The sequence below is a fragment of the Microcebus murinus genome, chromosome 18, assembly GCF_040939455.1.
Source record: "Microcebus murinus isolate Inina chromosome 18, M.murinus_Inina_mat1.0, whole genome shotgun sequence".
In the NCBI taxonomy this organism is placed as follows: domain Eukaryota; kingdom Metazoa; phylum Chordata; class Mammalia; order Primates; family Cheirogaleidae; genus Microcebus; species Microcebus murinus.
In genome coordinates, this window is record NC_134121.1 from 24,032,087 (window position 1) to 24,094,856 (window position 62,770).

The 62,770-nt window shown below is 41.6% G+C and overlaps 2 protein-coding genes and 1 pseudogene across 3 annotated transcripts; 1 reads left to right on the top strand and 2 right to left on the bottom strand.

Annotated features, from left to right (window-relative positions):
* Positions 1-12,639: 12,639 nt before the first annotated feature.
* Positions 12,640-18,864, bottom strand: COPRS (coordinator of PRMT5 and differentiation stimulator). Of its 2 annotated transcripts, none has more exons than XM_012738810.2 (4): positions 18,658-18,864; positions 16,367-16,433; positions 13,610-13,828; positions 12,640-13,070 (listed from the first exon to the last, which is right to left on the bottom strand). In XM_012738810.2, the coding sequence occupies exons 1-4, from the start codon at positions 18,754-18,756 to the stop codon at positions 12,901-12,903; spliced, it is 555 nt and encodes a 184-aa protein (XP_012594264.1). In that variant the 5' UTR covers positions 18,757-18,864; the 3' UTR covers positions 12,640-12,900. The 2 variants fall into 2 exon arrangements, with proteins under 2 accessions (XP_012594264.1, XP_012594335.1); XM_012738881.3 differs by lacking the exon at positions 18,658-18,864 and adding an exon at positions 18,321-18,495.
* Positions 18,865-21,800: 2,936 nt separating this feature from the next.
* Positions 21,801-49,859, bottom strand: UTP6 (UTP6 small subunit processome component). The gene is made up of 19 exons (XM_012738715.3): positions 49,641-49,859; positions 46,630-46,714; positions 43,167-43,208; positions 42,838-42,930; positions 41,820-41,867; positions 41,314-41,377; positions 39,108-39,226; positions 36,589-36,666; positions 35,749-35,830; positions 34,478-34,559; positions 33,295-33,479; positions 32,680-32,759; positions 32,133-32,210; positions 30,089-30,268; positions 29,057-29,137; positions 28,756-28,865; positions 26,813-26,879; positions 23,955-24,027; positions 21,801-22,596 (listed from the first exon to the last, which is right to left on the bottom strand). The coding sequence occupies exons 1-19, from the start codon at positions 49,730-49,732 to the stop codon at positions 22,439-22,441; spliced, it is 1,797 nt and encodes a 598-aa protein (XP_012594169.1). The 5' UTR covers positions 49,733-49,859; the 3' UTR covers positions 21,801-22,438.
* Positions 49,860-55,642: 5,783 nt separating this feature from the next.
* Positions 55,643-56,357, top strand: LOC105859398 (PRELI domain containing protein 3B pseudogene; annotated as a pseudogene).
* The last annotated feature ends 6,413 nt before the right edge of the window (positions 56,358-62,770 follow it).

Genomic DNA, 62,770 nt, shown 5'->3' on the forward strand with positions numbered 1-62,770 from the left:
TCTCCTGTATCATGGGCTGCCTTCCTAAAGGGGACATTTAATGGACTTCTGCTTCTGGCAAAGAAGCACACTAGGCACTCAGACTACTTCCTGCTGAAAACATTAACTATGCTGGGTAAAGTAATTTCAATCCTTTAAAGGCACCAAATGGGATGGCAAAAGGGTTAAGAATAGTCCCAGGCCTAAAAAGAAGGGAAAGCAGGAGCCCAGGGAGAGTACAGAAGCTGGCTTTCTCCCCAAGGAAACATGCCAACGCCAAGTGATCGTGAGCTCAACTTGTAAGGCCTCACAGAGAGCACGAACGAGATAAACCCCAGCCCAGTCAAGGTGGAGAAGGGAATAGGAGAACCCTCCCATAAAACAGGGCCGCATCCTCAATATAAAGGCAGGCGAGAAATAAACGTACGTCTCACGAAAGAGCAAAGAAAATGGCCCGTGTCAAATTTTGAAAGTGAATGGAAAGAAAAACACTTTTACGCTTATGTAAGCCACAAGCCAGCCCTTGTGTTTAAATTCTTAGATACAAGGCAAAAACTCTCAAGCCAGCTGAGCAAGGCTGTGCAGGGGCAAGGGAGTTAGCCATAGCGTATCTGGGGGAAGAGCAGGCCAGGTGGGTGGCAACAGCCAACTCAAGGACCCTAAGGCAGGGTCCTGCCTGGCCTGTTCCGGAACACAAGGGGGCCTAAGCGTGTGGCATGAAGAGAACAGAGGAGAGGTAGGAGACGAAGTCACCTAAGTTAACAGGAAACCAGGTTGTACGAGGCCTGGTGAGCCATTGTAAAAACCTGGAATCTTCCTCCGAGATGTGGAACCATGGGAGGAGTTTGAGCAGAGGAATAAGATGATCTAACTTACATAGTAAAAGGATCACCCTGGCTTCACTGCTAAGAATATATGAATAGAAGCAGGAAGACCAAACAGGAAGTTATTCCAGTAATCCAGGTGAAAAATAATGGCAGCTCCGGCAAGAATAGTGGCAGGAGAAGGGATGAGATCATATTCGGATGTGTTGGAAGGCAGAACCAAATAGGATCCTGAACTTGAATGTGAGGTATGAAAAAAGGGAAGACCGTAAGATGACTCCAAGGTTTTGGGCCTGAGCAATTGGAAGGAAAGAGTTGCCATCAACTGGGAGAGGGATGGGGTTTGGAGAAGAACACCAGAAGTTAGGTTTGGGACTTGCTGAGTTGGAGATGTCTGTGGAACATGTCAAGTCAGCAGATAGATATATGGAATTAAGGAGAGATTTCCAGGCCACAGATATAAATTTGGGAGATGTCAGCCTATGGATGGGATTTGAAGCCACGAGACTGGATTAGATCACCAGTGCAGCAAGTAGAGAATCAAAGACTGAGCCCAGACGCACACCCCAAAAGCCAGAGGTCACAAGAAGAGAAACTGGAGTCGGAGGAAGGGAGAAAGAGCCGCCAGTGTGGCAGAAGGAAAACCAAGAGAGTTGGGGCGGTGTGGGGTGGGGGGGTCTGGAAGCCACACTGAGGAAGGTGTGACCAACAGGAGGGTGTGCAAATCTATCAATCGCTGCTGGAGGGTCAATTGAAACAAGGACTGAGCGCTGACTACCGGCAAGAGTGGTCTTGGAATGGAATGGAAGAGTTGAGAGCTTGACTCAAGTAAACTTAGAGAAAATTACGACCAGAAAAGCTAAGATCAAAAAAAGACTGAAATACCATGTGTTGGAAAAAATGTAGAGCAACTGGAACTTTCAGAGACTCCTTGTGGGAGTGAAAACTGGTACAAGCCTTTGGCAGTGTCTACTAAAGCCGAACATGGGCAGAATCTGTGGCCCAGCAGCTCCCTTCCCGGGTATGTGGCTAACAGCGATCTGTACATGTGTTCACCAGAAGACATGAACAAGAACGTCCATAGCTGCATTCTTTGTAATAACCTCAAACTGGAAATAACCCGTCAACAATAGATTAATGATGATATATTCACATAATGATGCATTTATCCAGCAATGAAAATGAGCAAAGTACTGCCATATGCAATAACATACATGAATGTCACATTATAGAGTGTAACATTGATAGAATATAAAGTCAGACAGAGAAAAGAATATAAATCGTGTGACCCATTTAAAGTTCAAAAACAGCTGAATCTGGCATTCAAACAAAAACATGTACATGAATGTTCACAGCAGCACTATTCATGATAGCCAAATGGTAGAAACAACCCGAATGCCCATGAATGGGTGAATGGATGAACAAAATGTGGTACAGCCAAACAATGGAATAGTATTCAGCCATAAAAAAGAATGAAATACTGATACATGCTACAACATGAATGAAGCTTGAAAATATCATGCTGAGTGAAAAATAAGCCACACAAAAGGCCATACATGATGCCATTTATCTGAAATTTCAAGAATAAGTAGGTCCACAGAGATAAAAAGCAGATTAGTGGTTGCCAGGGGCTGAGGGGGAAGGGAAAAGGAAAATGCCTGCTAATGGCTATGGGTTTTCCTTTCCAGTCAGGAAAATGTTCTGGAACCAGGTAGTGGTCATGGTCGCACAACACTGTGAATGTACAAAATGCCACTGAATTGTACGTTTTAAAAGGGTTAAAATGGCAACTTTTATGTTATGTGTATTTTATAATAAAAAAAAGATAAAACTAATCTATGGTGTAATAAACCAGGATAGTAGTAGTATCTTGGAGTGGAGAGCGAGGTGAGTGACGGGGACAGGTGCAGGATTTCTAGGGTGCTGGTAATAATTTTTTTAATCCAGGTGGTCGTTACCTGAGTAGGTTCATTTTGCAAACACGCATTGAGCTATAAGAAACAATGAGTATGGACAATTCTTTTTTTCTTTTTTTGAGACAGAGTCTTGTTTTGTTCCCCAGGCTAGAGTGAGTGCCATGGCATCAGCCTAGCTCACAGCAACCTCAAACTCCTGGGCTCAAGCAATCCTCCTGCCTCAGCCTCCCGAGTAGCTGGGACTACAGGCATGCACCACCATGCCTGGCTAATTTTTTCTATAGATATTAGTTGGCCAATTAATTTCTTTCTATTTATAGTAGAGACGGGGTCTCACTCTTGCTCAGGCTGGTTTCGAACTCCTGACCCCGAGCAATCCGCCCGCCTCGGCCTCCCAGAGAGCTAGGATTACAGGCGTGAGCACCTCGCCCAGCCATGGACAATTCTTTCAAAGAGTTTTCCCATAGACTGGAGCTGAGAAAGTGGGTAGAGGCTAGAGGGAGAAGTGGAATTAGAGAAGGCTTGTCTTAAGAGAGGAGAAATAATAGTACTTTTTGTATATATGAGAACAATCTAGTGGGGGGGATGGATGATGTAGGAAAGATAGGGGAGAATGGCTTACAGGGTCCTTGAACGAGGGGGAGGAGATGAGACTCACGCCTGCGTGGGGAGATCCGCGGTCGGTCCATATAGGACCAAGCAGGACGCAGAGTCACGTGCTGTCCATGCTGATGGGCAGGTAGAGCAGCGTGTGGTCTGTGGCAGTTCAGTTCTGGTTTATGACCAGGTGTCTTACGCCCAATTTACTGACAAGCAATCTCAGACTCAGGGAGAAAAAGGGTTTGCTCACAATCACACAACTGGAGCCAAAAGTGGAACCGAGGTCTCCCTGACTCTGAGTGCCCTACACCAAGCTGCCCAAGTGCCTCAAGTTCACCTGTCCACCGTGTAAAACAGCACTTTCTATTGTTTGCCCTAAAACAACTTCTCGAAGTTTTAGAAGTACGTGTGTGTGTGTGTGTGTGTGTGTGTGTGTGTGTGTGTCTACAGTGGCTTGGCTATGATACATACATAGATACATTCTGGGAACTGCTGAACAGGTCTGGTCCACCATGCCGATGTGCCCTACCAGAGTAAGGGCTTTCGCTGCACTCCCTGCTCAGCCCCCCTCTTTGCAGGCTGGAGAACTCTGACTGTGGAGCTCGCCCTCATGGTAAAAGCCCTTCATCGCTCCATCGTCTGGCCCTTTTCCAGTTCTATTACGTCTTTCTTGGAATGCAGAGGCCATAACAACAGAAACCACAGTGGCTTCCACTTTGAGGAGCCTTTTGCAGGGACAAGGGCCCATTTATATAGTCAAACCGATAGTCAGCAAAGCTGTGGCTTGTCCAAGGTCACACGCAGTGTCAACAATAGAGCCCAACCAAGAAGAATTCCAATCTCCACCACTCCCAGCCGCCTGCGTGCAGGACTGCAGATGGGCACTGTGTATCAGTGAGGGCACGTTCAGCAGCCAGTGATGGGGGCAGGGTGGGGGGAGGGGGTCACGTTGACCCCCTCCCCCCTTGCTTTAACTGGCTTAAAGCAACAAGGTGGACTTACTGCATCACGTAACTCAAAGTCCTAAGGCAGGCAGTCTTCTGGATGGGTTGATAAGGGATCAACAATGTCATCATGGTCTCATTTTTGCCATCCACAAAGGCTATAGTGGGTTGGAGGGTAGCTCCCCCAAATGAAGTCTACCTCCTAACCCCTGGAACTTGTGAATGGGACCTTATTTGGAAAAAGAATCTTTCCAGATGTATTTAAGGATCTTGAGGTTGAGATCATCCTGGATTACCCAAGTGGGCTCTATATCTAATGTCAAATATTCTTTTTTTTTTTTTTTTTTTTGAGACAGAGTCTCACTTTGTTGCCCAGGCTAGAGTGCTGTGGCGTCAGCCTAGCTCACAGCAACCTCAAACTCCTGGGCTCAAGCAATCCTACTTACTGCCTCAGCCTCCTGAGTAGCTGGGACTATAGGCATGCACCACCATGCCCGGCTAATTTTTTTTTATATATATTTTTAGTTGGTCAATTAACTTCTTTCTATTTTTAGTAGAGACGGGGTCTCGCTCTTGCTCAGGCTGGTTTTGAACTCCTGATCTTGAGCAATCCTCCCGCTTCGGCCTCCCAGAGTGCTAGGATTACAGACGTGAGCCACCGTGCCCGGCCCCTACAAGTATTCTTATAAGAGACAGAAGAGAAGGCAGACACAGAGGGGAAAGCCATGTGAACAAGAAGCAGTGACTGGAATGAACGGCTGCAAGCCAAGGAATGCCAGCAGCCAGCAGAAGCTGGGAGAGGCAAGAATCAGACTCCTCCCTAGAGCCCCTGCAGGGAGCAGAGCCCTGCGACTCCCTGATTTCAGACTTCCGCCCTCCAGAACTATGAGAGAATACATTTCTGTTGTCTTAGGCCACCAAATTTGTTGTAGTTTGTATGGCAGGCCTAGGAAACAAACATAGAGAACAAGGAATGCAATTATGCGAGTTAACTTAGACCCGAACTTTATGCCCTGCTCCTATGTCCAGGGGTGGACTTATCATTCCCCAAAGCTCACAAGCTGCATGGGAAATGTATTGACACCAAGAGAATGGGAATAGATGTGGGGGAGGCACCCAGAGTGTCCACTCCAGGCACCACCCCCATGAGCATCTGCTCTGAGAGAGGAGAGCATAGGAAAGACGGAGGGTAGCCTCGAGGCATGACCTTCACAAGTTCAAGGTTCAAGGGCTCTCCCAAACTCCAAGCACACAGTTGCACAACTGGAGCATGGAGCACCATCCTCTTGAAATAGTGAATATAAAAGTGCTTATGAATTATCAAGATCAATCACACTTAACAGACTATTCCACCTACCTGGTTGCCCAAACCAGGACCTCAAGGTCATCCCAGACTCTCTCCTCTCCCTAGCCCTCCCCTCACAGGCAATCTGTCCCCACTCCCGTCAGCTCTGCCTTCTATAAATAGTTCCAATCTGTCCACCTCCCTCCATCTCTATAACTATTACCCTAGTTGAGGTCACCGTCCTCTCTGGCTGGACTATAGCAGCCTGGCCTCCCTGCACTCAGTCTCAGCCTCTTCCCGCCACTCTCCACCAGGAACTAGAAGAATCTTCCAAAGATGAACATTTGCTCATGTCACATCCCTGCTAAAAACCCTTCAAGCCCCTTGACAGGACTTTCAAGGCCCCTGGCTTACCTGACTTCATCCCCCATCATGGCCCTTGCCAGTTCTCCCAAAATACTTCAACCCTTCTCACACCTGGGGGTCTTTGCACACTCAGCTCCCTCTGCCTCAACACCCCCTCCCCCACTTGCCTGGCCAAGTCCTCGAAGGCTCAGCTCAGAGGCTGTCTCCTTTGAGGGGTCTCCTTGACCTCCCACCCTGGTTGGGTTCCCCCACATCCTGGCTTTCCTCTTATCATATTTCTTCTATGGCAGCGGTCCCCAACCTTTTTGGCAGCAGGGACCAGTTTCACCGAAGACAATTTTTCCATGGACCACAGGTTACAGGGGTGGTTTCAAGCACATTACATTTATTGTGCATCTTATTTCTATTATTATTATTACATTATAATATGTAATGAAATAATTATACAACTCACTACAATGCAGAATCAGTGGGAGCCCTGAGCTTGTTTTCCTGCAACTATATGGTCCGATCTGGGGGCGATGGGAGACAGTGACAGGAGGCAGAGCTCAGGTGGTGATGTGAGTGATGAGGGGCGGCTGTAAATACAGATGAAGCTTCACTCACTCACCCACCACTCCCCTCCTGCAGTGCAGCCCAGTTCCTAACAGGCCACAGACAGGTACCCGTCCTTGGCCCCGAGGGTTGGGGGCCGCCGCTCTTTGCATGGGCCATCATCTCCCCCTCAACTCAGAGCTCTGTGACAGCAGGAACTAGGACTCTACCTCTTCATCCTGAGTACACAGCACAGAGCAGGTGTTCAGAAATAAAGTAATGAATAAAGATCGAAAACACAGTAGATCCCCTTGCTTTTCTGAAACTAAATTTATTCTAGACTTTTGTTAAATCTAAATGTTTCCCACCTCAGTAAGGGCAAGCATACAAGCCCAAAAACTTAAGAGTCAGATGACTTCGGTCACATCCTATCTTTGTGACCTCTGACCAGTTATTTCACCTCTCTGAGCCTTGATTTCCCTTTTCCTGTGAAGTGGGAATTATAAACTCTACTTCATAAGAAAAATCACCTAGCATACAATCTGGCAGAGAGACACAGCACAGTGCATTTTACTTTCCTCTGCATATACATACACTTTGGTTGAAGTCAGCAAGTATATTTTATGTACTTAATTACGTGCCAGACTCCAAGGTAGATACTGGGGTAACGAGGATGACTCTTAACCTAGATTTCGCAGTAACCTTTTCTGAGAAAACTCATCTATAAACTCTGGAGTAAATCCTGAGAGTTCACAGGTGAGTTTGCCAACCAGCAGGAAGCCGACTGACAGGAACCTAAGCCTGAGCCAGCCTCCTGTCTCCACCAGGGTCCCTGAACCTCCCTGTGAGTCACACTGGACACAGAGCCGTCGATGGGTCTCTACTGCCACCTGCTGGAAGGATGGAGTAAGGCCACAGGTAGCAGCCAGGAGAAATTCAGGCGCCTGCCTGGAGTTGCCAAACACATGGCTCTAACTCATATCTGCCACATTTGTTCAACTGCTAATGAGAAGTTGTCAGAGGAAATTGCTTTTCAAATCCAAATCACCTCATCAGAAAAAAAGAAAGAAAAGGAAAACTAACTGCACCTTTCAATGATCAGAAAGTGGAAGCTTGCCTCCTGGGAAAATTTCTCTCTCTGACTCAACGGGGAGAAGGACCAGAGAACCCTGAGAGGCGAGAGGCAGCATCTTCTTTCAAAACCATGGCTGTGCCTTACTCCAAAGGCCATCACCAAGCACAAATCCTGGTGGCAATCTCCAAACCTTGGTGCCCCGGAACCCAATTGAGCTGTTTTCCTGCCCGTAAACAAGGCAGGACCTAGCTCAGTCCCGGAACCGCCTGGATAGAAACTGCCCGAAGCAGGGAGGCTGTCCTTTCCAAAGGCCTTGGCTTTGCAGCCAGACTTGCTAAGTCAACAAAGTGGGAGCCAGCCCTGCCTCCTGCCTTCCTGTTACACCCTCCGACTTCGCTTCCCTCCAACCAGTGGTTCTTCTCCTTGGCCTGCCACGCTCGCACACACATGCATGTGCACACGTGTGCACGTGCACGCACACACTCAGAGTCCTGCAGATCCATCCCTCTCAGCTGTCTGGGTGGGGAACCTGCTCTGGGAGAACTGGGAGGCAGAATCCAGACGGGCTGCAGCCAGGGTTATTTTTTCTCTTTCTCCATATTCCAATCATCCTGTGAAAAGTTGGGCCCAAGAATGCAAACTCCGGAAAACCAAGGGCAGTACAGCACCAAGGTATTTACTTAGCCAATTGAGTTTGCTTCCGTCTCCCAGGGAGGCAGTCTCAGATTTCCTCAGGGCAGCAGGGCTTTGCTGAGTCCAGCCAGTTGCTTCTCTACACAGCAGACAGTGGTCTCTGCAGCCTCTGCGGTCAACTTCTGAGAAGGGGAAGACAGGCTCTCAGGGCTCATGCTCTATCTGCTCTCAGCATCCCCAGATCTCTCTTTCCTCTATCATCTCTCACAACCCAAGAGGCCTTTTCTTTTCTGCCTGGGAAAAATTCTTTTCCTCCAAATTTCCCCAAGAAGCACACTCTGTTGGCCCAAAACCCCCTTGCCTCCTTATCAAAAAAGTAAATACTGTAAATCCATTTTGGAAAAACAAAAAATCCAGAATGATTTTTTTTTTTTTTCTTTTTGAGACAGATTCTCATTCTGTTGCCCAGGCTAGAGTGCCATGATATCAGCCTAGCTCACAGCAACCTCAAACTCCTGGGCTCAAGCAATCCTCCTGCCTCAGCCTCCCGGGTAGCTGGGACTACAGGCATGCGCCACCATGCCCAGCTAATCTTTTCTATATAATTTAGTTGGCAAATTAATTTGTTTCTATTTTTAGTAGAGACGGGGTCTCGCTCTTGCTCAGGCTGAGCAAGGCAGCGGCTCAGGCGGCCACATGCATCCCCCTAAGAGTTTTAGCCTGCACTGCCCCTGCCCCCACCCCAAATCATCACCTCATGTGAGCACTTCCTAATTCCCGCATCCCAAAATACCCTTTGGGGCCTCTCTTTATAAAACATGGCCACTCCTTCTTTCTTAAAACTCTCTCATTAGGTTGGGCTTGAGTGGCACCCCCACTCACCTGATCTTCCTCCTCCTCTGCTCCCACACCCTGCCCTTGTGCCCAGATCCTTCCACCCAGCCTCTCACCACCGATGCCCCCAAAGGTTCTGTTCTCGGCCCTCTTCTCTATGTGCCCTGGGTGAACTGTCTCAACCTCTCTCAAGGCTGTAACACCTCAAAAATCCCCCATTCTGCACCTCTAGCATCTTTCTCTCTCTGATTCCAGACACATGCATGCAATGCCTGTTTACTGTTTAGCCTAGAAAACAAAAAATCCAGAGAGAGGATAAGATTGCTAATTTTCAATATTTGAAAGACTGCCAGGACCACAGAGCAGACCAGGAGTAAATGGGTAGATTTGAGCTCAATCAATACAAGGAGGAATTTTCTAACAAAAAGCACTAGCCAGCAAGGAACGGGCTTCTTCTGAGGTACTGAGCTTCCTGGGACTGGAAGCAGGCAGAGAGAAGTCCTACAGATAGCGCAAGGCTGAACTAAGCAACATCTATGTTTTCCCCAATCTCAGATTGACTCAGCAGTCAGTGATTCAGATAAATAGAAGTTTTTGGGTTTTTTTTCATTTCGTTGAATACCTAAAATTACAATGCTTCATGTAGGATACTGTGTAAAAATTGATGTGGCATTTCCTTTTTATTCTGTTATTTTTTAAATAATCATGATTTGTTGTTTATCAAATAAATAATCTGCATTATAAACTCCTTTGTTTTGTCATAAATACACCCAAGGTTTTTTTGATTTTTGTTTTTTTGAGACAGTGTCTCACTTTATTGCCCAGGCTAGAGTGAGTGCCATGGCATCAGCCTAGCTCACAGCAACCTCAATCTCCTGGGCTCAAGCGATCCTGCTGCCTCAGCCTCCCAAGTAGCTGGGACTACAGGCATGCGCCACCATGCCCGGCTAATTTTTTCTATATATATTTTTAGTTGGTCAATTAATTTCTTTCTATTTTTAATAGATACAGGGTCACATTCAGGCTGGTTTTGAACTCGTGGCCTTGAACAATCCACCTGCCTCAGCCTCCCAGAGTGCTAGGATTACAGGTGTGAGCCACCTCGCCCGACCTTACACCCAAGTTTTTAAAGAACAAAATTTACCTGGTCAGTGATTGAAGGCTTTCAGATTAACACATTGACTGCCACACTAGAAAAAAAATTTTTTTTCCCTGGGGCCACAGTGTTTTATTAAAACAAAATGATCCGGCCGGGCGTGGTGGCTCACGCCTATAATGCTAGCACTCTGAGAGGCCGAGGCAGACAGATTGCTCAAGGTCAGGAGTTTGAAACCAGCCTGAGCAAGAGCAAGACGCCGTCTCTACTATAAATAGAAAGAAATGAATTGGCCAACTAATATATATAGAAAAAATCAGCCGAGCATGGTGGCAAATGCCTGTAGTCCCAGCTACTTGGGAGGCTGAGGCAGCAGGATCACTTAAGCCCAGGAGTTTGAGGTTCCTGTGAGCTAGGCTGACGCCATGGCACTCACTCTAGCCTGGGCAACAAAGTGAGACTCTGTCTCAAAAAACAAATGATCCTTTCTAATTTGTTTTTTTTTTTTTACTGTTTTCTATGTGTGTGTTATATGTCATGCAATCCACGTTTTTAGAATTAGGTTATTGGGCCAGGCTCAGTGACTCTCACCTATAATCCTAGCACTCTGGGAGGTTGAGGCTAGAGAATGACTTGAAGTCAGGATATTTAAGAGCAGCCCGAGCAAGAGCAAGACTCCATCTCTACAAAAAAAATAGAAAAATTAGCTGGGCATGGTGGCGTATCCCCGTAGTCCCAGCCACTCAGGAGGCTGAGGCAAGAGGATCACTTGAGGTTGCAGTGAGCTATGATGATACCACTGCACCCTAGCCTGAGTGACAGAATAAGAAAAAAAATTCTGATTTTTTTAAGAAATATTTTCTACCCCCCTTACTCCAGTAAACCCTATTTCCTTCCTACCCACTTTGCCAGGAATAACCAGGAGGAACTGCAAAGATTAACTTCTAAAATGCAAAAAAGAATCCTAGATTCACAATCCTTTTATGGATCACTAAGAGCATGAGCAACTTGTGAATTTCCTTTGCTCAGCTACTCACGCATATGCTTTTCATACTACTTCTCTTCCCTCCCTCCCACCCCGCACACGTGTAATCGCCCCACTTCCTGATTTCTGCCTTTACTCGTAGTTCCAGCTGCCGCATAACTCCAGCTGAAACATGGGCTGACATACCTGTCAACAACATAGCCCTTCCATTTCAGCCATTCTGCCGCCCTCCTCAGACCCCCGATATCTCTTGGCTCAGTTTCTCAAGTTTATCTTTTCATGCCAGACATACTCATCCTCTCCCAACCTTGGGAGGAGGAGGAAACAAAGAGGGGTGTGGTGACGTATCTACAACTTCCCTTTCAGCAAAGACAGTGGAAGGGGCATTTTTTTCTCCCTACAACAACCTTGGCCATGAGGCCCCTCATAGCCAAAGCCACTGCCTTCCTCTTAAGGGTCTGCCTTGTTCACACACCTTGCAGGGACTTTGAAAAACAGTTTGAATGGTTACATGCTCAATTCACTGCTATGGAGGGTGTCAAGATTTCAGATCTGAAAACTTCTGTTGATGCAGCTTCAATAAGGAAGGAGGTAAGAAATAATCCCTGAGCCTATCAAAGAGGCACAAGTGACTTACTCTGGTGGATCACAGACCTGCCAAGGTGTGGCCCCGGATCCCACTGCTAAGTTCTCACACATGCAGGGCCAGCAAAGACATCAGACCTCAGAGTCCTATGTGTATCTAGGTCCCAGTTTTGTCATTCACTGTGTGATCTTACAGAGGTCAAATCATTTTGAGTCTTGCATTCCTCACCTCTAAAATGAAGTGAATAAAAAAAAAAGTGACTTCTTATCAGTAATTATAAGGATTAAAAGATTAAATGGAATCGAGTTTCATGTCAATTAAGGGTTATGCAATTACTGGTTTAATTAATTTCCCAGTTAGTTTACCGGCCTATGGAAAGCCTTTGTTAACTAAGTGAATGTTCAATTTCCCACCAGCAGGAATAGGTATCAGCCACAAAGTCTCCAATCTCTCCTGGACTCCAATCCCTGGTCAATAGTGTCAGATCTACAGAAACAAACTAAATTTTTTTCTCTTTCACAGAGTAGTTTTAAGCCTCTAAGTGTTTGAATCCTTAAAATGTAATTCAGGGGCCGGGGGTGGTGGCTCACGCCTGTAATCCTAGCACTCTGGGAGGCTGAGGCGGGCGGATTGCTCAAGGTCAGGAGTTCGAAACCAGCCTGAACAAGAGTGAGACCCCGTCTCCACTATAAATAGAAATTTAATTGGCCAACTAATATATAGAAAAAATTAGCCGGGCATGGTGGCGCATGTCTGTAGTCCCAGCTACTCGGGCAGCTGAGGCAGCAGGATCACTTGAGCCCAGGAGTTTGAGGTTGCTGTGAGCTAAGCCGACGCCACTGCACTCACTCTAGTCTGGGCAACAAAGTGAGACTCTGTCTCAAAAAATAAATAAATAATTTAAAAAATGTAATTCAGGGACTTTAAATGGAGGAAAGGCCTGCTCAGATGCATCTAATTAAAATGGAAAACAGCAAACCGATTGTTTTTTTCTACCTTTATTTATAAAGAACACAATTCCTCTTGACACAGACACAAACATTCACACATTCCAAGGAGGAACCCTTTAAAAACAACAACAGAACTGAGGAGAACAGGGGGACCTTACGTGACACCAGTCTGTGTACCCCAGACTCAGGGGTCACTGGGAACATTTTCTCAGATAGGACGTCTCCCCTCAAAGACAGGAAGAGGGACCCTGGCCTGGAGGGCCCACCCACCTACAAGGCAGAAAGCTCCACACTCAGTCTTCGGCATCATCGAACTGACCCGTTTCAAAGACCATCTTGGAATAATGCGGTATCAGTGGAGGTGGATGGTGCCAACTGGGGTCATAGATCATGTCTCCTTGTGGGGCACAGCACACCCACGGTTTGACCTCTTGAGAAATGCTCCCCTGGATGTCGTCAGCATCTGCGGGCAGTTTTAAAACACAGATTAAAGGAGGGAGGAAGGAAGGTAAAAACAGCCAACAAAATAATTCTAGGGGACATTTACACTTATTTTGTTTGAAAAGACACACGAATACGAGCATGCACACGGGCACACACACAAACACACACAGTCTTCCTTTGCTGAAAAATTACAAACATGTTCTTTCTGAACAACCCATAGCTGTGCTTCTCAGACAAGGATTCTTAGCAGTGGAAAGCAAGCAAACTGGTTAACAGCACTTCTATCTGCAGCTGCTCAATGCAAAGCAAAGATTTTTTTTAAGAGAATAACATCATTTCAATGTTAAAGTGACACATTATAGAGTCAAATTCAAAATTTGCATACATATTTTTTTTCAATATAAAAGTGAAGCTGTCACAGAAATTCAGACCTGTAACAGATATCAGGTTAGACTCCTAGAAGTGGACCCCCTTTTCCAAACTATCTGCCTTCAGAGGTAGCCTGGGAAGAGGGTCTGGGAAAGTCTGGCTTAAGGACCCCAGAAACTCCACACCTACCATATGGATTCCCTTGATCTGCTTTCAACTCCAAGTCCCAGTCCTCATTAAAAAGATCACCAGTCTGTTCCTTGGGTGGACACTGTGTCCCTTCTGACAGCTCCCAGGTATTCGGCTCCCCATCAGAACCCTCATCATCCACAGCAAAGCCTTCCTCTTCAGACTGGGTGCCCTCACCACGGGGAGGACTGTCATTAGGAATGCTCTGTGCTCCGCTGGCTAAGAAATCAACAAAAGGAAGATGGTCGTAAAACAACTGATAAACCAGAGAAGGCCCGCTTGTGTGCTAGGAAAATTTTTGGCAAACTTACTAAAAGAGCAGTAAAGCAAATATACAGGGAGCTCTTTAGCCACCTGAGCACTTTCTTAAAATGTTGTTCTGTTTATGTTCTTAGAAGGGGGATTGATCATTTCTTTTCAGTAAGATGTTTTGTCTTACACAAGGCTGTTCGTTAGTTGCCAGGTCCGGTAATTTACACAGAGAGCCAGGAACAGTTTACATTTTCAGGTGGTTTACATGTTGCCAAGGTAAAGGGTCCCTGGCAAATGATCAAATGATATGTTTTCACAATATAAGCTTGAATTCAATTTTTGCTTTTCTATTCCTTCCTTTAGCCTCAAAGAACATGTTAAAGGTGCACACAGGGCCAAAGAGAAGTGAGGGGAATGCAGACAGAAGAGCAAAGCCCGTCTATTCCCAACAGGCAGTCACCATGTTCCTCCTCCTCACCTCAGGGGAAGCTGGAAGGTACGTTTGCAAAAGGTCTTACAGTGATGGAAGAAAGCCTGGGAAAGATAATGGATCTGTAAGCACAGAGTGCTAGGGTGGTGCCAGGTCAGAGGTAGGAGAGCAATCAGCCTAAAAAACAGCCATGCTCTTAACACTGTATCAACAACAACAGCTATAAGCAGTAAGTCGTAACTCAAGGCATGAGGTCTGCAAGCCAGACTACCTGGGTTCAAATCCCAGTTCCGCCAATTAATAAACATGTGACTGAACTGAAATTTACTTAACTACTTCCTCAATAACGTAAACATAGAATTACCATATAACCCAGCAATCCCACGCAAAAGAACTGAAAACAGGTGTTCAAACAAAACAAGGATGTTGCAGCAGCACTACTCAGTCACCAAAAGGGAGACACAACCCAATGTCCATCGATGGATGAATGGATAAACAAAAATGTAGCACTATCAATATGATGGAATCATTCAGCCATAAAGGGGATGAAGCACTGATATATGCTACAACATGGATGAACCTTGAAAATACTACGTTAAGTGAAAGAAACCAGACACAAAAGGCCACTTTATATGATTCCATTTACAGGCAATTCACATTTACCTATCCAGAATAGATAAATCCACAGAGACAGAAAGCAAATTAGTGGTCACCAGGGGCTCAGGGAAGAAGGGAATGGAGAGTGTTTACTTAATGGGTAAAGGATTTTCTTTTGGGGATGATGAAAATGTTCTGGAGCTAAATAATGGTGATGGTTACATAATACTGTCATTGTGTCAAATGCTACTAAATTGTATGAATTAAAGTGATAAAATGGGCCCTGTGCCATGACTCACACCTATCATCCCAGCACTTTGCGAAACCAAGGAGGGAGGATCACTTGAGGCCAGGAGTTCAAGACCAGCCTGGGCAACAGAGCAAGACCCTATCTCTAAAAAATAAAATAAAATGGTTAAATGGTAAATTTATATTACATATCTTTTACCAAAATTTTAAAAAAAATTTTACTTAACTATTCTGTGCCTCAGTTTCCTCATCTGGAGAATGGAAATATGGTTGTCATGAGAGTTTATTTAAAAAAAAAAAAAAAAAAGGAAACTGCACCTGGCAAAAAGTGAGTCCTCAATAACCAGCACCATCCAATAGAATTTTTGCAGTAAGGGAAATATTCTAGAATCTGTGCTATCCAACAGGGCAGTGCTAGCCACATGTGACCAGTGTCACTAAGGAACTGAATTTCTCATTTTATTTAATGATAATTAGATTTAAATGGCATCAGTGGCTATTGACAGTACCATTCTAGATCCTCTCATCCAAACCTCGGAACAACCCTACAAGGTAGGTATTAGCCACATTTTAAAGATGAAGAAAAGCTAGATGACTTAGCTAAGACCACAAAACTTGAGCCCAGGACTCTGACCCAGAGCTGAAACTGAAAAAACTTCGCCTGGCTCCAAAGCCTGTGCAGTACCCCCCACCCTTATATGCAGTTTCACTTCTTGTGCTTTTGGTTACTCATGGTACAATAAGATATTTTGAGAGACAACATTCACGTAACTTTTAGTACAGTATATTATTATAATTGTTCTATTTTTTATTAGGTGTTATTAACCTCTTACTGTGCTTAACTTATAAATTAAACTTTAACATATGTATGCATAGGAAAAAACAAAGTATATATAGATTTCGGTACTATCCATGGTTACAGGTATCCACTGGGGGTCTTGGAACATATCCCCTGGGGATACAGGGAAACTACTGTACTCTTTTCACTGTTCCAAGCTGTCTGTCTCAGTGGAAGGGATGGGTTTAGACATAAAGAAAGTCCAGGAATTCCCTTAAGGAAGCCCCAACAAGGCTTCCAAAGGAGGGCAGTGTGGACGCACTGGGCAGAGAAGGCAGCTAGCAGGAAAGAGGACTAGCTAGAAAGAGAAGGTAAATGAGATGTAGGGCCTGTCCCTCATCACTTGCTCAGCTTCTCCCAATATCCACCCCAGTCTCTGTCATCTACTTACCTAGTCTATCTGTGGCTTTCTCATTCTCTCTTTCATGACTGGAGTGGTCAGCTGTAGCAAAGCCAGCCTGCAGGAAGAAGCAGCAATTACCAGGGACTTGGGTATCTGGAGTATGCCCAGTATTAAGCTATTGCCTGTCAGCTCGATCTACCCTTCCATACCCATCTTGGGCTGGGACTCTGCAACCCACAGTTCTGCTTTGTCCTGTTAGACTGGGCAAGGCTGGAGGGAGAAGGGCCCTGCTCTTCCTATTCCTATAGGTATCACCCCAGCGACACTTCTTCCCCACTGCCATCCTACAGCAGCCATTGAATCCAGTTTACAGTTTTGCCAACACTAGCAGAGCCAGCCTCATCACTGGGCCCTCTCTTCAGAGGTCTGGGTCCCAAGAACTTTTCTCCAAGCTCAGAGACCTTTGCACCCCCGTGCAGTTGTGGCAACACCCCCTCCTCAAAGGCTGGAATTTCAGCTCCCAAAGTTTCTCCTCTAAGCTTTTAAATTTTAATACCTTCAAATTCATCCCTTTGCTCCCTCAGACATAGGGCTGGTAGCTGTTTCCTGCAGTTGCTTTTATCTTGTATATGTCTTACCTTTTTGGTTACTTAACTCTATATCTAACAACTCTTTCTATCAAATTCTGTCTCCTCAGTGATAAAAGGGGGAATGGAACTTTAGTTCCTCTGAAATGCTGAGCATTGAAGGAAAAACCTCTAATTTAACTGGAAATCTTCCCTCATGGCACACCTGATGCTTCTCTGCTCCATCACTTGTAAGTTCCTGAAACCCTATCACCTCCAAGATCTCTTTCTAATGGAACAAGAAATATTCACCGCCTGCATGAGACCTGATTTCAAGCCCAGCTCTGCCATTCATTCAGCATGTGACCCTGGACACATCACTTCAACCACTGTGCCTGGCTTTCTTCTCTGGAAATCGAGGATGACTGTTCTGACCTTGCAGGAGACTTATGATGAGATGACATTTATGAAAACACCTAGCATACAGCAGGAACATAACATTTCTTGAATTTAAATCCATCTTCTCCTACGTCTCAACTGCACTTGGCACCTGCCCCAATTAGCTAGCATTCATCATGTAGTCATGGCTGCGTTTAGTGATTCAATTCCACCTACTGTGGTCCGTGAAAATCACTGGTCACTGCAAGCTACAGAGGAGTATGATCTCTCACCTAACCACTGCCAGAGGCTCCCAATCACCTTCCCACCCATCTTACTCAGTCTTACAGGGTTAATCACTACCTTGCTCAAAACCTTCAAGAGCCCTCCAATTAGCCTTGGCATCCACAACTCCCCAGCCCACCCCACCTCCCGCCCCCAATCAACCTGTTGAGCACAGTTCTCTAGCATGCTCTGAGACCCAACTTCAAGACATTTGCCCTGCACTTTCTCATCTCCACGTCTTTGCAGACACCAACACCCTCCCACCTTGGAGAGGAAGTGCACATCCCTTCCTGCTGTGCCCTGACAAAATTAGTGCCATCCTATGATGCCCTCCAGAGTAATTTTCTTTATACGTCTATCGCTACATTTTTTTCCTTACTTTGGTTAAGTACCATCTACGATGCTTAAATAAGCATTATATTCATCTACCCAATTAACATGCCTATTTCTTGAGCCAGGTACTACACTAGGCGCTGGATAAACAGCCCTAAACAAAGGGTCCCTACCCTCAAGGAGCTCACCGCCTAGCAGAGATTGACAGTAAACAAGGCCAGGTGATGACTGTAATAACGGTCTTGGAAAAACCAGGAGCTGTCTAGCGCGCCCATGAAATACAAGTTTCTGGAAACCCTGCATCAAACGGGGCCTTTGGATTTCAGTGAGTACAAAAGGAGAGCGCGCATGTGACATCATCTGGTGCTCAGGGTTAGCTGAGCATCCCCACCAATGGACAGAGGTCCTTAAGGTAAAGTTCCTCTCCTCGCCGTCCTCACCTGGGCCTTGTCCAGGCCCCCAGCAACGGGCCCCAGCTCTCGGTCATGTACATCACCACCCATTTACCAAATACGCAGAGGCGCCCGCTGGGCCGACGGCCTTCCTTTCAGACCTGCTGCGCCCACCCACGCCCTCAGGGATCCTCGCCCCGCTGCTCGGCCGTTTCCAGCTCCAGCGCGTGCCCAAACGGCACTCCGCGTTCACCCGGCGGCCCGAGACCCGCCACCGGCACTTCCTCGGCCCCGCGGCCCCCGCCCAGCCGGGCCCCGCCAGCCCCGCAACTTCCCGCCCCCGGCTGCAGGTGGTGGCTATGCCGAGGCCCCACGCGACGCTCACCTCCGGGCTGGGGGGCGTCTCGCGCGCGCTCGGCAGCGGCGGGCCCCGAGGCGGCTCCGCGCCCCCCAGCGCCTGGGCCCCGGCGGCCTGAGGGTCCATGCCCAGCTGCCCGCGGCTCGGCGCCCTGGACGCTGCTCGGCCACGTGACGCGCCGGCCTGGCTGCCAGCCCGAGGATACGCCGCAAAGGGCCCAATCAGCCGGGGGCTGCGAGCAGAGGGGGGCGGGACGTGGGGGCGGCGACAGGGCAGCCATGGGCGGGGCGGGGCGGCGCAGGGGGCGGGGCGCGCCGCCAGGCTGAAAACGCCCTGCCTACCTCACGCCCGGGAGAAATCTGAAACAATCTCCGGTAGTGACTTTGGAGGCTCCTGCCGGTGCAGATTCTAAGGCTGGGTTTGCAATGCCAATTGTCCCTATTCAACCACAATGGGTGTGTTTCGGCTTAAAAACCTCGAATGACCCCAGTCTACCTGACAGTATACAAAGCCCTGCTGTCAAAACTTTTAATGCAATTTAGGCTCCAACCAGATTTCTCTTTACATCTTCACAGGTTTCCCTATATAACTCAACCACAAATGGACAACTCAGGAGCCCAGTGACTCTCCACCTTCAGTTAACGTTCGTCTTTAAAGTTAATCCATTAGAAACCAGGATAGATGATTAGAACACAAACTCCTACAATGTGTGGTGGACACAGTATATATAGGCTGTGACAGTCACGGTAACCCTAAACATTCTGCCCTGACAGAATCTGACCCGGGCTCCTATCTTTCAATACTCAAAAGTCTGGTGCTCTACAACCTAGTTATTCCTCTTTTTACATGAGAAGTGGTATCTGGTGATCAGAAGGGCCTGAGCTGAGGACAATCCACAGGACAGACTTCGCTGTCTTTCCCTGCACTGCCTAAACTCTAATAACCTGTTCAAGGTGTGATAATCACACATTAAGTGACAGAAAAGCTGGAATTCACCAGGCGACCTTCTTACAATCCTTCAGGACATCAGAGAACCTCTTCCTTCAATCTCTCCAAGACTGTTGTTTGTAAACTACATAAGGCATTTAAATTTTTGACATAAAGTTCACAAAATATTCAGTTTTATGCTTTTCCCCCATGTAGACTTTCCTACAGAAAGTAAATGTGACCAATTCACATGTGCTCTGTTCTACTGACCTGTGAGTCAGTTTACCCAAATTTGGCTGTAGGTCAGCACTGCAGAATAGAACCTTCTGCAATGGTGGAAATAAAATTCTATCTGTGCTGTCCAATATGGCAACCATGTGCCTATAGAACACTTGAAATGTGACCAGTATAAAAGAGAAACTGAATTAATTTTAATATATTTAAATTGTTACACGTGGCTAGGAACTGTTTCTAACAGTGCAACTCTAGGTGAACTAGCTGAGAGGCATTTTCATAACCTGCAATGTTAAGAACCACATACAACTATGTGATGACCCCAGAGTGATCCCCTTCTCCTCTAAGCTTATAAATTTTAATACCTTCAAATTTATTCCTTTGCTCCCTCAGCCATAGGGCTGGTAGCTGTTTCCTGCAGTTGCTTTTACCTTGTATATGTCTTACCTTTTTGGTTACTTAACTCTGTATCTAACAACTCTATCAAATTCTGTCTCCTCAGTGATAAAAGGGGGAATGGAACTTTAGTTCCTCTGAAATGCTGAGCATTGAAGGGAATACCTCTAATTTAACTGGAAATCTTCCCTCAGGGCATACCAGATGCTTATCTGCTCCATCATTTGTAAGTTCCTGAAGTAGCCCACTACAATCCTCTTTGCTCCCTACTCTATGTGCAACATGTATCTCTTTTGTAAAATAGAAGCCACATAGCATTTAGAACTTTAAACTTCCCAGGACTTAAGGGAAAGGGAAAAAAGTAATAATTTTTTTTTCTTATCTTAAAACAAATGACAAGCAAACAGAGTACAAAAGCTCAAAATAAAAATGTCCTAAAACAGGCCGGGCGCGGTGATTCATGCCTGTAATCCTAGCACTTTGGGAGGCCGAGGTGAACAGATTGCTCGAGGTCTGGAGTTCCAAACCAGCCTGAGCAAGAGCAAGACCCCATCTCTACTATTAATAGAAATTAACTGGCCAACTAATATATATAGAAAAAATAAGCCGGGCATGGTGGTGCATGCCTGTAGTCCCAGCTACTCGGGAGGGCTGAGGCAGGAGGATCGCTTGAGCCCAGGAGTTTGCGGTTGCTGTGAGATAGGCTGACCCCATGGCATTCACTCTAGCCTGGGCAACAAAGCGAGACTGTCTCCAAAAAAAAAAAAAAGTCCTAAAACAGACTCAAATATCCATAGAAATCTAACATATAATAAAATTAGCATCACAAATCAGCAGAGAGAAAAATGATTGGCCAAATAGTGTTGGAAAAATTCCTTAACTGCTTGGGAAAAAAAACCTTGAGTTGTACTTACCAAAAGGAAGGGCTTTCAAAGCATTTTAAAAACAATAGACATCACACAGACACAAAATACATCTGGGTGTCAAAAACTGCCACAAAAAACCTGGGGCCAAACAAAATACTCAATATATAAAAAATCTTATAAATTAGTAAGAAAAAAGTTTTTAAAATAGTCTAAGAATGTGAAAAGACAAGAGAAACATAAAAAACACATTAACTTTACTAGCATCAAAGACATGCATGTTACAAATACAGTACTTTTTACCTATTAAAATGGTAAAATGTGTGTGTATATATATATATAAAAAATACCCAATGCAGGCAAGGGTTGACACTTATATAAATTACTTGAAAAAAGGAACAAATGAGCTTTAGGTATCAATATTATCTAAAAGTTATATCCTTTGGTCCAGTAATTCCACTGTCAGATGTCAATGCTAACACTTCTCTGCTCATCAGCCCCATAGAAGAAACTTTTAAATGTTCTTAACCTTCTTAAAAGACATTTTTCCCCCAATACCCAGAAACTCCTTTTCTGCTGCTCCAACCAGCTATCTCAGAGCATCCAGCTGTTTTTTTAACTCCTACCTCCCTCCCCCAAAGATCTCCTTTCTTGCACATAACGAACAAATATTTCTTGAAGAAATGAATGAGTAAATAATAATAGTATAAATCCAATTCTGATAAAGGAAATCAAATTACTGACTTTAACTCTAGATGGATTACAAGATGCTTTTATTTTCCTCTACAGTATTCTATTTCCTCCGTATTTTCTAAAACAAATGCGTACCATGTGTACTTTTATAATATGGAGAGAATAAACACACAAAACCGTACGTTCTCCTCCATTTGAACTGGCTCTTAGGTCTAGATTAAGAGATACTCATGCTTGACCTAGGATAATAAATGAAGCTCAGCTGCATGATTTCTATATAGTCTAGAAAACATTTAGGACCTATGGTACGTCTGGCCTCAACAAGCAGCCATTAAATCAGTTCTCTTTTCTGGAATTAAAGATTAACACGTTAACACACAATCAATGCACATCTCAAAATCAAACAGCCATCTTGTCTGCCCTCTTTAAGCAAATTACAGATTTGATTCATAATACAAATCTGGGATGGGCACAGTGGCTCATGCCTGTAATCCCAGCACTTTAGTAGGCTGGGGTGGGAGGATCACTTGAGCCCAAGAGTTTGAAGCTGTAGTGAGCTACCATCATGCCACTGCCCTCTACCCTGGGCAACAGACCAAGACCCTGTCACCAAAAAAAACAAACAAACAACAAAACCACAATCTGCCTAGAGGGCTTGCAACACTATTTCACAAAGTTGATTGTATTCTTTCTCTTCACAAATGGCCAGTCTGATGCATTGTATGTTTCGCTACAAACACCTCTGCTGACTCTCCCTGCAACATTTTCATGGCTCGCCAATAGATCAGTCCGCAGTTCTCAGGTCTACCAAGGATGTGGTTCAATTCTTCTCTGATGTAATCCATCCAAAGATCTTTAAGAGGAACCAAAAAAATTACTGTCAACATACAATTAGACAAGTGACAAGGCTTTATCAGGCAAACTTATTTAATACCAATTCAACCTAATTTCTAAGAAACTTAACTTACTGGTATTTCCCTTTGTAAAACAATACCTCTCTCTCTTAGCTTCTTTACACTAAATGTGTAGTGAAAGACTTTTTTTAAGTAAAAAATCCTCACATTAATCAAGACAGTCTCTGTTATTTAATGAACTCAAATACTAAACTTTTTAAAGAAGGAAGATTTTTTTTTAAAATAAAAGATTTGGGCCAGGCATGGTGGCTCATGTCTATAATCCTAGCACTCTGGGAGGCCAAGGTGGGAGGATCGCTCAAGGTGAGAAGTTCGAACCCAGCCTGAGCAAGAGCGAGACTCCCTCCCTACTATAAATAGAAAGAAATTAATTGGCCAACTATTATATATATAGAAAAACTTAGCCAGGCATGGTGGCACATGACCTGTAGCTGTTGTCCCAGCTACTCGGAAGGCTGAGGCAGAAGGATTGCTTGAGCCCAGGAGTTTGAGGTTGCTGTGAGCTAGGGTGATACCACAGCACTCTAGCCCAGGCAACAGAGACTTCTGTCTCAAAAATACACAAATAAAGTAAAATATTTACCATTACCATGCACATGGGGAGAATCATATAGTGATTACCCTAAAAGGGAAGATTTTCTGAATTTCTTTCAAGGCAAAAATTGACCTCAACGAATTCACTGTAACCTTGTTACCATGCTTCATAAAATTTTCTATGGTTAGCAAAAATGACACATTCATTTACTTTACCAGGAAAAGTTGTCTGTTGAAAACCAATAGGAGCTAGTATATTTTTTTAATATGTGAGTTTAGTAACTATACATATCACCTATACATACGAGTTCATAAATAAAGCTCAGATTTACATGACATATCTATACCCAGGAGTATGTTGTGCCAGTCCTACAAATGAGGGTAATCTAGTGACAGCCAATGACAACGAATGCCAATTAGCACCTCACCTTTACCCCTTTATTATAACTCTCATTCCTTTTTATTATAACCTACATTATTAACTATTTCCTTACAAATACATTTTTTCCAGAGAACCAAGCCAAGCAAATCTTTCTCTAATCCAGAGTTCTTAAGACAACCCACAGACCCTTGGGCTTGTGAACTTAAAATCATGTGTTCAAGTATTTATGCACAACACAAAGGAGGAGGCAAAGTCAGGATTCAAATTTTATTCTAAAAAAGGGCCATGAGGCAAAAGAAAGCTAAGAAACACCGTTTGAACTACAGTCATTGGTCACTGCACATGCAAACACTCATGTGTCTATAAGCGAAGTCTACTTACCAGAATCTACAGATCCAAACTCTCTCAAAGCCCTCTCATAATATTCTCTTATATTCTCCATCTTGCAGGATTCCTAACAAAAAATAATCAGACAATCTTCCCTCAAAAGCCTATTTTATAATGTCACAAACTCATTTCAACCATATTGTCAAATAGCTACCATCTGTTAGGTATTTGAAGAAGGTGGGTTAGGGTTTAAGATGAATACAGGCTGGTTCTCAACCTGCCCAGAAAAAGGTCAAATTGCACTACTTAGCAAAATAAAATAAATGTCAAACATAAAAACACTTTGCTCTGGTACCATGGAGAAAAGACTAATTAGAAAAAATAGGGGAACAAGGGCAGCTTCACAGAAAACATAATATTTGATAGCCTTGAAGGATGAGTAGGATTTAAATTTTTTTTTTGAATGGAGATGGTTATACTCTCGTGGCTAAGGATTTCTTCCTTTTCAGTATCTGGGCTCTGACACATACTAGTTATATCCACCTTAACCACTTCGGTACGGCGCTCCCCAGCTGCGAAACCTTGCCCACAGCCGGCACTCACAGTCCGCACGATAGCTTGTGCTGTGCATTGATGACGAATCCGTTTTACTTTTGTTTGATGGAGAAAGATTTAAAGCACTGAAAGTTTGTTTTACTTTACAGGCAGCTTTACTTGTAATGTAAATCAGAATAGGTAACATATATGTTTTCATTACATTATTTTTAAATGTTCACAATTTTATTTTGATAAATGAAAAATTAGAAAAGTCATATTGCAGCTGTCGGCTAAAGTCGACGTGTGCATTCATCTGTGGCTGTATAGTCAACGCAGGTACCGACGTGGTTAAGACTTCTTTTATTGGCCAGGCACGGTGGCTCACACCTGTAATCCTAGCACTTTGGGAGGCCAAGGAGGGAGGACTGCTTGAGCTCAAGAGTTTGAGACCAGTCTGAGCCATAGCGAAACACCATTTCTACTATAAATAGAAAGAAATTAGCCAAACAACTAAATATAGAAAAAATTAGCCGGGCATGTTGGCACGTGTTTGTAGTCCCAGCTACCAGGGAGGCTGAGGCAAGAGGAATGCTTAAGCCCAGGAGTTTGAGGTTGCTGTGAGCTAGGCTGATACCACGGCACTCTATCCTGGGTGACAGAGCCAAGGCTCTGTCTCAAAAAAGAAAACCACTTCTTTTATCAAGGCAGTCTAAATAAATACTAGTTATACAACCTTCAGGAAGTTTTTAAAACTCCCTGATCTTAAACATTTCCTCACCTATAAAACAAGGGTAATAATTAGCACAACAAGTATTAAACTAAAATGTTAACTATGCACCTAGCAGAATATCTATAACTAACTTTATAATCAATAACCACTAATTTTTTTTTTTTTGAGACAGAGTCTTGCCCTCTTGCCTAAGCTAGAGTGCCGTGGCATCAGTTTAGCTCACAGCAACCTCAAACTCCTGGGCTCAAGCAATCCTCCTGCCTCAGCCTCCTGAGTAGCTGGGACTACAGGCACAATGCCCGGCTAATTTTTCTGTTTTTGGTAGAGACAGGGTCTCACTCTTACTCAGACTGGTCTTAAACTCCTGACCTCAAGCAGTCTTCCCACCTCCACCTCCCAGACAGAGAGCTAGGATTACAGGTGTGAGCCACCATGCTTGGCCTAATTCTTTACCTCTATTTTTTTAAAATGTATTCTTTGTTTCCCCATTTTCAAAGTAGATTAACATCTTTAGTTTAAAAATCCTTTTGTATAGTAAAATGACTATTTTCTCATTCATATTTCCCTTCACTGAAATTGTACTGTATTATAGAAAGTCAATTTAACCTCATTTTTACACATGCATGAACAGAATCATACTTTAAGGGCTCATAATGTTCATGGCACTATGCAAAGTCCTTTCTATCCAGTATCCCATTTAGCCCTACAACTCTCACACTCTAAAACAGTATAATGATTTCCTTTATAAATGAGGGTACAAGATTTAGAAATGAATTGCCCAAGGCACATAACTACCTGGCTATCAAACATTATGCTATACTATTTCCTGACTATAAGGCTAGAACAGATGCTTGACTCACACCATGATTGAAACTATGAAAAATAGTTCGACCTCCCAAGTAATTTTTAAAAATTCAAATACAAATAATAATCAGAATAGCGAAATAAAAGAGAAAAGGCAAAACTGAATACTTGGAGAATCAATGAGGAAATAGATATACTGCTGATTGACCCTTTTTCTATAACTTCCATTCCTTTTTATGATGACCTACATTATTAACTTCTTCCTTACAAATAAGTATAATTCTTTTGGCAGACTATCTGGCAATACATAAAGAACCATAAAAGATAAATTAGTATTCCCAGTCTTTGAAATGTATCTCAAAAAAAAATCCTTCCTCCCCAAACAAGCTACATTAACAAAATGTCTGTAGCTCTGTTCTCAGTATCAAAAACTGGAAACAACCTATGTGTAATCAAATAGTTACAAAAACTACAGGTTTAGGAATAACAATACAACCATTAAAAATATTACTTACATCATATCACACTGAATTATTAATCTATTTTTCCCCATGAGTGTGTATAAACTATGTAAAAATATAGCAACATGTTTACAAAATGTTAAAAAAAAAAAAGAGAGAGAGCAAAAACCATCCCCCATATAGCACATAAGTCAGAAATCAGTACAAAACAGGGTGCCAGGTCAGGTGTGGTGGCTCACGCCTGTAATCCTAGCACTTTGGGAGGCCAAGGCAGGAGACTGCTTGAGCGCTTGAGGTCAGGAGCTTATAAAAACATTGCCACAAATTAGTAACCACTAACCAATTTTCCCCGACAAGAAATGCTTAAACGAAACACTTACTTGTTCCTTTTCAATCTGAATCATTTTCTTGAAAAAATCAACAGAAAATGGACGGCTTTCCTGTAAACTAAAAAGGAGTGGAGAGATGTCATCTTCCGCAATGACAGAAAGCCTCTTCATCTCATAAATACAAATAAATACCCAGGCCAGTGCCTCCACGACACATTTAATGAAGACTTATCTGCAACTCAGTGGAAGGACCCGACCTGATGGCCACTCTGATAACTCAAATGAATATTTTCAACCAGTAATGAGTGTTTACCATCAATAAACTCTTCCCTACCCAGTTTTCTTACTGTACTCTTCTCTCACTTCTAGAGTCTTAAACGCTCTTGACTGCATCTCAAAGTCTTTTTAGAGACCAATAATTCCATTTCTAAGAATATATTATAAAGAAATAATTTCCAATATGGATAAAAAATATTTGTGCAGAAATTTTCATCAAAGCAGCATTACTGCCGGGCGTGGTGGCTCACGCCTGTAATCCCAGCACTTTGGGAGGCTGAGGCGGGCGGATTGCTCAAGGTCAAGAGTTCGAAACCAGCCTGAGCGAGACCCCGTCTCTACCAAAAATAGAAAGAAATTAATTGACCAACTAAAAATATATATACAAAAAATTAGCCGGGCATGGTGGCGCATGCCTGTAGTCCCAGCTACTCGGGAGGCTGACGCAGTAGGTTCGCTGAGCCCCGGAGATTGAGGTTGCTGTGAGCCAGGCTGACGCCACGGCACTCACTCTAGCCTGGGCAACAAAGTGAGACTCTGTCTCAAAAAAAAAAAAAAAAAAAAAAGCAGCATTACTGTGGCCAAATAAGTTATGGCACATTTACAGGGTGATATATCATTCAGCTATTTTTAAAAAATGATGTTTATGAAGAATTTTTACTTAAGGGAAAAAAGGCCAGCCTAATATTCATCAATAAAAGTGGTATACAAGCCGGGCGTGGTGGCTCACGCCTGTAATCCTAGCACTTTGGGAGGCTGAGGCGGGCGGATTGCTCAAGGTCAGGAGTTCGAAACCAGCCTGAGCGAGACCCCATCTCTATCAAAAATAGAAATAAATTAATTGACCAACTAAAAATATATATACAAAAAATTAGCTGGGCATGGTAGCGCATGCCTGTAGTCCCAGCTACTCGGGAGGCTGAGGCAGTAGGATCGCTGAGCCCCGGAGTTTGAGGTTGCTGTGAGCCAGGCTGACGCCTCGGCACTCACTCTAGCCTGGGCAACAAAGTGAGACTCTGTCTCAAAAAAAAAAAAAAAAAAAAAAAAAAAAAGTGGTATACAAAATTGAGATTACAGTATAATCTCAACTACACAAACAAATTTTAATGATATATTAACAGTGGTTTTTCTCTTAAGGATGGGATTACAACGAAATACTTAGCATTACCTTTCCCCTCACCCCAATAGGTATGAACTGCTTTTACTCTTCAGAAACAGGAAAAACAATTACCTTTTAAAAAATAAATATATTAAAAGACAGGGTTTCACTATGTTGCTCAGCTGGATTCAAACTCCTAGGCTCAGCTCAAGCAATCCTTCCACCTCAGCCTCCCCAATAGCTGGGATTATAGGTGCCTGGCTTTGAAAAATTACTTCTTGAGAAAAGTCTCTTTCCAGCCTGGGCAATATAGTGAGACCTTGTCTCTAAAAAATCAGGCAGGCACGGTGGGCATGCACCTGTTGTTCCAGCTACTCAAGAGACTGAAGCAGGAAGATCGCTTGAGCCCAGGAGTTCAAGGTTACAGTGAGGTATGACCACACCACTGTACCTAAGCCAAAGCAATAGAACAAGATGCTGCCTTAATAAAAAAAAAAAAAGAAAGAAAGAAAAAGAGAAAAAGCCTCTTGGATTATTTCGTCAGATAGAAACAATCTGGGTATGAGGGGCTGAGTATGGGGTGGAGAGACCAGTAACAACTATGAACATTTGTGAGTACCTTTTAAATACAGCTCTGGCCTTTTTGTAGCCACCACTTCGATAAGCCCAATCCAGGTACCTATCCTTCAGGGTTACTGAGTCAGCACCTGTGACAGCTAAGATACCTCTCTACAATTTAAAAGAAAAAAGAAACAAACAATGTGAAGAAATTTATAGTTATCAAAACAAATTTTCCCAGAACCACCCAGGCCACTCAACAGTGCTTTAGGAGCACTGCTGATGAAACAACCCTAGAGCTAGCCAACCACTCGACCCATCTGCTCATTGCCCACACAACACCCACAACATGGAGCCTATACCTTAAAGATTGCCTCAGTGTCTTCTTGGCTTTCTGTACTCTCACTCCACTCTACCCAAGAAATCCACAAGGGCAGACAAACCTGCTTATAATAAAAAAAAGTTAGAAAAGAGCATATAACAAAATATCACAGGTACCTCATAAATACATAAAACACCACGTATTAATAAAAAAATTGTTAGAAAATGACAGCTTAGGGCTATGTTCTGAAAACTGACCACTATAAAGGCAGGTTTCTCCTAAAATAATCCGTATGTAAATTATGGATTCATTCCTACTCTGTCCTCATTGGGACAGAATTCTCATTGCCCAGCAGGAATGAAATATCAAAATACAGTCTCCTGACTGAGTCACCCAGAGCAACATTCTGTGAATTTTAGGTCCCTTCTGTTGGGAAATACTGCCTATACCTATAACATTATGAATCCTCTTTTAGTTAATTAAGCAATTATCAGCCCATAGCTTAGACGCACAGCTACCCAGGTCATGTCTCTGCTGTTTAGGACCTGTAACACAAGCACTAATCTAGGCTAAACTATCTGATCTTCACTTATGGCCCAGAGGCATACACAAATGAGCAGCAAAATCAGTTTTTTTCCCCCACTTTATCTTCTCCCATACATTTATTCACAGTAAAGCTTTAAGATTTAGACCTTTAAACTCTAAGGTGTACAAATGTATTTAGTTTAAAAGTTGAGCTTATGTTCACTTTTGGATGCAAGTGAGAATAACACTGTTAGTATTTCTCACTTGTAAAATAGCTAAATAGACTAGGAAGTTTTATATAGCTTAGTTTTCAAACAAACAGTTAAAATAAGCTATTAAATGTCATGCTACACATTCTAAGAGGTATAAAAAAATAAATAATTTTTTTAAATTTAAATTCTACTCTTGACCCTTGAACCATCACCATTTAACAACAAATGCCACTCTAGGGTTGGCTTTCATCAGACAAGTATATTCCAAATGAACTTTGGCTGAAGTCTTAAAAGATTTCCCCAAAAGAAGGAAATACAAGACTCAATTCACAGACCTGCGGTTTCAGGCACACAAAGGCTTCTTCAAAATGCATGGCTATGTCAGGGCTTTCTGAGGCAATCAGCACCTGCAGCTTCCTCTGCCACATTGTTGCAGAGTCTCTAAACAAATCAGTCCCAGCTACTGCCACCTCCAGAGCTTCCCTAAAGTAGTTGTAGTGTGACAACAACTCAATCTAGATAAGACAAAGGATCATTGGAAAATTAATTACTGAAACCTGAATTATCTATGTAAATGATAAGTTAGACCATATTTGAGGCAACAATTTCAACACAGCCTTTCAATTTCAATTTCAACTAAAGCCTTTACCATGGCTGCTAAACAGGCACAAATTGAACAATTTGAAATCCCTCCTCCTTTCTGTGCTCCTATCCACAAGGGAAGACAAGAGGCAGAGGCTGGAGGACCACTCGAAGCCAGGATTTCAAGGCCTCAGTGCACTATGATTACGCCTGTGAAAAAAACCACTGCACTCAGTCTGGACAACATAGTAAGACCCCATTTCCAAAATTTTTTTTTTAATTTTAATCTTTCTTATATGCTAAAGAAGTCTTAAGCTAAGACTTAAGAAGGAAAAAGAATTAATTAGTTGGGTAAAAGTGGAGTCCCCCGGAAAAGAGAAGGCTCTCCCAACCAGCATGTGCAAGAGGCTAGGTAGGGATAAGAGACAGGCTGGATATGAAAGGAAATCCAAGTTCAGAATGGCTAGAAGGTAGGATGCAAACTGGAGAATTGGAAGATGAGGCTGGAAATACAGTTAAGGAGTTTGAGCAGCTTTATCCGAAGGACAATGGAAAGCCACAGAACAATCTGAAAATTTTAAAAGATCATTCTGTGGAGAATAATCTGGAGAAAAGATGGATACAGAATCAGCTAAGTGTTTAAGTTAGTGCAGTGAGTGGCAGTAGGCTCATAGACTCTCCTTAAAGGCAAGGCCACCAAATGAGTAATTAGGTGGTGTGCTTAGGAAGAGTAACATCAGAGATTTGAGGAATACAGGGTATATGAAGTAGCCAGAGTGGTGAACATGTAAAAGAAAGATGATATTGGAAAGAAGAAGATGGCCACGGCAATACTCAAGGCCCATATGAACTTATAGGGTGTGAGTGACTTGCCAGCATTCAATAACTCAAGCAAAGACAGCTGAAATAATCCAGGCCTGGGGTTTTCCCAGACCAATGCCATAATGGGAGAAGGGAACCTCAGTCTTGGTACAATAATGCAGTAGGCTACTATATGACATATTCATTATGTAAAGATATGTGAAAGTATGGAGAAAATGTTAATGTAAAAACAATAGAATACAAAATAACAAGACATTAATTGCAATAACATAAAAATGATATGGACCAAAAGAGGCAAGAGTTATACAAATAAAAAGCCTTCAACAAAGATTTTTGTTCTTTTTTCCCCAATAAAGGTATTTAAATACATTAACACATACACTATCTCACTTAATGCTCTTAACAACTTTGTAAGTTGATTTTTTAAAAGGGTCACTATTTTAAAATCGAGTAAACAAAGTCAGAAAAGCTCACTGGTTTGTCCAAGTCACCTAGACATTAAAGTAGCAAAATCTGATCTAGAACTGTGTATTCCCACAGCATATTTTGGTCCCTGTAATAATCTTTACCATGTAGTACAGATGGTTTAATATGCCTCTTACTACAATGTCAGCTTCTAAAACACAGAAACACATCTAATTTGTCTTTACTGCATCAATAGTTATCTGGGCTAGGCATATGTTCAGGAAAGGGATGTTCAGTAAAAGAGGAATGAATGGACAAACAAAATAAACCTGAATTGTGAATCTTTGTTTTGAGTGTTTTTCACTATTGCTCCCTTTATTAGTATGGATTTCATGTTTAGCACACACCAAATACTGGCAGCCAAATGTAAACACTTTCTACATATCAAATTTCCAAATGGCCTCAGTCATAAAACTATTAATGTATGTATTTAAAACACATGACTCTGGCACAAAACAATTGGAATAAAGTATATATAACTGGCAGGGAATGTATATCCTACGTCCTTACCCATTGCTTGTATTGCAACTCTGGCAGAAACTTCAGTTCATGTGCCCTGCTGAATACACTCATGGTTCTTTGCAGCCTCTGAAAACAGAAAAATCGCTCAGTTCATTATAAAGATCCCAGCAGAGTCCTTTGGCCCTCTGACATGAACAAAAGTAGTTTTGCAATTTCTGAGAATTTAGAGAAGAGACTAGGGCATGGTGGCTCACACCTGTAATCCTAGCACTCTGGGAGGGCCAAGGTGAGCGGATCACTCAAGGTCAGGAGTTCAAAAAAGGACAGAGTTGACCCTGCAAAGTGTTTCACTTATGAATAGATGCACTGGGCAGCTGCACCAAACAGAGCCAAGAAAGAAGAGAGTTCCTCCTAACCTGGTAGCAAACCAGTCTCAAACCTTCAGAATGACAGGTCACTCAGAAAGAAAGAGAGTGGTTAAGCATGAAGTGCTTAGAAGTTGTCTCAGACCCCAAAAGAGCTGTGCTTCTTTTCTTCTTTCAAAAGAAAGTCACTTTCTAGTCAGCCATTGTGACCATGTAACCTAAGTCCTTACCTTCCCTCTGAGGAACCCATTCTTTGTCTTCTTAGCAAATCGTTCCAAGCAAAAATTCATGTAACATTTCCACATGGCCCCTAGAAAAGTCAGAAAGATTAAGCTGACCAGATCACCAATTCTCTTAGTTCAATAATCATGTACCTTATTCAAAGGGAAAACTCCTCTGAAGAGGAGTATAAATTAGCCTGATGAAAAAAAAGTGTTATTCTGATTACAGCCAAATACCTCAAATACTGGGAAAAAACAAGAGTAATGGTATAAATATAAAACTCCAGGTCACATATCCCCTCAGCCTTTATTTTCCAATATTGCAAAATTAAAATTCAATCTGTATCAAAAGATAATTAAGGAATAATAATTTTAAAATCTTCTGAATTATTTCCTAAGTATCATTTCTCCCAAAGAAATGACTATAAATACCACAACTATCTGAGAAGGTCATAGAAGCTCCACCTTTCATAATCAGAGAAAGAACGAGTGGGAAAGCCAGGCACATTGTAAACTGTACTCCAGAGAGGTTCCTGATATTGATTTTGATAACGGGAACAGGAACTTCATTTTCACACTCATGGATACTATTACTTTTATAGCACACCATTTGGTGAAGTTCACCTGTTGGCAGAGTCTCCACTGCCTCTTCATACACGGCATAGCATCTCTCCTCCCTCCGGCCCAGCTCCACTGATTTGGCTCGCTTCGTCACAGGCGGCTCTTCTCCTGGCTGTGACTCTATCTCTAATTCTCGCCTTGCCACATAATCCCAAGTGAGAGGATCATCTGTGTGTAGAGCCTGGAGGCTGAAAAATACAGCTTACTGGTATATACCCTACAAAAAGAAACTAACTCACAATATCAAACAGATCCTCATATAAGTGGTGAGTAAAAAACAAAAAAAAAAGAAAAAATATCCGGCAGCTCTCTATGCTCTAAAAATGTACACAGGACATCCCTTTAATGATTACAGTACCATAAGAGCCATTTCCCAATAGGCTCTCCAGAGTATCTTCACTCACTGTATAAACTGTGTCAGTGGATCAGAGCTGTCACACATTTATTGAGTTTGAGAATGTTTCAAAATCATTTACAAACTTTAATTTTTAAGTTACCTCTCAAAGTCAAGTCAGCAGTTACCTATGACAACACAAGTCTCCATGAGTCCTAGAGAACCTTATTATATCTGGGCTCTTTATTTTCTATCATAGAGCCAGAGAAAAAGTACAACCTACTCCTCTATTAAAACCCTGTAAATATTCAAAGAATAAACTGATTCATGTTCTATTTTATCTCCTGTCAAAATAAGGGGTGTTACCTAAGAATGGGAAATATCCCCAAGATAGGCTACAAATGATTCTTAAACCATATAATCTGACATTACAGAATAAAATTACCTGCAGCACTCAGCTACAAACATCTATGAGTACAACTCTCATTTTATGAACAAAAGGAAGGTCAGACAAGCAAGATTTAGATTTTTATATACGCCTTAGATATGTTTGTTAATGAATAAACTATTTCTCAAAGGAAGCAAGAAAGTGTATCAAAAAACTTCTTCAGAAACATACTTTTCTTTTAATATGAATATGCATATGAATTTATTTAACATGACTAAATGCAAATACAGCAAGCCCATTACTTTTGTTTTTTTAATTTAATTATGATACAACGGTCCTAAAACTTAGCTTTTCCTTCATGAATTTAGTGCGATATCTTCTTTCCCCGCTATTGAACATCGGACCTCAAACCCTTACCACAAGATCAAAAATAGATATGTTCCCCTTTCTACTATTTTACTTACTCATCGTAAATTTCTTTTTGGAGATCTTTGGCAAACTCAAATAGCTGTGCAATTGAAAGCAGTGACAGGTGAAATTCCGCACCTAAATTTAAAAAGCAGGGGAGGAGAGGTTCATTGTCAGTAAGACTTTTAAGAATCACTTTACTCTAAAATTACCATTTTCTTAGCACTGTAGTTAATTTTTTCTTTTTCAACTGAGAAATGGGGGCCAGGCATGGTGGCTCATGTCTATAATCCCTAGCACGCTGGGAGGCCAAGGCAGGAGGATCGTTCATGGTCAGGAGTTCAAAACCAGCCTGACCAAGAGTGAGACCCCGTCTCTATTAAAAATAGAAAGAAATTAATTGGCCAACTAAAAATATACAGAAATGTATAGAAAAAATTAGCTGGGCATGGTGGCGCATGCCTGTAATCCCAGCTACTCAGGAGGCTGAGGCAGAAGGATTGCTTGAGCCCAGGACTTTGAGGTTGCTGTGGGCTAGGCTGAAGCCACAGCACTCTAGCCAGAGCAAGAGTGAGACTCTGTCTCAAAAAAAAAAAAAGAGCGAGACCTCACCTCTACAAAAAAGAGAAAAACTAGCCAGGCATGGTGGCACATGCCTGTCGTCCCAACTACTCAAAAGGCTAGGATAAGAGGATCAATTGAGCTCAGGAGTTCAAGACCAGCCTAAGCAAGAGCAAGACTCCATCTCTACTAAAAATAGAAAAATTAGCCAGGTGGGGTGGCCCACACCTGTAATCCCCACTACTCAACAGGCTAACACAGGAGGATCCCGTGAGCCCAGGAGTTTGAGTTTGCTGTGAGCTAGGCAGATGCAATGGCAATCTACTCAGGGCAACACAGTGAGAGTCTGCCTCAAAAAAAAAAAAAAAAAAAAAAAAAAGACAGAGAGAAAAATGTGACAATATAGGAAAAAACAAAGTCACCCCATAGTCTCCCTACACAAGCAAAGCTTTTATTAATATTCTAGAGTATTCATAAGGTAACAGACCAAATCATCTATTTATTTCAATTCTCTATGAGTTAAGTACTTAATAAGAACTTACTGAAATGTTAAATTATAGCTGAGGAGAAATAAACCTTTTCTGAGAGAAAGAGGACACTATTCCCATAGAATTTTATATTCCATTCTAATGGAAAATTTCAAAATTAGCTAAAGTTCTTCTTCATTATGAAAAGAATGTTTCACTTCCCTACCAAAAAGAAATGTTCATACTCAAAGAACACTGAAAATTAAACTAAAATAAATAAATGTTGAAAAGATACCTACCTTTAATTACGCTTACAGAATTTTTATAGACGATCCGTGCCAACTCGCCCTGAAGGATTTCTTCAGAATAATCAAGATTCTCCTAGAGTGTTATATTAAACATAACTCAACAGTAGTGACAGTAAGTAGAAAAAGCACCAGGATGTAAAGTAATAGTCCTAAACTACCTTTGCCACATGACCTCTGGCAAATCACCTCTCTCTGGGTCAGTTATTTCACATGTAAAATGTGAAGCTTGAATAAGATCTCTGATCTTTCAACTGTGTTCTCTCAGGCTGTTGGAGTAGCAGCAAGATCACATGGCTTAAGGCCTCACTCTCCATTTTACATGCCTTGTTTGCCCTTCTATATAATATTTTCTTAGAATAAAAGAAGTTCTGAGGTAGAAAGTACAATAACAAATGATAGTAAAGTTCCTTTTTTTGTTTTACCACTAATATTCTAAATCTTTCTTTAAAATTATTGTCACATTAAAAATCATATAAAAAAGGAAAGAAAGGAGTCTAGGACCCACACATTTCACAACTTTCCTCGAGTTCCTTCAACCCATTAATAAATCACTGAGACCATACAGTTAAAGAATAGCATTTGGCCATTCTATCAGTAATAATTTTGAAGACCACTTCAATTAGTCCAAATATCTCTTTTTAAAGCACAAAACTCCATTTCTATTACTAAGTCTATTTATTTAATTAACACTAGACCCATCTTAAAGTTGCAAAATGTGACAACATTAAATTGAGAAGAAAAATATATTTCAAAGATTTTCTCTTTCTCCTGAGCAGGCTCAAAACACCATATATTAGTAAGTTACAACACAATCAATATTTAGGACCTTACCACGTCCATGTTGGCTTTTTCAAATTCTTGCTTTTCCTTCCTCAGTTTTTCAACATGCATCAGCTCCATCCTAAAGTACTACAGAAAAGAAATAATAAACTGAAAATCTTTAGAGATGCTTTCTTAAAAAATTAGAAATAAGTAGGATGCCATTTTTTTTTTACCCATAAATATGGGATCTAGAAAAGTTTGGGAGTGTTATATTTTACTTTGCTATGAAACCAGCTGACACTAACAAGGTATGGAGAAAATGGTATTATTTTATGCTCTTTTGACAAGCAATTTGGACATATGAATCAAAAACTTTAAAAATGTTTGTGCCTTCAGTCATCATTTCACTAAACTGTAAATTCGAGTCCTAAGTTGGTGAAGAGAAGCAATAAACATGCTATGATGTCCTTAATACAGCTGATAAGTATATAAAGCTTGTCATCTAACAGTGAAGATTATTGCAAGGGATTTTTTTTTTTTTGAGACAGTCTTGCCTCTGTTGGCAGGGCTAGAGTGCCATGGCATCAGCCTAGCTCACTGCAACCTCAAACTCCTGGCCTCAAGCAATCCTCTCCTGCCTCAGCCTCCCAAGTAGCTGGGACTACAGGCATGTGCCACCATGCCCAGCTAATTTTTTATATATTTTTAGTTGTCCAGCTAATTGCTTTCTATTTTTAGTAGAGACAGGGTCTCGCTCTTGGTCAGGCTAGTCTCGAACTCCTGACCTCAACCTATCCTCCCATCTCAGCCTCTCAGAGTGCTAGGATTATAGGTGTGAGCCACCACACCCAGTCGCAAGGGATTTTATGACCTTATCCATATACATATATCTCAGAAGTATCAACAAAGGCCAAATGGGAAATTTGGACTTCTAACCCCATCTAGCAGCAAAGAAGCAAAGCAATATCCAAGGAAGTATATTAAACAGAAGATTTAAAGAATCTCCAGAATCTCATAAAATAATAGCCGAAATGTCTAAAACTCAATAGAAAATCACTTACCATACCAAAAACCAGGAAAATCTCAACTTGACTAAGAAAAGACAATCAAGAGATATCAACATCAAGATGACACAGATGTTAGAATTATCTGACAAGGATTTTCAATCAGCCATCATAAAAATGCTTTACAAAAAGACAAAAAAGAAAAACCAAATTCTTGTGAGGATGCAAAAAAAAGGAAAATTTCATACACTACTGGTGGGATTATAAACTAGTATAGCCAATATGGAAAACGGTATGGCATTTTCTCAAAAAAACTACAAATAGAACTACCATATGATCTAGCAACCCCACTACTGGGCATTTATCCAAAGGAAAGAAAATCATCATATTGGAGATGTTTGCAACTCTATGTTTATTGCAACACTGCTCACAATAGCCGTGTGATCCCACAAAAGATATGGGATCAACCTAGGTGTCCACCAAAGGAGTGGATAAAGAAAATGCAGTATACATAAACAACTGTAATACTATTCAGCCATAAAAAAATGAAACCCTGTCATTCATGGCAACATGGATGGCACTGGAAGGCATTATGTTAAGTGAAATAAATAGGAACAGAAAGTTAACCATCACATGTTCTCACTCATATGTGAAAGCTAAAAAAAGTTGATCTCATGGAAATAAAAAGTAGAACAGAGTACACTAGAGACTGGGAAGGGTGGGCAGAAGTAGGGGATAGGGAGGGATTTGTCAAAGGATATAAAATTACAACTAGATAGGAGGAATAAGTTTTAGTGTTCTCTATCATTGTAGGACTATAGTTAACAATAATATATAGTTCCAAATAGCTAGGAGGACACTGAATGTTCCCAACAAGAAGCAATGACAGAAATTTTAGAACTAAAAAATACAGTAACTGAAATAAAAGAACTGAGGAGGGGACCTAAGAGCAGAATGCAGACAAGAGAGGAAAGAAACAGTGAAACTTAAAATATAACAATAGGCTGGGCTTCGAGGCTCACACCAATAATCCTAACCCTTTGGGAGGCCAAAGCAGGAGGACTGTGTGAGACCAGGAGTTAGAGACCAGCCTGAGCAAGAATAAGACCCCATCTCTACAAAAAATACAAAAATTAGCTGGGTGTGGTTGCATGTGCCTGGCTACTGGAGAGGCTGAGCCAGAAGGGTCACTTGAGCCCAGGAGTTTGAGGCTGCAGTGAGCTATGATACCACTGCACTCTACCTAGGGCAACAGAGCGAGACTCTGTCTCAAAAATAAAGAAGCTGTAACTGGCCCCCCAGAGTCTAGTTCCCTATCCCTCCACAGGTGAGGATTCTAACCTCTCGCTAACCCAGAAGCTGCGTAATGTCAACACCTACCACTGGCCAAGAAATACAAAGATGCTTCTTCTCCCCTTCCCCATTTATCCCCAGCCTCCATAAATTGAAGTCTTTTCAACTTAATAAAGAATATATGTTGCACACAACTTTTGAAATCTCACGTAGACAAAAGACAAAAAAAAAGAATATATGTCTCCAAAGGACTAAGACATCACTCCCTCACCCTAGTGCACACACACTCACTTCTTGATAAAGTTTCGGGCACTCTGGATGAAAGCGCAAAGCCCGAAGAAATAGCTGCCTTGCACTTTCTGAAGACAATCGATCCTCCATTTCCCATTTGGCAGCCATAATCCACAAAGCTGTAAATGAAAAAAAAAAAAAAAAAAAAATCAAGACTTCATTTGAATAAACTAATCAAGTCAGGTAAGAAAGGACCAATGCTCCAATTTTAATACTCAAAAGATTTTGAGACAGGATCTCACTATGTTGTCCAGGCTGGAGGGTAGTGGTATGATCATAGCTCACTGAAGCATCATTCCTGCCCCAGCCTTTCAAACAGCTAAGATTACAGACATGTGCCACTACATCTGGTTCATTTTATTTGTGTTTTTGTTAGAGATGGAATCTCACTATGTTGCCCAGACTAGTCTCAAACCCCTGGCCTCAAGTGATCCTCCCACCTTGACCTTCCAAAATGCTGGGACCACTTAATTTTTGTTTAAAACCTTACCAAAAGGGGGAAAGGAATGGACAGAAGGAGTTTCTAACCACAAAATTTTGCTGCTTTATTTAAAATCGGAAAGAATATCCAGACACAAACTGGTAAATGCTAACATATGTTCAATCTGGATGATAGGTACATAAGTGCCTGTTATTGTATTTCATCAGATCTAAGGATAACATTATTATAAGTCAAATACAAATTTTAAAGGTGTTAAAATGCCAGAAAAATCAGTTGGGAGGCTTAGGAGGGAGGATCACTGAGTCCAGGAGTTCAAGGCTTCAGTGAACTATAATTGTGCCACTGTATTCCAGCCTGGGCAACAGAGCAAGACCCTGTCTCTAACAGCAACAACAAAAAAGCCAGAAGAAAATGTGTATGTTAAAAATCAATGAAATAAAAATCATGTTTTGCTCCTTTCTCTGTATTTAGAATAGTTCATAATTTTTCTGAAAACCTTTTGTCCTTCTACATAGGAATTAACCCTACGTTAACATTCTAGTTATATCCCTACAAACTTAACAGAAGTCAGTTATCTTACCAAACAAAATTGCATTTGGTAAAAATGATGCATGGTTGGTAACCTCATCTGGACTAGGAGAACCAGGAATGGTAGCAAGCTGTTACTTTGGGTTTTCTTGAGCATGTGACTCCTAAAATTGAGCACGGATATTTCTAGGATCTCTAGAAGCCATGCCCAGCTTGCTCATCCATAGGCTAGAGTGGCTCCCCTACCACTCAAATGATCTCACCCCCTTAACACCTGAACTGTCACCTTGAGAACCAGAGACTGCCCTCCGAACTGCTAAAAGTACTCTGCTGAATAAACACACCTAATGCTGTACTGCTATATATAACCTTCTGAGTAAACTGGTGCCAAATGTAGCCTATCTGAGTCTTGTGTAGCACAAAATATCTGATTAAGCCTAATATCCTGAGAATAGGTACTGAAGCACCTCTACCATAAAATATACCATTCACACATTATTTACAAGGGAAGACTTTCTCTTACAAAACATAAGTACCTGCTCTATGCCAGTACTCTTTTAAAATCTACATTAATATTTTCCCCTTTCAATTTTTAAAATCTCTCAAATTTGACTGCCTCTAAATAAGGTATCCTTCAAAGGACTCAAAAGTTTCTGTTATCATCAACTGAAAAGAAATATAGTCCTTCTCGCCTGCAGATACAATAACTAAGTACACAATAGGCAGGGATGAACTAAGAGACAGTTATTCAAGAACAAAAACTGCTGATGCCAACTGTCTAAAGCACAAGTCCTCAAAATAATTTCTCTTAAGTTCATCAAGAAAAATTCCAGGTCAGGTGCAGTGGCTCAAGCCTATAATCCTAGCTCTCTGGGAGGCCGAGGCGGGCGGATCGTTTGAGTTCTGGAGTTCAAAACCAACCTGAGCAAGAGCGAGACTCCATCTCTACTATAAACAGAAAGAAATTAATTGGCCAACTAATATATAGAGAAAAAATTAGCTGGGCATGGTGGCACATGCCTATAGTCCCAGCTACTCAGGAGGCTGAGGCAGAAGGATCGCTTGAGCCCTGGAGATTGAGGGTGCTGTGAGCTAGGCTGACGCCATGGCACTCACTCTAGCCTGGACAACAAAGTGAGACTCTGTCTCAAAAGAAAAAAAAAGAAAAATTCCAATTAGCTTGAGTCTAAATATTAATAAAATATAGAAAAAGAACTGACAAGGATTTCACCATACCTGGCTTGTTGGAATGAATGGCCAACATGGCAGAGAATATCTTGCTAAGTTGAGTTTTGGTACCCTGTAAAAGAGGAAGAAATATTTCCACTTCCTGCACAGAGAAATCATTGCTATTACTCTCAAAGTATTATGTACTGTACCCTCACCAGCCATAAAATCCAATGGGCCAAGATCTGCTATTGCTAGGGACATATCAATAAATACAGACACACTCATAGTTTTCCTCTCTCTAAACCACTAAACATAAACATATGCAATATCTAAAAATAATTCTGACTTTACTGAATATGCATAAAAATTATTTCCTTTTATCTGACACAGAAGCCATTTAGATACGATATTCATTCAGATATACAAATGTTACACTGAAGTTCAACCTTCATGGATTCTTTTCCCATTTATTAATCCTACACCTTTGGAAAAAACATAGAGCTCAGTAATCAAGTATGAAGCCCAAAGGCAGACTAACAGAAAACAGATGAGCAAGACATGGCTTTACTTACCCATTTCTTACAGAAAACTACATAGGTTACCCAAAGTTGAACATCATCCTGCAAGAAAAAGCAATGTAGTAAATAAACTGCCTGAATTTGATCTTTATATATAAAATACACCTTTGAACTAATTAATTTTGTTAAAAATAGAGGTAGATTTCATAAGTTCCAATGTGCTACCACACCCCTCAGCTTATTATGCGCTTCCTCTTAACCATGATAATTCAATCTCTCCCCAACTCCCATCCACCATGTTCCAAGATAAAACTTGTTTATTCAATTTGTTCAATGCAGATCTGAGGTGGTCTCAATCAGGGGTAGCAACACAAAATTTGTCATTCCCAAGAATCTAAAGTACTTCCTATATATTAATAATACATCCAATCCCAAAGCCAAACTTTGAAGAAAATCAAGTTACTGAGGTACTTCCCCTACCTAACCATTTACCTACCACCTCTAAGTCTTCAGTGTACTTTGTATCAAACACACTGTTTTCAGCACCATCCTCACACAGTAACTATATGGTAATGAGATCAATGTTCTTACTGTTTGTTAAGTGGCTCAAAAAATGTTTCCAGCAATGATACCATCATTAAAATAAGGATTGAGGGCCAGGTGAGATGGCTCACGCCTGTAATCCTAGCACTCTGAGAAGCCAAGGCAGGAGGATCACCTGAGGCCAGGAGTTCCAGACCAGCCTGAGCAAGAGTGAGACCTCGCCTCTACAAAAAATTAAAAAACTAGCCAGGCATGGCGGCACATGCTTGTCGTCCCAGCTGCTCAGAAGGCTGGGGAAGGCAGATCACTTGAGCCCAGGAGTTTGATGTTTCAGTTAGCTATGAAGATACCACTACACTCTATCCAGGGTGACAGAGCAAGACCCTGTCTCAAAAAATAAATAAATAAAACAAGATTAAATAAGTATTGAGACACTCAAAAATATAAAGAATGCATTAGAATATCCAACTCAGAATATGCACAACACATATCTTCACCTCTTAAAGTTAGGGATGTTCTGATCACTTACTTTCCACTTTGCTGAAGCACGCTGGAAAACATTTTGTACCCGGCGTACAATAGAATTCTCAATCTCATCCCTCTTAAACGAATATCCAATGCGCTAAAAGAGGACATAAAAAACAAAGCCTCAGTTTAATCACATTTTCTCCAAAAGCAGCATTCCTACTCAATCAGTTAACAGTATACTGATAAAGTAAATAACTGCAAATATCCATTATGGCCACATCACTATTCAGTTTATCAACAACACTGTCTCCCAAACACAAGTTCTAGCTATACAGACACACTGCTTAATTCTGTAATTTTTCCCCAACTTCTAGAAAATCTTCTACTTACTGCTCTTCTTTTCTGGATCAGCTCCAAAAGATTAATTTCATACTATAGAAAAAAAATACAAAAAATAGAAACAAGAAAAAATTATAACCTTTTAAAATCATAAAGTAGAAATCAAGACTATAAAATAGAAAATAATTTGCTAGCAATAAGCATAATTTACAATAAATGTCTAAAATTCACTGAAAAATGACCTTACATCTATAAAATACATAGCCATTAACAAGCTTATGATTGCATGCCTCATTTAAAAAAAACTGCTTTATGAAATATTTCAAGCACACAGAACACCCCATATAGCTACCATATAGCTACATCAAAGCCTACATATAGCCGGGCGCGGTGGCTCACGCCTGTAATCCTAGCTCTTGGGAGGCCGAGGCGGGCGGATTGCTCAAGGTCAGGAGTTCAAAACCAGCCTGAGCGAGACCCCGTCTCTACTATAAATAGAAAAAAATTAATTGGCCAACTGATATATATATAAAAAATTAGCCGGGCATGGTGGCTCATGCCTGTAGTCCCAGCTACTCGGGAGGCTGAGGCAGAAGGATCGCTGGAGCCTAGGAGTTTGAGGTTGCTGTGAGCTAGGCTGACGCCACGGCACTCACTCTAGCCTGGACAAAAAAGTGAGACTCTGTCTCAAAAAAAAAAAAAAAAAAAAAAAAAAAGCCTACATATATTTTAGTATATTTGCTTCAAATCTTTTTTAAAAATTAGGCCGGGCGCTGTGGCTCACGCCTGTAATCCTAGCTCTTGGGAGGCCGAGGCGGGCGGATTGCTCAAGGTCAGGAGTTCAAAACCAGCCTGAGCAAGAGCGAGACCCCGTCTCTACTATAAATAGAAAGAAATTAATTGGCCAACTGATATATATATATAAAAAATTAGCCGGGCATGGTGGCGCATGCCTGTAGTCCCAGCTACTCGGGAGGCTGAGGCAGAAGGATCACTCAAGCCCAGGAGTTTGAGGTTGCTGTGAGCTAGGCTGACGCCACGGCACTCACTCTAGCCTGGACAACAAAGCGAGACTCTGTCTCAAAAAAAAAAATAAAAAAATAAAAAAAAAAAAAAAAAAACATTTCAGGCCTGGCGCAGTGGCTCACGCCTGTAATCCTAGCACTCTGGGAGGCCGAGGCGGGCGGACTACTCAAGGTCAGGAGTTCGAAACCAGCCTGAGCAAGAGTGAGACCCCATCTCTACTATAAATAGAAAGAAATTAATTGGCCAACTAATATATATAGAAAAAATTAGCTGGGCATGATGGCGCATGCCTGTAGTCCCAGCTACTCAGGAGGCTGAGGCAGGAGGATTGCTTGAGCCCAGGAGTTTGAGGTTGCTGTGAGCTAGGCTGACGCCACAGCACTCACTCTAGCCTGGGCAACAAAGCAAGATTCTGTCTCAAAAATAAATAAATAAATAAAAAATAAAACATTTCAAATAAAGGTGAAGCCCCCCCTATGTATCCATCTGATTCCACTCTTCTTCCTCTCCAGAAGTAGCAACTATACTGACTTCATTATCATTCCCACGCATGACTCCGCACTTTAATGCTGTCTTGAATACTTTCAGATTTTATATAAATCGTATCATGCTACACTCATCATTCCATATTCTTACTCAATATTTTTCCCTGCTAAAACAGGGAATTCAAGTTCATTCATTTTAACTGCTATATTTCATTGTACGAATGTGCAATTTACCTATCCCCAGCTCCTGCTGATGTACATTTGTTTCCAATTTTTCTTTATTACAAAAAGCTGCAATTAATAATCTTATACATATCCTCTAGTGAACATAAGCAGGAACTTTCTCCAGGGTGTACCCCAGGCCTACCATAAATATGTAATCTTCTCAAGGCACTAATTTTTGTCTGTTTAAATTTATTCCTGTACCCCACTGGATTGCATCAGTGTCATATACATAGTAGGTACTCATCAATTTACTGTGTGAAGGAAATTGCTGGGTCATAGGGTAGGTTCACTGTCTAACTTTATGGGATACCATCAAATTACTTCCTAAAGTGGTTGTACCAATTCTGTACTGACAGTATCAGCCTACAAAATATTTGCTAATATGATGGATATAAAGCAGTACTATGCCCTGGTTTTAATCTATATTTGCCAGATTGTTGACGAGGCTGACATGTTCTCATAGCTTTAAATATGAATGATGTTTCCCCTTTGTGAATTGCATGTTCACATGATTTAGTGATTTTTCTTCCCAGTTGTTTGTCATTTTCTTCATGACTTATAGTTCTTTACATATGTGTACATATGTAGTTCTAACTATATGTGCTACAAATATTCTCTCCCATTTTGTGGCTTGCCTCTTCACATTTGCACTGTCTTTTTTTACACAAAAATTTGCATATTTAACATAAATAAATCAATCTGATCAGTTTGTGCTTTCAGCCTTATTTGAAGAAATCTTTCACTATGTGAAGTCATTCTTTTATAGTTTTTGCAAGATTTAAAGTTTTTCCCCACAATAAGCTTTTCAATTCAACAGGAATTTGTTTTTGTGCATTACATGAGGAAAGGATCTAATTTTATTTTTTCAATGTGGATAAGCAGGACCTCATTGATTTAAAACACAACTTATGTGGTGTTTTCGCATGTTCATATTTGTATGCAGGCAAGGGGGTATATATGTAAGACAGTCAGAGTGTGTGTGTATTTTTTAATCTACTTACTTCAGTTACACTCTAAACAAATCAACAAATCAAAGGTAGCTCTTCAAATATTTGAAGAGTGAAATAATTTGCCACTTCTCAAGTTTTCTTACCGTTAAACATCTCTAACACTTTCAATGAATACTCCCACAAGGCTTCCATCCTCAGTGCCCTCCAACTAACCTCTCAATGTCCTTAAAATGTAGTTTTAAGGCAGGGCTTAATGGCTCATGCCTGTAATCTCAAAACTATCCATTGAGAAAATGAAAGAATCTTGCAGCATACCTCTTTCCAAGTTGATAGACTTATACATACAAGTGTTAACTTTCCAACAATATGCTATCACCAAATTCACACTCCTCTATCTTGCCCACCAAGAGGCAAATTTCTTGCTGAAATCTGATACACACTGTGTCTCTGGCAATCTCTGATCTACTAACTCAACAAAAAGAAAAAAAAGAAAAAAGGGGTGGGGAAGGGGAGAGGAGATCTGGGGAGGGGGGGGAAAAGAGGGGAAGGCAGAAAAAGAAAAGTTCAATTTGGTAAGGACTAAAGCCTCAGTGGAGCAATGCTACTCCCAATGATCACCTCTACTCCTGTTCAAAAATACCTGTCTAATCAGCAATTTTGGAATTTTGAAGAAAATTGATGTTAAGTTCATCATTCTATAACTGATTTAAAATTTGTGAGGGTATTAAAAAGTAATGAAACTAATGAATTGGCCTATTTTCAAGTAAAGATTAAAAAAAATAAAAAATAATATAAAGAAAAAAAAAAGTAATGAAACTATTCACTTACTTGAACATAACTGATAAAGTCATCCTTTAAAAGGGCTCTTCGCTGTATTCTGTATTCTAGATGGGAAGCCTTCTTAATGATAGCCCTGAGAAAAAAGGCATTTTAACTGTTACTCTTGAAAAGATCAAAAGTTAAATAACTTTGGGTTTAAGTTTATTTTGAATATATTTAAAACACATATTTGCCAAAACATAATTCCCAAACACAATTATCTTTCATAAGCAAGTATTCTCTTAACATAATTACTTCTGTGGTCTTAAGGCATCAAGATACACTGTTAAACTTTCAGGAAAATCATCTTAATCAATTGCCAGGACCACTGATGATCCTACCAGCAAAGCCAATTATGTTAAGTATTTTAGATTATTTTATGTATGGTATAAATAAAGACTTCTTTTCCTCCAAATTGAGGTCACTTAGGTTTTAATAATCAAATCTCTTTCCTAGGTTGGTCTAAGTGTAGTGGTGTTTACAACTAATTGATCACAAGTTACAAATTCCTTTGTTCCTTCTTTACTCCCACTGCTTCACTTGACCAGCCTTTAAAAAAAAAAATCTGGCCGGGCGCTGTGGCTCACGCCTGTAATCCTAGCTCTTGGGAGGCCGAGGCGGGCGGATTGCTCAAGGTCAGGAGTTCGAAACCAGCCTGAGCAAGAGCGAGACCCCGTCTCTACTATAAATAGAAAGAAATTAATTGGCCAACTGATATATATATATAAAATTAGCCGGACATGGTGGCACATGCCTGTAGTCCCAGCTACCCGGGAGGCTGAGGCAGAAGGATCACTTGAGCCCAGGAGTTTGAGGTTGCTGTGAGCTAGGCTGACGCCACGGCACTCACTCTAGCCTGGGCAACAAAGCGAGACTCTGTCTCAAAAAAAAAAAAAAAAAAAAATCTTTCCTAAATTCCTCTTATTTCTGAGTTTTCATCACCTAAATTAAAAAAATAAGTAAATAGCCGGGCGCGGTGGCTCACCCCTGTAATCCTAGCACTCTGGGAGGCCGAGGCGGGCGGATTGCTCGAGGTCAGGAGTTCAAAACCAGCCTGAGCCTGAGCAAGACCCCGTCTCTACTATAAATAGAAAGAAATTAATTGGCCAACTAATATATATATATATATATATATATATATATATAAAAAATTAGCCGGGCATGGTGGCGCATGCCTGTAGTCCCAGCTACTCGGGAGGCTGAGGCAGGAGGATTGCCTGAGCCCAGGAGATTGAGGTTGCTGTGAGCTAGGCTGATGCCACGGCACTCACTCTAGCCTGGGCAACAAAAGTGAGACTCTGTCTCAAAAAATAAATAAATAAATAAGTAAATAAAGAAACTAGGGCTGGGCTTGACAGCCCACACCTGTAATCCTAGCACTTCAGGAGGCAGAAGTGGGAGGACTGCTTGAGGTCCGGAGTTCAAGACCATCCTGAGCAAGAGTGAGACCCGTCTCTACAAAAAAAATAGAAAAATTAGCAAGCCATGGTACTGCACACCTGTAGTCCCAGCTACTCAGGAGGCTGAGGCAGAAGGATCACTTGAGCCCAGGAGTTTGAGGTTGCAGTGAGCTATGATGACACCACTACACTCTAGTCCAGGTGACAGACCCAAACTGTCTTAAAAAAAAAAAAAACCAAAGAACTAAATTCTACCTTAAAAGGTTATTGCTACAAAGGACTTGTAGGAGAATATTCAGCGTCCTTGTTAAGAAGTGAGTGCATCCATATGTTCTGGTTAACAAAAGAAAAAAAAAAAAAAGGAAGTGAGTGCACAACGTGTATACTAGGAGAATTTATGCAAGTACACGGATGGGCCAAAAAAAGATGAAAAAAAGAATAAGAATATAAAATAATTAAATATATATATGAGGAGAATTTAATGCAAGATGTGCAAGATAATTGTCTTCAGGAATGGTAAGAATAACATTTACTGAGCACTAAGAGTCCACACTATGGTCTGTGTTTCATTAACAAATGTTGAGACTTCCATAGTCACATTACTGCATTCACAGTCACTGCTAAAAGACGAAATAGTCACAGAAAATTTAAAAAACTATCAAACAATTTTATTTTTTTTTTTGAAACGGGGTCTCCATATGTTACCCAGACCAGATTGGAACTCCCCTGGGCTCCCGTGATCCTCCGGCGCCAGCCTCCAAAGTAGCTGGAACTACAAGGGCATGCACCGTGCCGGAAAATGTAATTAATTTTAACAAATTACTGAATGCCTACGCTGTGCCAGTCACTGTGGCTAGGCTCTGGGGTAGCGTATGAAACTGAACTAAATGGTTCCCAACGTCGAACCTAGTTAGGAAGACTTATCCACTCCTCTTGGGACTCCCACAGCACTCGCATCTTTAAAACAGTACACTGTAATCAAAATGTTTAAAATGCCTGTCTCTCACACCAAACGCAGTGCCCTGTTAGCTCCTGACGGGCAGGGATCCCGGTCTTATCGCCTTTTATAGCTGCAAGACCTGACTCCATAAAGAGCTGAATGTTTGGTGGTAAATAGACAGACGGATAACCTTGCACTACATGAGAACTAATTCTGGGAATCATCAAAACCCGGCAACGTGTGGGAGGCCGAAGCGGGAGGATCGCTCAAGGTCGGGAGTTCGAGACCAGCCTGAGCAACAGCGAGACCCCATCTCTACTAAAAACAGAAATTCTCTCGACAACTAAAAATATATGTAGAAAAAATGAGCCGGGCATGGTGGCGCATGCCTGTAGTCCCAGCTACTCGGGAGGCTGAGGCAGGAGGATTGCTTGAGCCCAGGAGTTCGAGGTTGCTGTGAGATAGGCTGACGCCACGGCACTCTTGCCCAGGCAACACAAGTGAGACTCTGTCTCAAAAACCAAAACAAAACAAAAACCCGGAAACAGGCTTCCGCCAAGTGAGGAAAAACAAAACACAACCCCAGCGTCCCCACCCCTCCCCCCGCCTCAGGCGTCCGAAACTCCCCTCCCTCAGCCTGCCTCAGCTCTTCCCCTTCCCCTCCCCCAGCCCTCTCTCACCTAATCTCCAAACGATTGAACAGCCCAATGCGCTCCAGCTGTTCCAATTCCGGGAGTCGATCTTCTAGGCGTTCGTGAATTATCTCCGCCATGAGGTCCGAACTCTACCACGCCGCGAGCAGCGCCTCAACACCGAACCGTCGCAGCAAGACGCCCACCGCCTCGTGCAGACACCCAGCCCGAGCGCTCGCACGCACTGACGTAACAGGCTACCGAAGGCCCGCCTTTTCCGCTTCCGCCGCCTTCCTAGTTAGAGATGACCCTCTGGCTTTTGCGACCGCTGTCGCCTCCCTGTGGCTAACTGTGGGATTGCAGCGAGAACCGCTCCCGGTCTCGGGGCAGTGGGACTCCAGCGGACCGGAGTGAGGGGGCGGAGCTAGGCTAGGGGCGGGACTAAACGCGCGCGCGGCAAGTTGGACCCGGATCAGAAAAGGAGCCCCTAGAGAGGTTATAGCTGAAAACGGCATGAATTGCATTTTCTTCAGGAAGATGTGTATTTTTATTGTGGTCTCATCCCACGTCCTCACGTTCCAACACCAAGAACCAAAAAAAAAAAAATGGGGAAGGATACTGTATAATTAAACACTTCAAAAAGTCAGTCACGAAAATTGTAGGGGCGTACCCAAAACGCTTAAGTCTTAACTTTCTGCTACATTTAGTAAACCAGCGTGATGGACCTGGATTTTCACGTGACGATCCTGATTGGCTAATTAATTTTAAAGTAGGAAGAAATATTTTATTATTTAAATAATTACCCTGGGCCAGGCATGGTGGCTCACACCAGTAATCCTAGCACTGTGGGAGGCAGAGGCAAGAGGATCCCTTGAGCCCAGGAGTTTGAGGTTGCTGTGAGCTAGGCCAACACCACGACACTCTACCCCAGGCAACAGAGTGAGACTCTGTCTCAAAAACAAATAAATAAATAACCTGGCATTGTAGACAAGATCTTTCAAAACACATGTACGTGGGTGGACATCAGACACTGTAATTTTTCTTGGACATTTTTTATTGAAATAAATCAATAATGTATAGACCTTCATTAAACTATTGCTGAAGCAACTTATTTCTAAGAGGACCATCAGGCAACGCACCTTGGAAACAATATTGCCGATGTAATTACTAAGCCTACAGTAATAACGACATGGCTCAGTTCTTTTTGAGTTCTGGAAGATGATAAAAAGCCAAAGCAGGAGTTCTTGCTAGACCTGTTTATTTCAACATTTCCATTAGCACCTTGATCCTCGGTGTGATTTATGAAAGGAGAATAGGCTTAGCAATTAACTATGTTCCACTCTGTGCCTTTCCTTTCTTTTTTTTCTTTACACATTTTACTCCACTGGTCTCAAAACTGAGACAAAGTTGGCTTGGGCTTTATCATGTTTTGATTCCCTCAGATGTAAGACATGAGGGAAGTGGAAGGAAATCATGAATGTAAAACAAACATGGAATTTCTTCGTAATAGTAAAATCTCTGGGGCCTATGTTAACAGTAAGAGTAGGGATGACACTACATAGTAAGCTCCATATGCACAGGGAATTGCCCCCCTCTTTTGTTCACTAGATACCCTGGGGCTTAGAACAGTGTCTAACTTGTAATAAGCAATAAATAAATGCCTGACAGGCCGGGAACGGTGGCTCACACCTGTAATCCTAGCACTCTGGGAGCCTGAGGCAGAAGGATCCCTTGAGCCCAGAAGTTTGAGGCTACTGTGAGCTAGGCTGACGCCAAGGCACTCTACTCAGGGACAACAAAGTTGAGACTCTGTCTCAAAAATAAATAAATAAATAAATGTGTGACGATAAGAAAAGGTACTTGCTAAATTTCTTTAAGTACAAGAAAGTCAGCAAGCTCTAACAGATTGTAACCTTTCATTGTAAGGCAAATTTGATAGAGACCTTGACAATTTAACTACAATTTTTAAAGCAACTACAATTTATGAAGACTCTCTTGCCTTATTTTGAAATTTAGCTTTTATGTTTATCTTGCTCTAAAAATTATTAAAATGAAAATGGCAAAGCCTTCTTTTCACTTCTGCATCTCATGATAATAGCTGTCACTTATGTAGGGCTTACTATGTGCCCAGCTACTATGTGCATTGTTCTGAATCCTTTATGTACTAACTCACCTAATAGTATCATAAATATTTTGAAATATCAACCCAAGAAGGAGCTCCCGAAGAAGTAAAAAGCTCCTACTAGAGAGAAAGCCCAAGACTACGTTTACATAATAATGCTCACTACATCTCAGAATCCTTAGGGGAACCCACCTTTCTAGTGAAGAAACCCTAGGAGCAGGGAAAAAGCACTCTTGAATCTGGAATTCTATGGGGCCCCTTGAAAAGCCTGACTTCTTTTAGTCTTGTATTTTTTTTGTTTTGTTTTGTTTTTTTGAGACAGAGTCTCACTTTGTTGCCCAGGCTAGAGTGAGTGCCGTGGCATCAGCCTGGCTCACAGCAACCTCAATCTCCGGGGCCTCCCGAGTAGCTGGGACTACAGGCATGCGCCACCATGCCCGGCTAATTTTTTGTATATATATTTTTAGTTTTAGTTCAATTAATTTATTTCTATTTTTGGTAGAGACTGGGTCTCGCTCAGGCTGGTTTCGAACTCCTGACCTTGAGCAATCCGCCCGCCTCAGCCTCCCAAAGTGCTAGGATTACAGGCGTGAGCCACCACGCCCGGCCTAGTCTTGTATTTTATCTTTAAAATTCATCATAGATGTCAGATTAGTAAGGAGGTACTGACCGGGAGGTAGCACAAAGGAGATTTCTGGATAACGGAAATCTACTTGATTGTGTGGTCATCACATGGATGTATACATCTGTAAACATCCATCCACTGAGGTACACACTCAAGATTTGTATACTTTGTGAAAGTTATACTTTAATTAAAAAGAAAAAATTAATTACCAGTCTCTCTCTTTGAGGATGTCATTCTCTTTAAGAGCTTCAGTTATTATTTTTATGTGTGTGGTAGGGTCAGAAATATTGAAACACAAATGATCCAATCTTCTCCCTTTCCAAAAGAGTTAATGTGAATTTTGCATTCTAGCTCATAATATACTAGCATTTGATTTTAATATAAATGATTGTGATTTTTTTCCAGATTGTCAAGTAAGATTGATCCCAGAAAGATGTACCCTGTGCCAGGCATGTGCCTGTAATCCTAGCACTCTGGAGGCCGAGGCATGAGGATTACTGGAGCTCAGAAGTTCTGAGACTAGCCTGAGCAAAAGCGAGACCCCCGTCTCTACTAAAAATAGAAAATTTAGCCAGGTGTCATGGCATACAACTACAGTCCCAGCTACTCAGGAGGCCAAGGCAGGAGCATTACTTGAGCCCAGGAGTTTGAGGTTGCAGTGAGATTGTGATGACGCCACGGCACTCTAACCAGAGCAACAGAGTGAGATTCTGTCAAAAAAAAAAAAAAAAAGAAGGAAAGAAGAAAAGAAAGAAAGAAAGAAAGAAAGAAAGAAAGAAAGAAAGAAAGAAAGAAAGAAAGAAAGAAAGAAAGAAAGAAAGAAAAGATGTACCCTGATCATCCTATCTCTTGGAGAAACACTTGGCCCCCCTTGTGGTGCTCATCAGCCAGACTGGAAAACATCTAAGAGAAGTCTCTGTTAGGGTCCCAAGACAATCTCTTAAGGAGTCTGCCAGATAAAGACTAGCCAGATGTTTGCAAATTAAGTTAAAATTTCTATTCTTGCCTTAAAAGTACTTAAACATAAACTTCAAAGTAAACTTGAACTTTTCCTTGGAATATTCACGTTGTCACATTTGAAGATTAAGTTCACAGACAGCTCAGTGGTTAAAGACAGCAGAGAAAGACATGCCCGTCTTTTTTTCATTATTATTTGATAAAGAGAAGTACCTAGTTTCAGCGATAATGAGAGGCAAGGCACCTGGAATCCCATCCCCCTGCCTTGTTCGAAGTCCCCTGCCTGCTTCTCCCACACAGAGATCCCTCCTGGACTTCAAAGTCAGAGCAGAAGTGATAGACACAGACCAGTCTTTGATGCCTAAGAACATCAGAGCCCTTAGTTTGATGCGAATGCAAAGCATCTGTACTTTTCAAACCTTTCATGTTATCTTGCATTGCCAACAACAAAAGCTGAAAAGTTTGAGGTGACACACATTACACACATTAAAATATTTGGAACCAGTAACTTTTCATTTCTTTTCCTATTATTTATAGCGTCTTTTACTTCGCAAACCGCACTGGATAGTAAATTACTTCTGGCACACAGCCTTGTCAGTTTGCCAAATTTCAACTGGAGCAAGTTTTTACAGCCTGGCTAATAAGCCCTGAAAAATAGGAGGTAAGTATAATGGAAATAATGACATGGTCTTTAACTGCAGGAACATAGAATGATAACGTGAGATTTTAATAGATTCTGCTTTTAAAAGTTTTTTTTTTTATTCTAATGAAATCTTTACCTTTCTTAAGGTTATTTTAGTTTAAAACACATGTAAATAGAAAGAGTTCCTTTTAATTGGTGAAAAGCAGTTTTGTAGAGTTTTTTTTTTCCTGTGCCTGAAGTTACTGCTTTTTGCAAACCTGAAAAAGAAAATACAAAAGAAAAAAACTAAGAATATAGTAAGTAGGTATAACAATCTACTATTAAAACAAACTGACATCTTGAAAAAACATGTTCTGAAATGGTTGGCTTCCAGGATGGGGCCTGGCAATTGTTTGTGTGTGAATACATTTCATCAAAGCCATAGCTGATTAGCTACATCAACTTTTTTTTTAGTTTGCCTCAATCCTAATAGAAATTCAATTCCAACTTAAGTAATTTTTATGTCTTTTTTGAACAAGACTTCCAAATATTAGAAATGACTGTCACATGTGATTTTTATCATTGAAGAAACTTCTTGGAAGGTAGTATCCATTTCTCTAAACTTAATTCTTACATCTGTTCCCATTCACAGTTTACAAATGACAAGGAAAATTCTTTTTCCCCTTCTCATTCTGCCTTCCAATTAGACCTGGACTGATTAGCCTCAGCACCACATGCTTAGTCCCAAATTGTTGAAGCAAAGAGGAGGTTTGGAGTTGTAGTTTTTCTTTTTTTTTTAACTATACTAAAATAATATGGCCTTGATCCAGAAATGCCAGCTTTCTTACAGTTCCCCAACCATACCATTTTTATACCTCTATTAACACACACTATTCCCTTTGTCTGGAATGTCATTTGCCCCCTTATCCACTTGGCAAGCTTAGTTCATAAAAAAAAAAAAAAATTAAATTAAAAAGTAAGCTTGCCCTTAACACCTCACCATCCTCCCATCATTGTCAATTTGTATATTTAAGTACACAAGTATAAATGGGTCAGTCTTTGAATCTCTTTTTTCCCCTCTCATTAATTCTATAGGTGATCTTATCCAAGCCCATAACTTCAAATGTTATCTATATCAGTGCTGTTCAATAGAACTTTCTGTGATAGTGGAAATGTTCTATATTTGCACTGTCCAGTGTGGTAGCCACTAGCCATATGTGGCTACTGAGTTCTTGAAATGTGGCTAGAGCAACTGAGGAACTAAATTTTTAATTTCATTTCATTAATTTAAGTTTAAAATCGCCTCATGTAGGTAGTGGCTGCCATATTGAACAGCACTGACCTATATAACCTCCAAATTGATAGCACCAATTCATAACTGTGCCCTGAACGGAAATATTCCAACTGCCTATTCATCTTCTCCACTTGGAGCTCTTATAGCCATCCTCTCTGCTCTACAAAATATACCTGAAATATGACCACTCCTCATCACGGCTGCCGCTATCACCCTAGTCCAGGCCACCCTTATCTCCCACCTGGATTTTTGCAGTAGTCTCCAAGTGGCCTCCTGCTTTCAGTCTGGCTCTCTCGAGCCTATTCTTAACACAGCAGCCAAAATTATTTTGTTAAAGTATAAGTCAGTCGCATAGGGCCTGACGGCGCCTGACGGCCGGCCGGGACACTAGGGTGCTGGGTGGAGGGTGCGGGCAGGTGCAGCCTCTTTGCCTCATTGTCCCTTAGCGCCGCCGGGGCATCATGCGGGCCGCCCGCACCATGAAGATCTGGACTTCGGAGCATGTCTTTGACCACCCGTGGGAAACTGTTACCACAGCTGCAATGCAGAAATACCCAAACCCTATGAACCCGAGTGTGGTGGGAGTTGATGTGTTGGACAGACATATAGATCCCTCCGGAAAGTTGCACAGCCATAGACTTCTGAGCACAGGGGGCTGCCTTCCATTGTGAAGCCTCTTAACTGGTGCAGCAAGAACCAAAACACATGTGCAAGAACATTCTATAGTTGATCCTTTAGAGAAAACAATGGAACTTAAATCTACTAATATTTCATTTACAAATATGGTTTCAGTAGATGAGAGATATATATACAAACCACATCCCCAAGACCCAGAAAAAACTATTTTGACTCAAGAAGCCATAATCACTGCGAAAGGAGTCAGCCTTAGCAGTTACCTTGAAGGACTGATGGCAAGTACCATATCTTCAAATGCTAATAAAGGCTGAGAAGCAATGGAATGGGTAATACATAAATTAAATGCCGAGATTGAAGAACTGACGGCTTCAGTAAGAGGAAGCATAAGGACTCCAATGGCAGCAGCAGCATTTGTAGAAAAATGATAATACCAGTTGGTAGATAATGTTGGGTGCCCCAGGTCTCTCCAAGCTGGCAATATTTATTTGTTATTTAAAAAATACAACTATATTTTAGGTAGAATTTTTTTTTAATAAGCTGATTTAAGGCTATGTGACTTTTGATCAAAACAGAGATACAGGGCTTGTAAATAAAGGGATCATCTGAAATTAGTGTTGTTTGAAATGGCTAATTTTAAGGTTTCCAGTATTTATATGAAAATTTAAGTTTTCTTAAAAGTACTTGGAAATTGGTATTGACATTGACTCTCCTTAAGGTAGAATTTTAAAGCTTTTCCATGCACTGGAATTCTACCTGGCTTTGGACCAACCCCAAAACAAAGCAGAGATTACCCTGCTGCTGTAACTTCAACAGCTTGCATGAGAGAACTCACTTTAAAAGGAGAAATTATATACTTTTAAAAGATATTAATTTGTATAAGATAACTTGCTCTGCTATAAACCACCTTTAAAAACCAGTGTTTTGGTTTTATACTTAAATATTTTTTTTAAGCCAGTCAAATTTAGCAGTGGGGGGGTTGAATACCAACTTTAGTGACACTAATGTTAATAAGTTCTGATATCCCACTACCATCGGACCAGCCTGTACTTAAATATTTTTGGAGTGAAAATTACCTCTAAAGTAATATATGATGCCAACAAAAATAAAATTTTATTGTATTAAAGAAAAAAATATATATATATCTAAGTCAAACCATATCACTCCTCCACTTAAAGCCCTGCAGTGGTTTCTTGACTCACTCAGAGCAAAAACTAAAAATCCTTTTATTTGCATATACAGGTTCCAATGTGATCTGGTGCCCTGCCCTGCTCTTTCCCCTCTGCCCTTATTCCCCACTCATATCCCTAGCTCCCTCCACTCAAGATGCACTAACTTCCTTGGAATCCCTTCAACATGGCAATGCACAACCTGTGCATTGGCTGTTCTCTGCTTGGAATTCTCTTCCACAGATACATTCATGGCTCATTCTCTGAACTCCTTCAGATCTCTCTCCAATGGCACTCTCTCAGGGAGGCCTTTCCTATTTCAAATTGCAGCCCCTACCCTCAACAATTCTTATTCTACATTCTTTCTGTTTCTCCATGTAACTGATCACCATCTAACCTACTAAAATAGGGTTTATTTTTTATTTTTTTTTTTTTTGAACAGTCTCGCTTTGTTGCCCAGGCTAGAGTGAGTGCCGTGGTGTCAGCCTAGCTCACAGCAACCTCAAACTCCTGGGCTCAAGCAATCCTCCTGCCTCAGCCTCCCGAGTAGCTGGGACTACAGGCATGCACCACCATGCCCAGCTAAATTTTTCTATATATATTAGTTGGCCAATTAATTTCTTTCTATTTATAGTAGAGACAGGGTCTCTGTCTTGCTCAGGCTGGTTTCAAACTCCTGACCTCGAGTAATCCACCCTCCTCGGCCTCCCATAGAGCTAGGATTACAGCCGTGAGCCCCATGCCCGGCCTTATAATAGGGTTTATTATTTGTCTCTCCCCACCTATACACTAAAACACAAACTTCATGGAGCTGAAATTGTTTGTTGCTCAATCTCCAGAGCTAGATACTTAGTAAGTGCTCATTACATATTTGGTGAATAAACTAATATTTGTATTGTTAGACAGTACTACTTACTTTTGTAACATTTCTTGAATCCATGTTACCCTTCATGATATGTGACTTCCATGAAAGAGAGAGCTAGTATTTTATTTACCTTTGAATCCCCCAAACCTAGCATTAGAAAACACTAGGTAGGTACACAATAAACATTCTCTGAAAAGAAATTTCTGTACCTTATGCATACCATCTGTTATAAGAGTCCCAGTGTCTAATATGCCCAAAACTTTTTCTAAAGGAAACAGATCGACCCACGGCTACTTTTTTCTTACTGCTTGACTCTGGGCAATAAGCTACTACTGAGTGAACAACAAGTAAGCTCTTGGCTCAAGGGCAACCAATCCATTGGCCGGGCAAATCCTATAATATATCTTGGCATGAAAAGGTGAACTAAACTAATCTAACTCTCCTTCTTTGGACTTTGAATTAAGAAATAAAAAGAGAGGCCGGGCGCTGTGGCTCACGCCTGTAATCCTAGCTCTTGGGAGGCCGAGGCGGGCGGATTGCTCAAGGTCAGGAGTTCAAAACCAGCCTGAGCGAGACCCCGTCTCTACTATAAATAGAAAGAAATTAATTGGCCAACTGATATATATATAAAAAATTAGCCGGGCATGGTGGCGCATGCCTGTAGTCCCAGCTACTTGGGAGGCTGAGACAGAAGGATCGCTTGAGCCCAGGAGTTTGAGGTTGCTGTGAGCTAGGCTGACGCCACGGCACTCACTCTAGCCTGGGCAACAAAGCAAGACTCTGTCTCAAAAAAAAAAAAAAAAAAAAAAAAAGAAATAAAAAGAGAATTACATGATAGGGACATATGACTTAAAACCAAAGAGAATTCATGAGTTAGAGCAGAGATCCTCAAACTTTTTAAACAGGGGGCCAGTTCACTGTCCCTCAGACCCTTGGAGTCGGCTGCTAAGCAGGACAGGCAGCAGCGGCAAAAACACCCTGGGCTGGGGTGGCCAGGACCAGATAAATGTCCTCGGTGGGTCACATTTGGCCCTCGGGCAGTAGTTTCAGGGCGCCTGAGTTAGAGATAGGAGCTTGAGGAATTTGACAGGGAAAAGTTGTAAGGAAGCAGAAACTATGAGTAAGTAGAAACTACGAAGTATAGAAAAGATATACAGAATAAAGCAAGCAGAAAGGAACACAGTACCTATGACAAAATGGAGAGTCACTGAATCTCATTAATAAGAGCACCCTTGAGTGAGGATCCACAAACTGCTGTTGAGGTCCCATTTGAGCTGTTTTTATTTCATATTTTCTTTTTTTTCTGAGACACGGTTTCGCTGTCTCAGGGGCTAAGAGTCCTGTGCCAACCTCAAACTCCTGGGTTCAAGAAATCTGGGCCAGGTGTAGTGGCTCACGCCTATAATCCTAGCACTCTGGGAGGCCAAGGCGAGCAGATTGCTTGAGGTCAGGAGTTCAAAACCAGCCTGAGCAAGAGTGAGACCCCCGTCTCCACTAAAATAGAAAGAAATTAATTGGCCAACTAAAAATATATAAAAAAAAAATTAGCCAGGCATGGTGGCACATGCCTGTAGTCACAGCTTACTCAGGAGGCTGAGGCAGAAGGATTGCTTAAGTCCAGGAGTTTGAGGTTGCTGTGAGCTAGGCTGACGCCACGGCACTCACTCTAGCCTGGGCAACAAAGCGAGACTCTGTCTGAAAAAAAAAAAAAAAGAAAGAAAAGAAAAGAAATCCTCCTGCCTTAGCCTTGTGGTAGCTGGAACTACCAGTGTGCCACCATATCTGCCTGATTATTCTATTTTTGTAAAGACTAGGTCTCGTTCTTGCTCAGGCTGGTCTTGAACTCCCAGCTCAAGCAATCCTCCGGCCTTGGGCTCCCAAAGTACTAGGATCACAGACCTGAGCCACTGCACCCAGCCTTTCATTTTCATATTTTCTGCCAAACGATACATTTGAAATCTTTTTAAAAGCCTAAGAGGACCTTTGGACCTCTGAATATTTATTAGGAAGCACAAGGGATGAATGTTCTCTCTGGAGCCATTTGGTTCCCCTTTAAGATCACACTCCTATAGTAAGCTAGGATCAACTTAAAGTGTGAATGTACCTTGCTTTTAAACAAATTCGATACTCTGAATTTATAGCAACAGATTAGTCACTTTTAACAATTGTTTATTTGTATTGTTACAAAAGTAAATACTGCTAGAAATTCAAATACTTTATTCTTTTAAATAGTGGGGATTTGTAAACCACAAGAGAGCCACAAACCCAAAGTTCTGCTAAGTTTCAGTTAATACCACTGGCTTGGGTAAACACAAAGTACCTAGGGAAAAGAGCTTTCTGCTTCCTTCAAAGACTTGATCACAATCTTTCTCTTTTTCCTTCTCCATTAGTAACCCACCCTTATGGGTCCGACATAGCTGCTGCTACCACAAAGGAAGCCAGCTATTTTAAGATGTACTCCCTACTTTGCTTGAAGGGCAATGGGGCATAACGGTTAGGACCACCAGCTTTATTTTGAGTACAGTTTGGCAGTATCTACCAATATTTTAAACATGCACGTTTTAAGGCCCAGCAATTCCAACATATATAAATCGATCCTACAGAAATGCTAACAAAAGTGCACAGACATATACAAGGATGGCCACTGAAACATTATTTATAAGAGAAAAAATTGGAAAAATCCTAAATTGTCTATCAGAAGAGTGGTTAAATAAATTATATTACATCCATATGATGGTATACTATACAACTATAAAACAGAGGCAGGAATGTGTATATGTGTGTATGTATATGTATATTTAAAATGAGGCTGGGCACAGTGGCTCATGCTTGTAATCCTAGCACTCTGGGAGACCTAGGTGGGCGGATTGCTAGAGGTCAGGAGTTCGAAACCACCCTGAGCAAGAGCAAGATCCCGTCTCTACTATAAATAGAAAGAAATTAATTGGCCAACTAATATATATAGAAAAAATTAGCCAGGCATGGTGGTGCATGCCTGTAGTCCCAGCTACTCGGGAGGCTGAGGCAGTAGGATTGCTTGAGCCCAGGAGTTTGAGGTTGCTGTGAGCTAGGCTGACGCCAGGGCACTCACTCTAGCCTGGGCAACAAAGCGAGACTCTGTCTCAAAAGAAAAATGAAATGGATATAGGCCTATATTATACATTGTTAAATTTTAAAAAGGCAAGTTGCAGAGCAGCATACTGTATAATCCATTTTAAATGTGTATATGTGTGTATGTTTGAGCAAAAACAAAAAAGCTTGGAAAACTGCCCACCAACCTATTCATATTGATCACCTTTGAGAAGTGGAACAGGGACTTTAGACCTTGCTATGTTGTTGAGTAATACAACAAAGGCATATCATTTTTATAACGTCTATTTAAATAAGACATTTCCATAGAGACCAAAAAAAGAAAGAAGAGGCTTCAGAATCAAACTCTAGTTCAAACTCCAGCTTCATCATCTCTCTAGGGCTAGTTGGGATGTTAAGATGAACATTTGCTTTACCTTAACTTCTGAGTGACACTTCACACAAGTGCTTGAAATACCTCAGCTTTTATTTTCTACATTGTTGTTTTTAAACACCAGAGAAGATTCTGCCTTCCGGGACTTTTGATCCATTTTTCATGTGAGGAACACTTTCTGTAAGGTGAATAATTCCCTAACTTATCTGTTTGCTAATAAGATACCCATACAAATATAGCATATTCTGTTTCTTTTCCAAATTCTGCCTCCTTTTCTCCCCATCATCTCACCCAAGCCTCCACAACCTGGGAGCTGTCCAGGTACAAATTAACATTTAAAAAGACCTCGAGTTGTTCACACAAGCAGCTCTATTATTGCTCTCCTTTACAGCCTTGGTCTGCTCAAAAACCCACATTCCAATTGGATCACATCCACTCCAGCCCTTCAGCACACAGGTATTGTGGGCAAGAGGCCGCTTTTGGCTACAAACCCCTTTATTCATTTAAAATAACTTCATTCATAAGGTTCATTGAAGAACTAGTTTGTGCCCATCACAGGCCCTGACAAAGCACTTTGCCTACCTTGTCACTAATCCTTACAGCAACTCTATGGGTGGGTGTTATAACAGCAAAGCAAGGCTCCAAAGGATGAAATGACTTGACCAAGATCACACAGGTAGTGGGGGAATGGGGGAGCCTGCAGGGAAATCTAGGCGTTGGGATAACCAAAGGTCCCTAATGGTTCTTTTTTAAAGAAAAATTTAATTAACTAGTTTTTGTTTGTTTTAGATTTTTTTTTTTTTTTTTTTTTTGAGACAGACTTGCTCTCTGCTCTAGGTAGAGTGCAGTGGCATTATCATAGCCCATAGCAACCTCAACCTCCTGGGCTCAAGTGATCCTCCGGCCTCAGCCTCGCTACTAGCTGGGTCTTACAGGCGCTAGGCCTGGCTAATTTTTATTTTATTTTAAGTAGGGGGTCTCGCTCTTGCTCAGGTTGGTCTACGAACTCCCGAGCTCAAGCAATCCTCCTGTCTTGGCCTCGCAGAGTTGCTAGGATTACAGGCGTGAGCCACTGCGCCAGGCCTAATTAACTACTTTTAAAAGCCAAATTATAATCTAAGACTTGTAAAGAAAAACAGCGTTCCCCTACTCCATCCATCCCGTCTCAACTTGCAACTTTCCCATACAATCATGTGGAATTTTTTTTTCAGCTGGTTTACCGCCATATTTCTAAATAAAACCGGTGTGCTGGCCGGGCGCTGTGGCTCACGCCTGTAATCCTAGCTCTTGGGAGGCCGAGGCGGGCGGATTGCTCAAGGTCAGGAGTTCAAAACCAGCCTGAGCAAGAGCGAGACCCCGTCTCTACTATAAATAGAAAGAAATTAATTGGCCAACTGATATGTATATAAAAAAAATTAGCCGGGCATG

Bases quoted from the DNA above. Each gene is read 5' to 3' on its own strand.
- COPRS (XM_012738810.2), bottom strand. From the start codon at position 18,756: ATGGACCCTCAGGCCGCCGGGGCCCAGGCGCTGGGGGGCGCGGAGCCG. The intron at 13,829-16,366 runs GTAAGTAGATGA...TTGATTTCTTAG, and splicing joins GAAAGCCACAGATAGACTAG to CCAGCGGAGCACAGAGCATT. The intron at 13,071-13,609 runs GTAGGTGTGGAG...AACTGCCCGCAG, and splicing joins AGATCAAGGGAATCCATATG to ATGCTGACGACATCCAGGGG.
- UTP6 (XM_012738715.3), bottom strand. From the start codon at position 49,732: ATGGCGGAGATAATTCACGAACGCCTAGAAGATCGACTCCCGGAATTG. The intron at 43,209-46,629 runs GTAAGTGAATAG...TTTTTTCTATAG, and splicing joins ACTTTATCAGTTATGTTCAA to TATGAAATTAATCTTTTGGA. The intron at 39,227-41,313 runs GTATGGTGAAAT...TTTCATTTACAG, and splicing joins CATTCATTCCAACAAGCCAG to CTTTGTGGATTATGGCTGCC.